Source organism: Cololabis saira, chromosome 8 (assembly GCF_033807715.1).
Source record: "Cololabis saira isolate AMF1-May2022 chromosome 8, fColSai1.1, whole genome shotgun sequence".
Lineage (NCBI taxonomy): Eukaryota > Metazoa > Chordata > Actinopteri > Beloniformes > Belonidae > Cololabis > Cololabis saira.
The window spans coordinates 21,844,243-21,914,099 of NC_084594.1; the positions used below are offsets into that span (position 1 = coordinate 21,844,243).

The window sequence follows — 69,857 nt, forward strand, 5'->3', positions numbered from 1 at the left end:
GTGGATATTTAAAGCTTACAGAAGGCTGCATTTACTGTAACTGCTGCTATGTCATTCCTGCAGTATTTCTGCAGGTGTTTTGGTCAGTGCTATTATTTGTAATATATTATATTATTTGTAATCAGCACAAATTATCTGTCCCCATATGATAAAATCCACCATCCCCCCTGATTTTTTTTTACAACTCGAGTACTGATAATAACCACAATCATATGCTGTAACAATGCACCTTTCAATAACTATGTCTACCCCATACTGCTGCACCTTTCACTTTTTTTTAAAATTGTATATATGTTAATAAGAGCTGTCATTTGTCTATTAACTGTACAGTGAGCGAAACAACCGGAGTCAAATTCCCTGTCTTGTTTGACTTGACCAAAAAACATTCTGATTCTGATGCTAAAGGACTTTTTTTAGTTGAAATCACTCAATTAATGTAATTGATAATTGGGAACTTGAGTGTAATGAGCCTTTAAAGTAAATATCAGAATCAGAATCAGAAAGAAGTTTATTGCCAAGTAGTTTAACACACACAAGGAATTTGTTGTGGTGATTGGTGCAATACAAAAGAACTAATAATAATACAAGACAAAATGTACGACATGTTGGTACAACATATTAGTAAATAGCACTTATTCATATTGTTTGTTTGTATACATTTGTGTGTGTGTATGTGTGTGTGTGTGTGTGTGTGTGTGTGTGTGTGTGTGTGTGGGCAGTACTCGAGTTGTAAAAAAAAATCAGGGGGGATGGTGGATTTTATCATATGGGGACAGAAATACTGCAGGAATGACATAGCAGCAGTTAAATGCAGCCTTCTGTAAGCTTTAAATATCCACTGGGCTTACATCAAATACATCAAAACACAACAATAAAAAACAGTTTTCTGAACTTATCAATATGACTCTGTCCTTCACAGGATAAGTAAAATGGATCACTGCAAAAACTCAAAATCTTAACAAGAATATTTGTCTTATTTCTAGTTAAAATGTCTCATTTTAGTAAAAAAAATCTCATTACACTTAAAACAAGACTCATCACTGGAAAAAACAACAATTTTCACCTGTTTCAAGTAGATTTTCACTTGAAATAAGTAGAAAAATCTGCCAGTGGAACAAGATTTTTTTGCTTGTAATGAGAAGATAAATCTTGTCCCACTGGCAGATTTTCCTACTTATTTCAAGTGAAAATTTACTTGAAACAGATGAAAATTGTCAAATATGTTATTTTTCTGGTGATGACTCTAAATGTTGAAATAGCAGTAAAACCACATTCATTGATGAAATGGCATAAGGGATGGAAAGGGGGGATGGCAGTTTTACAGGGGGGATGATTTTGACCGTTTTTATTTAAGGGGGGGGTGCCATCCCCCCTCATCCCCCCTCAACTCCAGTACTGTGTGTGGGTGAGAGAGAGAGAGAGAGAGAGAGAGAGAGAGAGAGAGAGAGAGAGAGAGAGAGAGAGAGAGAGAGAGAGAGAGAGAGAGAGAGAGAGAGAGAGGGAGAGAGAGAGAGAGATACACAATAAGACTTTATTTTGAAAAGCGTTCCCGGAAGTGTGTGTTCTTAATGAAAGCAAATGGCTGCGAGCTTCGAGCTGTAGGACCATTATATCTGTCTGTAGCTGGACTGCAGAGGTGAGTTGATGACACATCTACCAACAAACATAAGTGCCTGAGTGGCAATACCTTTAGGAGACACTAAAGTAGTTAGTTTTTACACCACACCCAAGAGTCTGATCAGGTCCAAGCATTGTGTTTGACTGGTGAGTGAACTTTTTGTGTTTCACATTCACCATTGTGCTGATTCTGTTATTGTACTGTACGCAATAGCATGAAACACATTCACAAAGACCTGCCTCTTTATGCAGGCATTTCTTTTTCAGCTCGTACTGTCTTTATTTCCAGATAGTTTGGGTTATTTCTTTACGCCATAGCAGGTGCTAGCTAGACGTCAGTCTCATTAAGCCTGATTTATGGTTCTGCGTTAAATCGACGCAGATCCTACGCCGTAGGCACTGCGTTGTTGTAACGCAGAACCATAAATCAGCCTTTATGTTAGCCTGCTGCGATTTTTATTAGGATTTGCTGCTCTTATGTTTTCATTATTTTTTGCACGAAATACCTTTATGTGTAAACTACATAAGTTGTTACACATAAAAGTTAAAATTCCATTCATTTTTATTTATAAAATGTCATACTTTTAAGACATTCTTGCGCTACTAGACTCATTGGTTATTTTGTTAGGTAACTAGGCAACGCTGCCTAATATCAAGCACACATCCTATCTTGTACACTGTGTCTGAAACTGTCCCAGTTTTAACTCTTATCTAAGTTAATATATGAAACACAAGTGGGATTAGTTATGAAACGGCTACATTATGTATACATTAGTTAATCTGGTTGCAAGGAAAAAGTGTGTGAGGTTATCTGATTTGTTTCTCATGGGATGTACTCTTAATCACAATCATAAAAACAGTCTAAACTTATAAAACATGATATACATATTTTCTTTCATCACTTTAAGATCACAGTAAGTAATCATATACAATACAATATACAATACAGTTCAACATGTCACCCTCTACTAATGTATCCAAAAGCTGCTTGTGTCAGGTGTGTTTAGTCAGCATGGAAGTGAGTTATTGTCCTGCTCTTCCTTACACAAAGAAATAAAGAGCTGGCAAAAGTCAGCTCCTCTCAACAAAGTTTGGTTCATGTGAACCAAAGAGCACATCAACTTTAATATAATCTCAAATTAACCATTATAAATGTAAAATTCTAAATCATGTCTAAAGACTGGATGCTCATTAATCCAGAATAAGGCATTTTTTTTGCAAAAAAAAAGAATATCTGAATATTCTCCACAAGTTGATATCTTGCAAAGATCCTGAAAGACTGGCAACGAATCGGATGGTAACAGTAAAACTACTGTTACTCTTTACTCAAAAAATTACTTTCCAATAGCAAGTTTTCTTTAAATAAATAATACAAAACCTTCTGATGAAAATGAACATGGCAAAAAGTCAGCGGATGCTGACATCAAAACGCTGTGAATCGTGGACGAAGCCTTGTAGTTTAAGGGAAGAGCTTCAATGCCTTGCAATCATTGATTGATAAATTTACCAATGGACAATGACAAACTTGACTAGGTTGAGTGACAAAAGAAGACCAGACCCTAAGAATACAAAACAGCAACAACAAAGGGGTCTTAAAATCAGAAATGATTTTGATGGCCAGATTTGAGTCTTGATCTCAGCCCGCTTAGAATGCTCTCCTGATGGGGGCTGTTTAGTCAAAACATTGCATAAAGTACTAATGATCTGAAACCAAGAACCAATCTAAAGCTCCTCCCTTGTTGCTCTGTGTGTCTCAGCTGGAGAAAGGTAAAAACTGTTTTCCAATTTACTAAACAAATCAAAAGGCCATGCACATATTTGGATATGAGACACAGTTGTGTTTGTAATATTTTATTTTGAATATTTATTCCTTAGTATCTCATTAGTCTTGAAATGTATTATTGGTATCCTAGTTGTCCTGATTTTAAAACAATGTTTAACACATGTAGGACATATCTGATTAACAGGGTAAAGGTGTGTCTTAACAACATGTTACTAATCTATTTCAAATGTTTTCTGTTTCAAAGGGTTCGAGTATGGCCTTTTCATTCCTTTTGGTATTAGCTGCCACTGTGATTCTTATCAGACCTGAAACACCTGTAACAAAGGTAGGGAATCAATGTCAGCGAGTGCCTGCATACCTGCTTTATTCAGGTTCCACTGCATTTCTAAACTGTGCATGCCCCTCTGCTTTCAGGCCTTGCATCAGAACTCGCTGGAGTGCTGTGGTGAGAAACAGAGGGTAAACAGCTCTTGCTCAAATGACACTCACTGTGAACCAGGTAATGTGCATGTTTTTAAATGGCTTTTCACTGGCAAAGAGCTGTCATAAAGATTGATAGCAATATGTGCAATATATACGTTCAAAAACGTTTTGACTTTTTAACTTGATTATTATTGACACGAGATTAGCCACAGTGAAAGGCTGATCTGAACATTGATAGAGTGGAGCCTTTGTTCTTTGTTCAGCTTTAAAGAGATTTAAGTGAATATAAGGGGCGACTGTGGTTCAGGATTGGCGGTTCGAACCCCGCTCCCCCCATACCCCTCATGTGTCGTGTCATTGAAGACACTTCACCCTCCTTGCCTCCGGTGAGGGCATGGCTGGTGTGTGAATGTTGCTGGAATGTTCCGGTGGTTGTCGGAGAGGCCGCTAGGTGTGTATTGACTGTCATGTTTCCATCAGTCTGCCCCAGCTGGGGCTACACACGTAGTTTACCAAGTATGAATTAGGGTGAATAAATAATGGGACTGTTGTGAACGCTTTGAGTGTCCTTAGAAATCAAGATAAAAATCTGATTTTTTTTTTCTCTTTTTATTATTATTATTATTATTATTATTATTATTATTATTATGGGAGACACAGTCATTTTATTTTTGTTATACAGCTTTATGCAATTTGGTGGAGATGTATATTCTGTGTGGCAGATTCCTGGGTCTGGCTGGTTTGTCTGACTGAAACCTGGAGGATAATGGGTTTTAATTTATGTGATGGTCGTGTCACTTTGCACAGCTTGGTGGTGCAGAAAGCTTTGATTCAAGTCCCAGCCACATGGAGATTGCATTGCTTCTCTGTGCTTGAGTTTGCGGCTCCAGCTTTCTCCAACAGTCCAAAAAAACCAGATGCATGTTAGATCATTTGGTGTTTGTTTTTTTTTTAAGTTATTTATTTTTATTAACTATGGAGTGACTGTGAGCATGCTGGTTGCAGAGCCCCTGTGAGAGTGAATAGGACGGAGGACTGAATGGAAAACCAATACATTATTGGTGTTACTTACTTTACAGTTTTGAGGTTGTATGTTTAATCTAGCCATTTTAAAACTCAAATGTTTTGAGGACCTCAGGAAAAATGTAGCCAAAATCTATTCTGAATAAACAATCATTCATTTAGAGAAAAATGAACAAGAATTTCTTGACACGAGCAGGCTTCCCAGTATTTAATTATAAACTTAAAATCCCTTTAAATTTTGATTGTGTTGATTCCTTTTAAAAAGCAAGTGGATACTTCTTTAGTTATAGACAAACATTTACTTACTGAGGGCTTTGGGTGATATGAAAATAACTTTATTACTTTTATCAATACTTTCCCTGTCTTGTTTACAAAATTACTATATGTTGCGGTCTGGAAAATGGGGATTTGGGAGATCGATGAATAGATTAACTTTTTATGGGGATTTAAGGAGGATATGCAAGATAAAGTATGAAGCAGTAATTAATAGTATTACTGAAAAAAAGGAAAAGTTGTACATGCATGGTCTTCATTAGAAATCCTCCAGCAATGTGTGTGACTGGGATTGTGTCTGACCGTCGATGTAGTTGAGCAACAAGCAAACAGAGCGGGCAGGAAGTTCAAAGCAGCATGAGACTTTAAGAATCATACTGTATGTAACTTCATTGTTTTTGTGTGTGATGTTTAGCTCATAAGTTATGTCTGGATGGATGGATGGATAAAACATTTAAAAAATCAAAGCTAAACACTTATTTGCCGTGAAAGGCATTGTAACTCTGAACTGAGAAAAATAATTCAGAAGTTAAACATAAACAACAAACAAACCAAAATAAATCATGAGGATATTTGCCCTGATTTTAATTTAATGCCAGTATTTTATTAAATAATAGAAAATTGTTTGTTGATGCTCATGTACTATCACTCTCAAGACACAGAAAATATTTATTTGCCAATGTATAGTTTCTTAGGCTGAGAAAATAAAATGTTTTATCAGGAACTTTTTGCAGGAAACTGATTTTAGGAAATCTATGAAGCCATTTTTAAACAATGTCTGGCTTATAGAGTACTTGAAAAATGATCTCTTACCCTTGTGCTCATAGAAACTTTTTTTTTTACTTTAAAAACATGGGACATTTGTAAACCTATCACAATTGTATTTGTTCATATTTCACATAAATTAAGTACATTTCATCATTTATTGGACTTTCAACACAAGTTTATGTGTAAAGTACATTTCATGTCAAGGCAAAGTGCTTTCAATTGAATATACAGCCAGACGCAAAAGAAACATTTATAAGTACATTTATAAAATAACTAAAGCAAGTGATATGATTAAATAGTAAAAACTAAAGTAGAATAGGATAAATAAAGGCACTGAATTACAGTTCCAGTGTAGTGTTGGGAATTAGCAATTGTTTTGATGAGCAGTGACGTATAGGAAAGTAGTTAACCTTGACTTTTAAAACAGGTTTCGCAGACCTGCAGTTTTCTAGGAGTTTGTTCCACATGTGAGAAGCATAAAAACTGAATGCTCTTCCATGTTTAGTTCTGACTCTTGGAACAGAAAGTAGACCTGACCCTGATGACCTGAGGGGTCTGACTGGTTAATAATGACAGAAGGTCCGAAATGTATTTTGGCCCTCAACCATTCAGTGCTTCATGAACTAATAGTAGTATTTTGAAGGCAGTTATTTGAGAAACAGGAAGCCAGTGTAAAAATCTAAGGACTTGAATTACATGATCCACTTTCTTGGTCTTAGTGAGGACTCAAGCAGCACTGCTCTGAACTGGCTGCAGCTGTCTGATGGACTTTTTAGGGACCTGTAAAGACAGCGTGACTGTAGTCCACTGCGTTTGTTTGTGTGTCATTTGTATCATTATGAAAACATGTTATTGTTTTTCAGAAATACGAGTTGAAATTTATAAAAATGCACATTTTGTTTATAAGATTATACAAGAGTGGAGTCTAGAATGGCATAAAATAAATGTTTTCCTTGACTTTCACCAGGATGCTTCTTTCGGGTTCTTGAGAGCAGCAACACTGTCTGTATATTCTGCGACTCAGCTTCTGTGGATTTGGAGAACGTAACAGTCTGCACATACAGTACGGCTTATCACCTATCTCCCAAGTTTGGTTTAATTGGAACAGTGCCAACTGTGAAACTGTTCATTTTCACTGATTTCCCTTTACAGACTACAGTGTGGAGCGTAAAAATCATACAACAGTAACTACTGTCATACCTAAAATTGGTAAGAAATGTTCACTTTCTACTTCTTATCTTTATTTTTTTATGCAGGAAAAAGCCACTCACTTCTGACCAAATGTCATGAACCCTTTGGAATGAACTGGTTTTCTGCATTAATTTTCCACAAGATGTGATCTGATCCTTATCCAAGTCACAGTAATAGACAAATATGTATTGGAGGTGATAGCACATAAACAGTACTAATTTCCCCTTTTGTTCCCCAACCCACCTGTCAACATTTACAACCTTGGGGGGGAAACTGAATGAATCCATAAAATAATTACATAAATTGCTTAAAACAAAAACAAAATATCTGCCATATATAGATAGATAGATATTATATATATATATATATATATATATATATATATATATATATATATATATATATATATATATATATATATATATATATATATATATATATAATATCTGTCTGGAGTGGGCAAAAGTTATGTTGGTCTGATCCAGAGCAACTGAAACCTCTTGCTCAAAGTTGTAACTATCTAAATAAATTCAATAAACTATAAGTACCAATTATTTGCTGATTTTGTTAGGATTGTTTTTCTATCAAACACTGTGAATGTTTAATGAATGTTCTTAATTAAGACACAAGATGTTAGAATTGTTTGTGTATCAACCTAAATACACAGTTTTTATGTTTTTGTGACTTGAAGGACAGTCAAATTACACTTCAGAGCGAATGAATGCAGTAATGAGTTAACGCCATGAGATTTAGCTACTTTTTGCCTGCCACCGTAAGGAGTTCAAAGTTTAGGTTAGAAGAGCCCCAATGTACAAATATGTATAGTTAAAAACATTAAGCAATGATTTGAAAATGTCATGAACCTATATTTTATTCATAGTAGAATATAAAAACATATCAAATGTTTAAAGTGGGACGTTTTACCTTTTCATGAAAACTATTAGCTAATTTTTAATTTGATTCTGGTAACAGAAGGCTGGAATAGTAAGCCATACCAAAAATAAACACTTGGAAGAACATGTTGCATCTAATTATGTTACTTGGCAACCAGTTAGTTATGTGATGGGCGTAAAAAGAGCATCTTAGTGAGGTAAAGATGGACAGAGATTCCAAATCTGTGCAGAAATGTATACAAATCAAGAAATAATTTCAGTATATTTCTCCTCAGTGTAAAATTGCAGGCTTTGAATTTCTCATCATCTACAAATGTCATCAAAAATCAAAAAGTCATCAGAGAATTTGTAGAAATCTGTGCGCAAGGCTGTAAATCAGTATTGGACGCATATGCTCCTTCATACAAAGAAGAGGCTGTATGTGACCATGATCCAGAAATGATCAAACTTATTTAAAAGGGACAGCAGCAAATTGGAAAAAAACCCTGTGGTCAGATTAATTGAAACTTGATTTTTTTGAAATCATGGATACTGTTTTCTCCTCACTTAAGAGAAGGATCTTTTGATGTCATCACCAATCAGTTCAAAGGCTGCTTCTTTGATGGTTTGTTTCTTCTGGAATGAGCAGCTTGTGAAACTGTAAGGGAAACATCAATGTGGAAAGGTATATTCAGGTTTAAGAGCAACATACACTCTGTTTTTTGATTGAAGGCTTTACATCCTTTATCAGCATGGTGCACTTCAGCTAACTGCATTCAAGTTGACGCTGGCCATGTTCCCTTTCAATGATTTCCTGTTTTGATGCAGGCGGCCCAGGTGTGGCGGCCTCTCTCCTTCTGGGGACCCTGCTGATCAGCCTGTTCATGATCCTCTCTGTCGCTTCCTTTTTCTACCTCAAACGCTCCAACCGTCTCCCAAGTGTTTTCTATCGTCGCAACAAAGGTAAGCTCTGCACAGTTAAGGCATGTTGAGGAATAAGTTTGGAGTCTTAGTTGGAAAACAAAAGAATGTTGCTTCGCTTTGGATAAACCCTTGTTTTTGTGTATATTTTTCTGTTTTTACAGCTTTCATATTTCAACCAAGTGAGACAGTAAGTTAGTTTTGTTTAACGTGTGTGTGTGTGTGTGTGTGTGTGTGTGTGTGTGTGTGTGTGTGTGTGTGTGTGTGTGTGTGTGTGTGTGTGTGTGTGTGTGTGTGTGTGTGTGTGTGTGTGTGTGTGTGTGTGTGTGTGTGTGTGTGTGTGTGTGTGTGTATATATATATATATATATATATATATATATATATATATATTATTTTCATCAAAGAAGATGCTTAACACTGTTGTTTTTCCTTCTAGGCTGTCATGATCCCCTCCTCATCAGGTAAGACAACATTACTGTCTGTAAAAAGTTTTGACTTTCGTGATCTTGCTGAACAGGTTATGTATCATGTGAGGTTGTTGAGCAATAGCTACTTTTCTTGTTATTTAGTTATTGTTAGTAGTGTGGAGGAGTTGGATTAGCTCTGTTGCAACTGTTGAAGGTTGTTTTTTTGTTTTTTTTGAGAAATATCTAATTTTGGCCTAAAAGCTGTCTTGAAACTGGGGGAAAAAATATAAGTAACACTTAACAAATATCACCACACACTGTCAATTTTATTTATATAGCACATTTAAAAACAACCGAGGTCGACCAAAGTGCTGTACAGTATATATTAAAATGAAACAATACCAAAAGAAAATACAGTACAAAATGCAGAAGCAATGAAATCACTAATGTACTAGGATGAAACTAACAGAAAACATAATTATTTATTTTCTTTGCATGTTTTCCTTCTGTAGTAAGGAAGCCAAGATACGTCAGGCGGGAGCGGCCCTCTGCAACATCAACAGTGAAGAGCGCCACCATACCCACAACGGCCACGACACAAGTGTATAATGTGTAGGAGGAGAGGTGGTAGTTCTAGTTCAGGTAGGAGAGAGAGTGAGCTCAGGAAGGATCTTTGATTTCTCTTATCATGTGAAGTTTCACAGGGGTGAAGGAAGACAACCTGAACTCCAGAAACGATGGCCAAGTTTAGCTATAGCTGCTTCTGCTGCATTCGTGTCACTGAGGTGTTGCTTTTTTCTGTTTTTGATAAGAAAATGGTGTTGACAAAGATCATTGTCGAGTGACTAACCGGCTATTATTTAAAAGCGCTCTAAAATGTATGGAAATGAGCCGCTTCCATTCAGGATTATTGTTTTATAGGATGTGTCTGGCAGTGAGGATGCTGCAAATATGTAACATGTTACCCTCCGATGATTCAGTGGTTTGCTCTGGTGGAGGTTGGTTGTTTTTGGGTTCTGAACCAGATTAATTTTGGTCGGAATGTTTCAAATAGTTAAAAATCAAGTGCTTAAACTGGAGCAAGTCATTTTTTAATGCATTTCCTTTCATCCAATGTGTGCCAAGCTGAGCTAAGATAACTGACTTATTTTTTTAACAGATACAAATAAGCCTTGTATTTTCTCTAAAGCGAGGACAAATGGAGCCAAGTTTAACCAAGTTTTTTTGTTTTTTTTTTAAGGACAAAGTGACACTCCAGTGACATTTGATGGACATGCTGTTTGCTAATCAGGATGCTATGACTTTTGTGCTATTTATTTGCATTTTTGTAACCGTGCACTGAGTTTTACTTTTAGAAAGAGGCCAACAGAATAAACGGTGTCTTCTGGTGGAACAGGGACATATTGAGACGAGTTACTGCAGTCGCTGTACTGATAAGTATTTGATTGCGTTTTGTATTTTTATTGTTGCTGTTGTATTTATATTTTTTTTTGTGACCAACCGAGGCGAATGTATTTCAAACATCCAACAAACCACCTTTCACAAGTTTTATTCTATAGGTGGGTTGTTGAGGTTTCAACAACAAAGGAAGTCTGTCATCCTGCTAAACTATTTAAAATTTTGTTCCTCTTCAAAATTTTAAAACAAACAAATCCTAATGCACTTTATTTATCTACGGTTTCCAGATGATGTGGGCTTTGAATTTTAGAAGAAATATTCAGGATAACTTATCGTCATCACGAGTGAATGAGGTTTTTTTTGTGTGTGTACATTGTTTCATTACAAACTCTGCTTGACCACTTTTACCTTTTGCCAAATGTCTGAAGATAATTGATTTTATTGAAAACATGCCATTACTGTGATAACTTTGTCATTAAGAGCTTTAAATGCAGCCAGGAACTTTTGATCATGAAAGAGCTATGATTTTGATTATTTTAATGATATCTAGTGGCCTTTACTGTATCTGCAGCCCTTCTCCAAGTTTCATCTACTACATGGATATGTTTTTTTCTCTGTAACGTGTTGTTTGTGTGTGTTGATTTAATTCTAATCTTGACAACACTATAGCTATACAAACTAATTTATGTTTGGAGCAATCTGAAGTGAGCCAAATAACAGCAGCAATCATTCCATGTAGATGCCTCCTTTCTTGCTTTCATGTTTACTGTTGTACAGACCAGCAAAAGTTAAATGGATGTACATAATGTTTTTTTTACAAAGGATTGTTTTTGTAATGATGCACATATTCTAGTTTGAGTGCCATGAAGAAAGTTGAGATTATATATGTATTATTTGCAAAAAATAAAGCACCTTTTCACAGTCTACTAGCAGTTTTTGTGTTCCTGCATTACATTATGCATTCTAAAGTTTGCACATTTATGAGAAATTGTGCATTTATAGAAGTATAATGCTCTGAAAATATTTATAACTTAACATTTACAGTCAACTTGATTTTTTTTTTTTAACTAACCATCAACTTTTCTGTGATCTCATAATATTAACACAATATACATTTTGCTCATTTAAAAAAAAAAAAAATTTAAACATTTTAAAAATTACAACCAGCACAACAGATGAGGTAAATACAGAAAAGGCACAGGAGGGACATCAATGCTTCATCGTTTTTATTAATTGTTTTTAAAACCAACTGCATCTTGCTGTGGGTCACGATGGGGCTGGAGTTGGGTAGGGGAGACACCCTGGGCAGGTAACGGCCTGAAGCTTAAAATAAAAATGTCTCTCTCATCTCATATTAGCTCAGTATTTGAAATGTGGTTAGTCCAGAAGGGAATTAGATGAGTATGATGCCACTAATTACTTTCTGTTTAGACATGAAAGCTGTATTCAACAACATACTGAGCAGATCTCAGGCTCTATACTTGGGTTTGTACAAACCTAATTTAGCTTTCCACCAGCTAAGTTCCAAACAAAATTACATTATAAAACCATTCATTTAAAGTTTGTGAATATTTTTTTTTAAGGGAAAAATGAATACATACAGTACATGAAGAGATTCATAAAGTATTCCAATTGGAAAGTAAAATATGTCACAGTCCCTGGAATTCTACCACGTTTTAATGTAGAATTATTATTAAAAGGATTGGGAAAAGTTGCATTTTTTTGACACTGAAATGGCATCGTTGCGGTAATAGAGGGAAGGAGTTTACTACCAGCAGCTCCATGTGACAGGACATACTACTCTATTTATAACAGCTGAGTGTGAGGGCCCAGTCTGACATATGCAAGGACACAGACGTCGTAGCTGAAATATTCCTGCAGGAAAACAGAACAGACACCTTCAAACTGGATGATTTGTTCTTCCACAATAGGTACGTTTCTTTTACTACTAGAACAAACCAATGTGATTTGAATAATATTGAATGATTTTCAACATAAAAAGTTTAAGAGGTCTTTCAATATTCCAGTTGAAAAGGTCATCCTAACATAATTATGTAACTAAAGAGAGTTTGCACATTATTGTTGATCATAATCAAAATGAAAAAGATGCACTTTGAGAAATTGTGTTACCATTAAAAAAACATGTGCATATGTTGTACTGTATGATGTAATTTTTGTAGCTTAAAAAAAAACAACAAAAAAACAACTTGTTTGTTAAATTGATATGTTGGGCTCTGACACATGACCTGTGCTCTAAGAACGGGGTCACGGGGTATTTTGGGGTCTTGCTCGTGACTGAGGTGCTCTGATGTTGCTTTGCCACTCTGGGGTTTCTCAAACTTGTACTCTATCAGAGGTCGGCTCTCTGCACAACTGTTTCCAAACAGGTGAGCGAGTAGAGCTGTAGGCTACTTCAGACAAATGCACATGCTCTATATTTAGTTTCAATGTGTTCAAGCAACAAACATTAGCCACCAAGGATACCAAGGACACACATGTGCACTTTGCAACTAAGTTTGTATGTGCAAATCTGTTTACATCCGGCACTGCATATCTCCTTCTTCTTTGTTCAGGCTGAAGAACATGTGAGTTGGAGGGATGGATGATTTGGATCACAGCATTCACATTGCAGAAAATGACTGGAGCTGCTTCTATGATGAGAGTGAGGAGGAGTGTAACTTCCCGCAGGCTTCACTTGCCTATCCCGATGAGTCCGGCCTCAGTGATTTAGAGGATTCAGGAAACTCGAGGTCAGGCTTCGGCACACACCAGCAGCAGACGCAGAGGGGCCCTGATGTAAAACCAGAGTGGGCTGAAAGCAGGGCTGCAAGAGAGAGCTGCACAGGATCAGCAACACTACCAGAGCAGCTCTCCCAGAGTGGTACAGGAGGACCAGCACAAGATGCTGCAACATTAACAAAACAGGTGGAAAAGTGTGTCAGCTGTCCTGGAGGAAATGTTGCCAACACAGCAGTGGTGCACTTGGAGACTGCACGAGAAAGCGCAAATGAAAAGAGTGACAGCCGAGCAAATACTCTGCAAGCTGACCTGATAAATGTTCACGGTTCAGGAGAGACAAAAGATGAAGATGCGCAAACTGGAAGTGACCTCAAACCTAAATCTGACCCACATTCTTGTGAGCCAGCATGGCTGGAGCTGAACGAGCCGGGCGCTGCAGACGGAGACGCGCGTAATATCCGACCAGAGAAGGAGCGCTGGTTCGTGACGGTGAACGACAGTCCTGGAGGACAGCCACGGCGATCTCCTGCTTTGAAAAAAAAACCCAAACCAAAAAAAGCTTGTGAGGAAAGTGATGCGTACAGCCGAGCAGGGGAGAGCCCATCTGATTGCATTATTGAGTTGAATAAAAATAATCATGAGGACAAACTAATTTTCCATTTGCCACACGTATCTGGTAATTTTGCCAAAGATATGCAGAAAGAAAACCCAGCGGAACCAGTGATGGATAGAGGCAGGAGTGAGTCCAGCAGCTCAGCATCCACATCAGAAGATGCATGCACTCCTTCACGGCTGGAGCAGAGCGACGACTCTGACGACAGCGCCGAGTTTCTCTCCTTCCACAGCTCGGATTCAGAGAGCTGTTTCTCTGCTGCCAAATCAGCAGAGGAACCTTTGGGTGCTCTCCGAGGCCAAATCATGGAAACCCAACACCGTCAGAGCTCGGTGTCTCTGTTATGTGACAGCCATGAGTTCAGGGCTGAGAGCACTGACCAGGCAAGTGAAACTTATGAAAACGCCCTCGATCGTCCAGCTCCAAGCCCAGAAGCCACACAAGTGCCAGATGACAGCTGCACGTCCAAGACAGAGCCAGAAACACCCGGACCCCCAATGGATCTCTCAGCATCTGCTTGCTCTGCGGGTGATCAGCTGTGTCCCCTTCCTGCCCCCGATTTGCTACTAACCCCTAGCTCTGAGGTTGACAGCCCAGAAACATATGCAAAAGCCACGGGTCACCCTCACTCCGTGTATGCCATTTCTCGTTTTTGGGATGAAATGGAAAAGCTGACAATAAATGACATTTTGCAGCTTAGGATGGGTGCAAACTCCCCACCCAAACAAACAGTAGAAACCGAGACACCAAGTGGAGAGGACATATTAGACACATCCGACAACACAGACTCGGACTACTTCACACAGCCCGATGAATCAAAACCAGAGCGGTCAAGCTGTGAACTTTACACCTCAGATTTTGAGGAAGATTACTGCCAATTTGTTGGCACCCAAAGGAACCCCGGCCCTGACCCTAGGAACAAAAGCCAGCAAAGTGACTCCTCTTTCTCATTGCATGAGGATGACTGCATGAGCTCTGAAGGCAGAGAGACGCCTGTGCCTCTAGTGGACTTTGCAGGACTATGTTTTGACAGTCAGGAGATCCAGACTTTGCAGACCATGGCCTTGTTGCCGATGCAGATGACAGAAAGCAGATATATGGACAGTGCAGAAGCTCTCAGCACAGAGGACTTCTCTTTGTTTTCTTTGCTTGCTAGTGAGGAGAGCAGTCCGTCTCTGGACGAAGACACTGATTTGAATGCCAGTAGGTTGGACGCTCTCGTTCCTGCCTCTGTTCTGTCTTGCTCACACTTAGATGCACATTACAGTTTAGCCTTTCCAGAGATTTTTCAGTGCTGTTTTGTAGAAGATGGATCAAACAGAGAGTTGCAGTGTGTCACCGTCTACCATCCAGAGTACATCTCAGCGGCTTCTCCCTTTGACTACACTCTCTGTACAATTGGGGAGCACACCTCTGCATCTTCTCTCCACTGCAGCGTGGAGAAACCTATCCCTATTTTCTCTTGCTGTCCTCCTACCGTCAGAGAGCTCACATTCCCGAAACAGCAGTACGCTTTCTTGAGCGCAAACTGCGAGGAAGTGGATGCTCTGTCTCCGTTCAGAGTTGTGTCTCATTCTTTCATCCACTCCCGACCACACGGATCCTCGGCAGCTGCAGGTGGATCTAGCAGCTGGAAAGGTTTGCTGTCGTGGAGGAAGATACGCTTCCATGACAAGGGCAGCATCTGGCGCAGAGGGTCTGGTGCCTGGATGTTCCCGACTGAGTCTGAGGAGACACATGCCGGGAAAGAGGAAGAGAAAGCAGTAGCAACCGTTTTTAGTGGGGGAAGCATCTGCCCAGCTTCCTCTCATGTGTTTGGAGAGCTGGAGGAGCAGCAGAGGATTTTCAGTAAGTGTAAACTTTCACCACACTATGAGACAAAGAGAAACCTGCAATGTGTGTACTGTATATGACATTGTATAGAATGCAGATCATTTTAAGTGCATTTTGTTGTGGACGGTGTCAAGTTTTGCTAAAAACTTTCAGGTTATAGAAATCTTAGCTTGGTGTTGTCCAATCCTGGCCCTTGAGGGCCACTTCCTTGTGTGTTTTAGATTTTTCCCTGTCGTAGCACATGATTCAAATGAATGGGTCATTAACAGACTTAGCTAGAGCTTGATGATTGTTGGTGGCCCATCATGATCCCATCACAGGTGAAAGAGTCTGGATTATGCAGGGGAGGAACCCATTAGCACAGTCTCAGAATTGGCATCTAAAATGTCATGAGAGTGCACTCATGCACATGGTATGCTTAATTTGCACACCTTTGAAAATGTCATCCATAGATTTATCTATAACTCTAAAGCACTTTTCACGTAATAAATAGACCTTGGAACAGCACATGAAGCTGTCCAGACAGTATTTACAGGTAGGGTTTGCTTATTTCAACAGAACAATACCAAACCACATTATTCTATTCTTACAACAGTCACATCTCTTGTTAAAGACATACATCTGGACCCGACTAATTAGGAAACAAAAACAAAACATTGTATTCAGTTTGGGATTCATATTTGATTGTAATACATCCTTGTTTTGTATCAAAGCTTACTTTTATGTCCGTGTTCATGTCTCCTACAGAACGAGAGGGCCTCTTCTCCAGAGTGAAGCAGTCAGACATGTGCTTAGTTTGCATTGCTTTTGCCTCTTGGGTTCTGAAATCCTCTGATCCGAAGGCTGCTGATGCCTGGAAAGCAGGTGGGAAACTTATTTCAAATATTTGGAAAAAAAACTATTGTCTCCTGTTATAAGTATTTCAGCGGTTAAAAACAGGCAGCAAAACTTATTAATGTATTTTTGTAGACATTACTGTCTTTTTTAAAATTTTTTATCCCTGATTTTTTACCAGTTGATTGTTTAATGTATCCAGTGTGTGAGAGTAAAACTGCTCAAACGGTTATTAAACAGAGCTGGGCCCATGATCACGTGCCAGGTGTGTAAATGATTAGAGCTTCATCCATACGGCCCCTGGTGTTTTCTCCCGTGCTCTGCAGTTTTTGCGTCTTGAAATGTTATTTTAGGGTTAAGTCTAAAGTTTCTAGTCGAGTCAGATCTTGGCTTGACAATCAATTTGAAATAACCTTTACTGAAATGTTGTTCAGCTTTGCTGGCGAACGTCAGCGCTTTGTCGGCTATCCAGTACCTGCGGCTGTACACGAAGAGGAAGAATCCTCCTTGAGATGACCTCTGGAAGGCACATGCTGAACTCTCACTTGGGTCCATCCATTGATAATAATCATATCCTTTCAGCCTGAAATTCACACGTGTTTGTTTAGTGACATTTATGTTTCATTCCTCTGTGCTAGAGCTTCACTATTGTCCAGTAATGATTGATAACAAAAATAAAGATGTAATATTGTTACAAGGAGTTGTGTGTTCCTTGATTATGTTTACTTATGTCTATGTAATAATTGCTCGGGGGTCTCATTCTGGGTCTCTGGAAAGCGCCTAGAGACAACTTCTGTTGTAATAGAGGCTATATAAATAAAATTGAATTGAAAAATGTAATTAATTACACTGAGGTCTGGGGGAAGTTGCATGTAAATACTCGATGTACCATTTCATTGCTATTTGCTAAAAACTAAACTCCTTAGTGCACAGTTTGATAAATGTTTCCCAGGAAATCTCTTCGTCGTCTCAGCTACTGAAGACTGACAAGAGCGGCTGGAGAGGTCTGGTTTAGGATTGTGCCCTTGGCCTTCACTTCAGTTCTCCCACATTCATTGAGTCATTTAATATTTTACATCAAGATGTAAAATATATTTTCTGAATCCTTTTTTGAGAAACATCGTTTCTAACATTTAAATCATTTTCTCACATATTTGTTGACAAAGTTGGAATACTCTGCCGAGTTGGGCCCGTCGTGGATAATTGTTTTTGTACCAAGCTGTGAAAAGAATCACCTCATAATCCCGAATATCCCGCCCCCCACTACATTTGGTTTTCTACGCCAGAATGCAGGAAGACGGTGTTTTATCTCTGATTCCTTTTGCAGAGGGTGGGGTTTTCTAATTTACTCCCTCCTCGGCTGATCATGGGTGGATCGCACTGGAGTTTGTGATGGTGAACAGTATGGAGTATATTTGTCCTTGTTAAGTCTTGTCTTAATGTCAAACCTCAGTATGCATGTTTTATCCTCCTGGAGAGTGTTTTACACTCACCTGGATGTGGTGAAGGGCTTTTCTTCCACAGATGTTTTATTCCAACAAGGTCTCTGTACTTGTTTTTCTCTCCTCAGATTGAACTAAACTGATGAATGTACCACTCAACTCATTTCTAGACCCTCTAAATTTAAATAAAACAACTGTTTTACCTGCTTAACTGATGGAGGAGATGATGAAGTAACAACCCACATTTGTCCATAAAACAGCTTGTCAGTCATTTATACATATACAAAGAAACACTTTTTTTTTTGTTTTTCTATATGTCTTGAATATACTTTTGTGAACACTTGAAATAAATTGTCCCTACATTTCCACACCCAGCTTTATATATGCCCGATGGCTAATTTGTACTTCAAACAACATTCAAACTAAAATAATATTTTCAAAACAAAAGTATCTTCAAACAGTCTTGATTTTTTGAAAGCATTCATGAAGCCTTTAGTCAAATCTGAACTTTAAAACCGTCATGAATGTCAGATTTACTGCATCACTGCATCATTTAACTGAAGAGTATCTAATAGACTCAAACTCAATCTGCATTTCTTTTTAGGAAAAAAACAAAAACAAAAAAAAAAAACAGTATGAGGCATCATTGCAGAAATATTTATTGAAATAAATATAGCATGGATACAGTTTGGTATTATATCACATAAATATTGAATTTAGGGAGTTATTTTTAAAACTCCATTAAAATGCTCAAGATTTAGTTTCTGTTCAGGCGGGTCAGTCTCATCAAAACAATGTAAATATTCCTTTATAATAAAACTTTTTCAGCAGAGGCATATCACCATCCAATTGTCACTATAACAATACTATAAACTGTTTTGCTTAAGATTAATTGGCCTCATTCTGAATCTCATGACAAGGATGTTCATAATCACCGATATATCAATAGTACTCATTCTTATAGAATATTGTGAACATGTAATATTTACAGCTTTAAAAACGAGGGACTAAAAGCTTCGGTTATACATTGAAAAGATACTTTGATATATAAAATTTGGGGATTTAAACAAACATTTAGCAGATTTAGGAATAAATCAAAACTCTACAATGTTTTTGAAGCCTAACACCACAATGCAACTTGCTACTCTAGTTGTGTGAAAACTGAAGGGCGAGTCATGCTAGGTTGTAATTATCATCCACACATTGATTTAAACGTAATTCTGTACAGCAAACTCTTTAAAAAAAAAAAAAGAAAAAAAAGACTCATTTAGATATTTAAAAGTAACACCAAAGTCAGTCCATTTTCACATTCTTGAACAAATTTAAATGACTGCGTACCAAACAGTTTAACAGTTTGTCAGAGTAGACCTGTCACTTATCTCACATCAGAGGGCTTTTTGACAATAAATCTAGCACAGCGGGAGGAAAATCTCAGATGGACTTTGATGGTCTCATGAAGTGCTGAACGAGGAATGCACATAAAGATTCACAAATATTTTTTTTTTCTCCAAAATATACTAACACTAAAAAGACAAAATATTCTCTTACAGTTTCAAAATTACACAGTATGGATTTTTAGTGTAGGGTTCAGAGCATGCGCCACCTCAAGATGGCTTGTCACCTTCTTTCTTCAGACGGCTTCAAAACACAGAAAACAAAGATGAGTAAAGACTTTGTGCACAAGTTTAGCTACACATATTGGCTCCATTGTGATGCAACACTGCAAAGACCAGAAAGCCCTGAGATGATATAAAATGACTGCACCTGCATGCTTTTGTAGTCTGTTTTGAGTTGCACGGAAGAGCAGTTTAAATCATTTTCTCCAGCTAAATATTTGGCAGACAAAATGTACAGTGACATGATCACTGCAACTTTGCTTTAGAATGAAATATAAATATATTCAGAGAACTAAAATCAAGTTTTGTTTTTGATGAACTCTTAAAGTGATTCAATACGTTTGAAAAAGGCTCACCTATAGTAATCTTCCTGACTGGGTAGAGCGCCTCCGTGCAGGTGATGCCCATGAAGCCATTGCTGCTCCATCGCCATCCTCTGCAGCTCTGCAGACTGAGCGTGCATGGCCTGGAGCTGGTGCGAGGCGGACATCTGGGGAATCGGACCCTGCAGCTCTCGTGGATATGCAGCTCCTGGGAAATCGTGAAACGCTGATGAGATCATATTTAACTCGCTGCATTTATGCTGGACTTCAGTTGTCCGAAGAGTTAAAAGCACAAACCAAACAGTGGATGCCGCAGCATCTCGTGATCATGAGGAAGATCGCTGAGTAAAGGGTTGGAGATGGGGCCACCCGGGAAGGGAAATCGGGCCAAACGCGGCCCTGTTCCCAGAGGATCCAGAGGATGAGGGCTTGAACCTGTGTGAGGGAACACGACATAAATATAGACAATTTTCCAAACTTCCTGGGGAATTATGCTGACTAAATAGCTTCACCTTGACCTAGGGGGTCCTGCTGGTGCAGGTGGAGGTGAGAGTGAATGTGGGAGTGTTGGTGATGATGAGGCGTCACACTGAGCATCTGCAGTCGGGCTGCAGGATCTGCTGCAACAGAAGCCATCCTCTCAGCGTGAAGCCGCTCTGCAGTGAGTCGCTCAGCATAACTCAGCTCGGGACGCAGCTGAGGCCCCGCCAGCGCCATCCTCTCCCGCTCCAGATGGTTCAGGCCGGGATGGAAGTGTGCAAAGGGGTGGGGAGGCCCAGGTATGTGTGGAAGACCTAGCGCCCCATGTCTGACAAAGTGCTCCATGGGGTTGGCTGAAGGGTGCAAGGTTTCCAGGTCTGGGTGTTTGACCTCAAAGCCGGGCTTCATCCTTTCACGGAGCTCTCTCTCTCTGAGGTTCCTTAGCTCGCGCTCTCTGAGGCTGGGCTCGGCGCTGTACAGGCCGGGCATGTGGTACGTCAGCAAGGAGTCACCGGGGCTAAGGGACACGTAGAAAGGATGGCTGCGGTTGGTGGGCGACATGACATGGGGTCGTGCGTAGTCACTCAGGGTGCGCAGGGCTGGCGTGTCCGGGCCGATGTAGGGCGGCACGGCTGCTACGGTGGTGGGCGGCTGCTCAAAGGAGGGGCGTCCATGGCTTTGAGCTACCATCTGCACTTCACTTATGCGACTGTCATGGGAGGAGCTAGACGCTCTCTGAAAGCAAAGACAACACGTGTGAGACAACTGAGATTTTTGGGTTCATTTTTTTGTAAGAAAATATATCTTCACTCACAGCACTTTTATCTGCTTCCCTTTCTCGCTCTCGCTCTCTCTCTTTCTCCCTTTCACGTTCTTCTCGCGCACTGAGCTCAGCCTCTCTTCTGGACCTTTCCACGGCCTCCTCCCTTTTCTTGGCCAGCTTGGAGGCGGACAACGGGGTAAAGAAAAGGTCTGTTCTTGCGCAAGAATTGTATCCGCGATCCAAGTGTTTGATAAACCTAAAAGAAATATAGTTGACATATCAAACATAACTCACAGATGTAAGCCCCCCCACCCGCACCCCTCCAATACACTTATTTAGCATCCAATTATAGATGCAACATAATTATATGATTCATCTTTACTGAAACCTTTTAAAACGTTTATTTCTTAAGCCTGATCTTTATTGAGATTCAAGTCTATGGACATTAAGTTCCAAGTTTAAGCAGATTATATAAAATCAGCATAAAATCATTAATACAAAATGTTTCTGCATTTGATGTTCAAAAGAGATTTAGAAGTTACTAAACTATATAGCATGGTGTGTCTCCAAACTACCGTATTTTCTGGACTATAAGCCGCACCTGCATATAAGCCGCACCCGCTCTATTTTTTAAAAAATAATTTAAAAAAAGATATACAAGCCGCACCTGCTCTATTTAAAAAAAAAAAGATATGAAAGCCGCAGATATTTATGTTGTTACATTAGATATTTTTACTACATGTACAGAAGGATTTTGAACTGTAAATGATGTACATGTTTGTACCTAAATAGATCCTTTCCTAACAGTGTCTTTTAACACGGCAGCAACTTTGCTGATTAAAACGGGAAAGAACCAAGAGAAAATAACCGGTATTTATTTATCTATTTATCTGTTTGAAATCTCCTTCTACCTACTTCTATCTGCTAAAGAAGAAGTAGCGTATTCTTCTTTGCATTTATTTTGTTTTAGTTTTGATTCTAAATTCTGCTTAGAGCGCCCCGAGCGGTGGAAGAAAAATCCCCATAATATGTATTATATTATTGTATATAATATTGTATAAGCCGCATGTTTCAAAACCTGTGAAAAAAGTAGCGGCTTATAGTCCTGAAAACACGGTATGTGGTATAGCATACCTTAGCTATACCACATCTTAGCTACAGCCCCCCCAAAAGAAAAACCCATGTTTCACTTCATATAACAAATGACTTAACATACCGTGCAGACTGGCTGGCATGGCTTGCCATGTTGACGATGGTAGGCTCTGGTGAGGGACTCCGGGGGGGAGATGGGGGGCTCTGCACCTCTTCCATCTCATCCAGAGGCTCTTCTTTAATCTGAACCTGCAGGCCTCCTGCAGTGGAACTCGGTGAAGGTTTGAGAGGAAGAGGCGAGAATGGCTGCTGGAGGCTGAGGACGGGGCCGACAGATGAGGGTGTGACAGAGGTTAGAGGGAGTGAGGCTGCTGCTGGTGCTGCTGGTGCTGCTGGTGTGTGGGCAGATGTCATGCTTTTTCCAGGGGGACTCTGCACCTGAGAGATCACAGGAGGCTGGGTTGGAAGTGAATTAACGGGCAAAGGATGCTGCATGAGCTGAAGAGGAGGAGGAGGGGCACCTGGAGGATGGTGGTTGGGCAGAGAAGTGAGGGGCTTAAGAGCAGGCGGAGGGGGAAGGTTAGAGGGCATCTGGGGGAAAGATGCCCCTGACTGGTGTGGCAGATGTTTATGTGAAGGTGGAATCGGAGTGGTGGGAGGAGGCTTGATTTGGGGGCCAGTGATAGGAGGCTGGGGGTGCTGTGCATCCCTAAAGAAGGGTGGGGGGCGCTGGGGGGCTTGAGGTGATAGGCCAAGTGGCTGCAGGGGCAGTGAAGAGTTGAGAGCAGGTGGGATGTGAAATGCTGGAGAGGGAGGAGCGTCTTGAGCCAGTGGTGATGGTGCAGGCCATGGGCAAGGTAGGGGGAGAGATGATGGCTGCCCTCTGCTGCTTGAGCCTGCTGGGGCGGCTGGCTGCCCGGCCACTGGTTGAGGGGGGTCCGGAGAGGGTGGAGGGGGGCTGTGAGCTGGATCAGCTAAAGGCGTGCTCTGTGGTTGCTGAGGAATGATGGGAGGGCCCTGAGTGGGGAGGGCCTGTGAAACTGGTGTCTCGGCCTGCGCAGCAGCAGAGGCGACAGGCTCTGACGGGATCCCGTTCGGCTGAGCAGAAGAGTCGGAGTCACTCTCGTTGCCCTGCTGAGGGCTGGGAATGCTGGGTGACGAACTGCGGTTGTCCTGATCGATGTCTTTGGCGTCGCTGCCATCTTCCTGAGCGCTGCGGCTGTCCGAAGAGCTTTCCTCCTCTGCCTCTCCCTCTGACCTGGAGCCCCGTGGGTCCTGCAGGAACGAACACACCGGGTTCATGTGATACTGTTGCAGTAAGATCACCGATCCCTGTCATTAATTATCATAGCCCCGCCCACTCAGAATCCCACATAGATAATGAGGTTAGAGAATGGGAAGATAAAAACATGGCTCAGAGGCTGAATTTCTAATTTATTTAGCAAAAACAATCAAAAGCTGGTTTTTAAGACATTCAAGGCCTGTTTAAAATAGGTATTAGATGCCATAATAGGTCCTCTTTAAAAAATATTTTTTTTCATAGAAACAAATCTAACAAAAATTATGTCTAATCAAGCTGTATTTTTCTGAAGCCACTCTTACTTGGGTCTTTGGCCTTTTAGGAGCAATTTTTTCAGGGTCATCCATTTCCAAAGCAGGGCTTTCCCGTGCACGTTTTGTTGTCCGTGGCTGCGTTACCTCTTCTTTTATCTTCTGCAGAAAAAGCATAATTACAGAGTGGTTTTGAGCACTGACCTTAAAGACACAATCTTTTTTTTGTTAAACTGTTTTTATATCATTTATTTAATACCGATTGTACAATAATCGCTTACATTCATCTCGCATTGCTTCTGCACAACCAATTTAGATGGCTCCTTATGTGAAAATAGTTGTAGTCTGTTAAATTAAGACCTTTATGTATCTGTTAGGATTTTAAACACGAGTTAATGTCGGGAGCATATCTTCAGAGACTAAGTTAATCCAATTCACATTTCTTGTTTGTCTTTATAAACCTTCGCCCATAAAGTTGATTATGACTCTGATAGCAGCAGCACGGTTTCACAAGCCAAATATAATACAAGATTAGATCTCATTTAGCACACATCAAAGAGGAAAAGTAGTACTGCTTTCCTCAGACAGACAACTCCAGGCTGCAAGGCCGGATAAACAGGACAATGTATAGTTGCTGGTATTTGTTAAGATCAAATTATGCATGCGATAGTTGATTCTTTGGTCTTCTGTAGATGTGTTGTACCTTGTTTGTTTTCTTTATGGAGTCATTCTTATTATCTGTGAAAGACGATCTCAAGGAATGAGAGACTGCTCCTGTCGGGGAGGGCTGGTTACTTGATAGCTGATCCTCACTTGTTGGGGAGCCTGTGAGCCTTCTGTGCCCGCTTCTTAAAGATGACAACTGCTTTAAAAACAATCATCAATATATCGTTAAAACCAAAAGCAGTTTTGTCTTCATTTCATCGATTTTAACATCGATTAAAATGTGAGACTTCAGTTTGATGAATTCTAAAAGCAGTCTTTCATGTACGGTTTAGTGTAAAATGACTACTTTGCAAGGGCATTCTCTTGCAAGTTTGTTGCTATTAAGAGGGAGGACTGTGCAAACAACACACCAGCCCCAGCCTTACAGGTGCTCTGCTCCGCCGAGTCCTCATGCCATGCTTGCTGTTCACCTCTTCTTCTGCTTTGACAGGTTTGAATGTGAATGAAGTGCTCGCAGACTTTGGAGCTGGAGGCAGACATCCGTGTTTGTTTTCATATGAGCGACAACCCGTGCACAGCAGAGGGTTGTCTCTCCCGCCCTGGTGCCAATCCTTAGAACCTGGTACAAAAGAAGCCGCTTTAGAGTGAGGTTTGAAAAACGTTTTAAAGCCCTTCTCTACCCCAATTTCAAGTTCAAAGTGGAAACGCACTTGTTGTGCCACAGTGGCTGCAGCTCTTAGCTTCCTGCTCACTGTCTTCACTGTCAAGGTCATCCTCACTGGCTGAACTGGCGTCCACTGCTGAACAAAATATCAGTTTAACGACAGGATATCTCTTGACCACAGTTCCTCAATTTAGGTATGGCACCACAATTCTGATAACTATTTACAGGATCTCACCTGAATATTTTCGAGATTGTGTGTTGTCAGGAGGTGCCGCAGATCGAGTCTTGGCTTTGCGAGAGGAGGGCTGCCGCCGTTGCTGTCGATAGGCTCGGGTTCCTGCAGCCTCTGGAGTTTTCTTCCAGTGGTAATAGAAAGCAATCAGTTCTCCCTGAAGAAAGGAGAACATAGCCGTATCAATAATTTTGAAATGCTTGATCAAGGTATGGTATTAATCAATTACCGAGTGCATTACAAGCTGTTCAGTATGCAAAAACAAAACATGCACTTACAGTCTTTTTGCTGGGCAGAAAGTCTTTCCGAATGCGGAAAAAATTCTTTCCGTATTGTTTCAGGCCTTTGATGAAGCGTTTCTGTTATAAAACCAGGAAAAAGTGGATAAAATGTTTATAAACAGTTGCATGTATTTACCATGCAAGTTAGGTCTAATCTTAATAAAAAAATAATAATAAAAAAACAAGATTAAACAGTTCTGGCAATGTAATGTCTGAGAAGCTGTCTACTCTGTATGAATACATTTATCCATTTACCTCTTTCCTCATCTTTGTCCTCACATATACTGTATATCATACATTACAGATGAATTCCCAGTAAAACTACACTCATTCACACGTGACCTGTTATTATTCTCGAGCAGCTAGTTTGATATTCTGATTAAAAAGTAGCTGATCAACACTATATATTAATCTGAAGGGACTTTCTAAGCACTTCTCAGTTGCTGTGCTCCTCTGATCAAGTACAGGTTTTGTAGAAGTGTAAAAACAGTATAAACTGTTACAACTTCATTCAAATGAGTTTTAGAGTTACAGTGAATGGCAATTAAAGACACTCTCGATGCCAAGTACCAAGAACTTGGCAGAAGAACCTGTTAAAGTAGTCTGAAGTGTTATCATCTGCATGACACGTTTACTTGACAGAGGAACCCCTTAGAAAACTGCTGATTTATTTTGCTAAAATGAACGCTATCATATTTAATGCAGTCAAAATTCTCACCACATCATCCCCCGACCAGCACTTTTCAATAAGTTTTGGTAGTGGCTTCTTGACCAGACGCTGGAGAGCTTTTGCTGCATCATAGTGGCTTGCATGAAGCTAACATTGAGAAATGGAAAAAAGAAAACAAAAAACACACATTTTTCTCGATTAAATTAACATTGGTATTCAAATATATTGAAAGAAGAAAAAAAAATTCAAGTTGTGTTTCACACCATATTGAGCGCGTTGAGTGTGGTGTCATCGCGGGAAGCTGCTAAACATCCATCCTCAGTGGATCCACCATCACACATCCCTGCAAATGCTGCCATACTCCTTAACAATCAAAAGGCAGATGTTATTACGTTTTTGACACTTTACTATAATATTTAGTGTATTCTGAAACCTTTGATGAAGGGTTTGCTCTGGTTTCTGTGATGGTGAATTACCCATCTGTTTCTTAATCCAGTCATCTATTTAAAACCACATTGGTTACTTGTGTCCTGTTTCTGATAACATTCAATGAAGAAAGCAGGCAAAACCCAACCAGCTTCAAAGAAACCCTGACTAATATGACTTGGAACACTTATTAGTTACTGGCTATATGGATGTGATATGAAAGAACCTCTTTCTGTTTTAAATAAAAGCAAAATGTTTCACTCATATTTTCCCAATGGCTTTCTTGCGATGCAAAGAAAGAATGGCCCCGGCCTCTTAGTACTGCTTCAACTACTTCGGTTTGGCCAGGCTCTGAACATAGTTTAAGTTGTGAAAAAAAAGCTGAAGATATTACTCAACCTGTTGAATCCAAATGTTAATTTGTGATACAATTGTGGTTTGGTTTTGTTGTGGCAGAACTCTGACTGTTATGATTCTCAAGTTTACAACAACTATGAACGGTGTTGAGTTAACAAGCAATAAACCAGCTGTAACTAAGGGTTCTGTTGCAACAGTGAGGGTCAGATGGGGGGCATCTTCAAGAACCATCAGAAGACTTGACCAGCTATCGTGCGTATCACTCACGATTAGACGATTACAATATGAAAATGGAGCTTGCTTGTAAAGTGACAGTACTAAAGAGCTGAGCAGACCCCTGTTCCAACAAGTAATACAGTGCCTTGCGAAAGTATTTGGCCCCCTTGAACTTTGTGACCTTTTGCCACATTTCAGGCTTCAAACATAGATATAAAACTGTAATTTTTTTGTTAAGAATCAACAACAAGTGGGACACAATCATGAAGTGGAACGAAATGTATTGGATATTTCAAACTTTTTTAACAAATAAAAAACACCCCCCTTAAGTTAATACTTTGTAGCGCCACCTTTTGCTGCGATTACAGTTGTAAGTCGATTGGGGTTTGTCTATCAGTTTTGCACATCAAGAGACTGAAATTTTTGCCCATTCCTCCTTGCAAAACAGCTCGAGCTCAGTGAGGTTGGATGTAGAGCGTTTGTGAACAGCAGTTTTCAGTTCTTTCCACAAATTCTCGATTGGATTCAGGTCTGGACTTTGACTTGGCCATTCTAACACCTGGATATGTTTTTTTGTGAACCATTCCATTGTAGATTTTGCTTTATGTTTTGGATCATTGTCTTGTTGGAAGACAAATCTCCGTCCCAGTCTCAGGTCTTTTGCAGACTCCATCAGTTTTTCTTCCAGAATGGTCCTGTATTTGGCTCCATCCATCTTCCCATCAATTTTAACCATCTTCCCTGTCCCTGCTGAAGAAAAGCAGGCCCAAACCATGATGCTGCCACCACCATGTTTGACAGTGGGGATGGTGTGTTGAGGAGCTGTTGCTTTTACGCCAAACATAACGTCTTGCGTTGTTGCCAAAAAGTTTGATTTTGGTCTCATCTGACCAGAGCACCTTCTTCCACATGTTTGGTGTGTCTCACAGGTGGCTTGTGGCAAACTTTAAACAACACTTTATATGGATATCTTTAAGAAATGGCTTTCTTCTTGCCACTCTTCCATAAAGGCCAGAATTGTGCAGTATATGACTGATTGTTGTCGTATGGACAGAGTTTCCCACCTCAGCTGTAGGTGACCTCTGACCTCTGCAGTTCATCCAGAGTGATCATGGGTCTCTTGGCTGCATCTCTGATCAGTCTTCTCCTTGTATGAGCTGAAAGTGTAGAGGGACGGCCAGGTCTTGGTAGATTTGCTATGAGTCTGATACTCCTTCCATTTCAATATTATCGCTTGCACAGTGCTCCTTTGGATGTTTAAAGCTTGGGAAACCTTTTTGTATCCAAATCCAGCTTTAAACTTCTCCACAACAGTATCTGGGACCTGCCTGGTGTGTTCCTTGTTCTTCATGATGCTCTCTGCGCTTTAAACAGACCTCTGAGACGATCACAGTGCAGGTGCATTTATACGGAGACGTGATTACACACAGGTGGATTCCATTTATCATCATTAGTCATTTAGGTCAACACTGGATCATTCAGAGATCCTCACTGAACTTCTGGACAGAGTTTGCTGCACTGAAAGTAAAGGGGCTGAATCATTTTGCACGCCCACTTTTTCAGTTTTTTATTTGTTAAAAAAAGTTTGAAATATCCAATACATTTCGTTCCACTTCATGATTGTGTCCCACTTGTTGTTGATTCTTCACAAAAAAAAAAATGGCAGTTTTATATCTTTATGTTTGAAGCCTGAAATGTGGCAAAAGGTCACAAAGTTCAAGGGGGGCAAATACTTTTGCAAAGCACTGTACCTGTGAATCCTCGCTCTTTAGTGTTAGCTGTTAAAGATATCAACTGTGCAGGGAAGTAGAATAGCCATAGGTCTGAAAGTGGTTTCTACTCCTTCTCTTATCTTAAAACGCTCAGAAGAATTGCTTTACTCCCCTTGTTACCTCTTGACTCCAGTGACTTAGGACTGAACAGGTAAAAATATTAATATTATTAAAAGATTAATTGTAAAGTGTGACCATATGAAGTCCTCAAAAACCTGGAATTGCATTATGCAACTTAAAGTATTAGTGGGTACTGTATTATTAAATGTGTGATATGACAAGGATTTTTGAAGTAAATAAAATATTACATGTGTTTTTAGTAACATCTTTAGTGGTGGCAGGTATTTTAGGCTTATAAAGGCTTGTAGAGTAAGTCTTTTCAGTTTGGGGTCCTTTTAAGAGCAAGCAAAAGGAAAACTTTCCTCAGTGGTGTATCTCATCCTTCTTTTTTCTTTCTAGCTGACACAAATGCGAGCAAATGTAAAAGGTCTTATGAACCCAGAGGGAATAAATAAACCTACCACAGTTGATCCCTTATGGCTGAGAAACTTTAACCATTGTAGGAAGAGGGAAATCCAGTGAAGCTAAAATCTGTGTTGTTATTTTTTTTAATCACATTAACAAATACCTTCAATGTAGTAGGGTTCAAGAACCTGATGATTTTTAACCTGCTCTCAATGTTCTGAAACCAGCTAAAATAATATTTAACCACACTTGCACGGATATGAACCAGGACTGATGTTATTTTGCATGTTCTTCCCCCCTTCTTGTAACTTTTCTGAATCCAATCAAAAGCTTGTAATACTGATCCATTTATTTGTTATTATTACAGTAAACATCTACAACAACAACGCTTTGCTTTGTACAAATAGCACAACAGCCTGATAGCATATCGGAGGCATTTACTGACCTGGCTGCTCTGAGATACATGAGCAGGTCACAGTCGTTGACCCCGGGTGTCCACATGAGCTCCTCATTCTCTGCCTGAGTGTGTGAGGCAGGCGCAGGCTGTGGCTGCAACTCCGGGAGCTTGGCCTACAGTGATGCCAGACAAAGCAGACGCACACAAAAACTTATCTAGTGTGCAGCCTAGAACTACAACAAGACTCTTAAGGCACATAGGAAGACGGTATATAAAACCTTCCTGGTGCAATAAATTGATAAACAAGTAATTAAAATGACACAAAGGAACTTTCACTGTTTTTAGCTAAGGGGGTCCCCCTATAGGTATAGAGGTTAAGTTGCTTTCACAACACTCTTCAGGATTCACTCAACCATGATATCCTCAGTTGCTCCGCCAACGAGGTCCCGTTTCTGATGTGACACTTTGATGTCATGATGTCGGTTTTTGCCAAATGTAGAAACAGGGAGATCGCGGGGAGTAACAAAACAACTCCTAACGGCAATGTATTTTGCAGGCCATTTCACACAAGCTCTCACGCTACTCGGGAGGTCTATAGATTGTTTCTGGGACAGGTATACTTGTATGCCAATAATACCTGGGCAAGTTTCCACATTCTTTAAGAGCTTGTTCATACAATACTCACTGGAAACGCCTCCTAGTATCAAAGTGGTGCAAAGGAATTTTTCTTTTTTTTCTTTTCTACAAAACTGTCCAAAATTCACTCTTACTCAACATCTTGGTCGCTCGCTCTCTTGTTTTTTCTACTGTCATTACTTTCCTGAGGCCACTGGAGCTCTGTGAGCCAGTTTCATCCCTGTTGATGTGTGATATCGTCTCAGAAAGGGAGGCCGCTGGAGCAACCCAGCACTTACTGAAAGTAATCAAATATTCTTTTAAATTATATTATTCAACATGACAAAACTCCTTTGCTGTACTTTAAGAAGGTCTATAGGACTGATTTTATAATTATCTTAATCAAATGGCCTTTGAGGCTAATTAAGTATGTGAATAAAGTTTTATAACATAATAAAGAACTAGTTTGTTCCATTAAAATGTACCTGATGACTTGGCCCCACTCTTATCTCCCCCTGTGTGCTGTTCAGGCTCCTGAAAAAAAAAAAATGTATAGTTCAGAGTTTATTACAAATAATAATTAAAAAAAACACAAATACAGATAATAATCAATCAATCGGTTTGTAAAATGGGACTCCCAGAAGCTAATTGTAGCTTATGAATAGGGGCCCAGTCACACAGCAAAACAACTATAAATTACACATAATACATATACATATAATAACCTTATAACCTAAAAAAAATAAAAATAAAAAACACACAATAAAACCCTGGGACCTCCTCAGATTTCCTAGATACAAAGATATTCTTATAAAAATAATACATCAGGTATTGGTACATAGACATAATTTAATAAGAAGAGACATAATTTAATAACAATTTTTGTTTTAGTCTCTTTTTGAAAATTGAGAGAGAGATCCAGACTCTTTTATAGCACTATCAATCTCATTCCAAATGTTTGGACTTTTGCAGGTTAAACTGAAACTTGTACATTTCAGTTTCCTTTTCTTTCCCTTTAAAAGTTGTTTTCCCCTTGTGGTGTGTTCATGAGTGGGAGCATAAATGGGGATGAGATGACAGAGTCTGTCATTGAGTCTAAACACTACATTATACATTACACAGGCATTGTGGAAAATGTTACACTCAGTAAGTTTCAGAAGCTTATATCCATAAAAAAAAGAGGATCAGAGGGAGCATTACATTTGCTCCATGATATATGGGATATCAAAATCAGCTCAACAACATTTCAAGAACTAGGATAGTTTTCTACCACAGAGTATAGAGTGGAGAAACCTTAATGTAATCAAATAGTTACACTCAGTTTACAGCACAGCTAGTACATGTGTAATTAACACTGTAACAATAAGTAAACAGAAGTATGATCAATGTGTGTTTGGTTAACTTGCAGTGGTGGACAGTAACGGAGTAAATTTACTTAAGTACATATCCAGAGGATTTGTAATTTACTTGAGTATTAGATTTCTTTGGTACTTATTACTCTTACTTGAATACATTTCCAAGACAAATATTTTTACTTTTACTCGAGTAAATTTCTAGGAAGGCTGAAAAGTACTCGTTACTTTCAGGTCTGCTCTTTTTTCTTCTTCCCTAAAATCCTATTGGACACAAGCTGTTTTTGTCAAAGGAGGAGACCTATCACAGTGCACGCTCTCAGACAGACATTGGGAGACAGTTTGTTATGCTCTATATTGCTATATTGTACTGGTACATGTCCTTCCTGTAAAGTTAAGTGACTTCAACATTGAGTTATTGAAAGCAGAGATGTAGTTTTTTGTAAAGCAGTGGTCTTTGAGGGGGATCCAGACTTAGTTGGATGGTGCAGGTTCATTTGGTTTCAGTTCATGATCGTTAATAAACTCTGCATCATCTGCTGTCCTCTTATGATCCCATTCATTTGACTTGTTTTTGGTGTTTCTGCAGGTTTTATATAACACTTTGGTTCTAAAAGCAGCACATCAGTGCAGCTGGTTTCAAAGAGTTAATTAATATTAATTATATTGATATTAATTTAGAAAAAATATAGTAATTTACTGATGTGGAATATAAGAAATTTACTCTTACTCTTACTTTTACTTAAAGTACATTTAAAAGCATTTACTTTTGGATACTTTTCTACTCTTACTCGAGTAATATTTTGACTGAGCTACTTTTACTTGTAACGGAGTAAATTTTGACCAGTAGTATTTGTACTCTTACTCAAGTACTGGGGTCGAGTACTCTGTCCACCTCTGCAGCTAGTACATGTGTAATTAACACTGTAACAATAAGTAAACAGAAGTATGATCAATGTGCGTTTGGTTAACTTGTCAGGGCATCTTCCCTCCCACTGACTGCACTGATTTCAGCGGTGAGCAGCATCCCGCCCCCCCGCCCCTGCGAGCCAATCCCGGCGGACGGTCCCGTTCATTACATGAATGAAACCCGACGCTACAGAGACCGCAGGACGCTGCCAATCAATCACACACGACCTGCTAATTTTTACGGTCACCATTACGAGAACAGTGTGTGCTACTTTCGCAGATTGTAAGGCTGGCGTTAAACTGCTACCTGTACAGTTAACCTCAGCTACAACATGCAATCAGAGAGATATTATCAAGATTATCATGCACAACAATGTTGACATGTACATTAATTTAGCACCGAGCCAATGATGAAACACGTCAAGCCCAAAGGGGATTTAAAAGTCGATTCCTTTGCAAAACACGTTCGTCTAAAATTCAGCGAAAGGAGAGGTATTTTTGCAGGCGGCCAGTATCAACATAACGCTGTTATGTGGCTAGCTGGTTAGCCACACACGAACTTCGTGACCACTGCAAGGCTGATTTATAGTCCCGCGTCACACCGACGCAGAGTATACGGCGTAGAACGCAGCGCGTCGCTGCGTTCTACGCCGTAGGCTCTGCGTCGGTGTGACGCGTAGCCATAATTCAGGGCTTGACACTCCGACTATTTCCTCACACACAAACGCCTCTCAAAGTAAAGCTGCAAAAAAAAAAAAATGTATTAAAAGCCGCATTTAAGGGCAGCTGGAGCGGACATGGCAGCACATGCACACTTGATGGAAGTTACCTGCGCGGACTGAACAGGTCGTCCATGTCGACGGTGCTGGGGCTTGTTGACACTACGCAGCGCAGCGGGCGACACACACCAACTATGCGAGCCCCTATTACATGGCTATTCAAAATGGAGGCGGTGTAGTCCTCCTCCTCCTCCTCCTTCTTCCAGTGCAGTGACCTCAGCAGCCACAGTTAAGCCTTCAAAGTTGTCTGGGCGTGCATATAACTGAGCATGTGCCGCGGATCATCAGCAGCGAAGGCTTCACCATCAGCTGCTGCGCGGGCGGCCATGAACCAAACAACATTAATGATATCATGCATAGGGTCGCCAACCGTCCCTGGCAAAACACAATCGTCCCGTATTGAGCTGAAAAGGGACGCACTTTGCCCCGTTACCCCCGTATTACTGTGAGAGTCAAAAAATAATGCATAAATAATGCAAGATAATGCAAAAATAATGCATAAAATGCCAATGGAAAATGGCATTGATATAGAAGAGTATTAGGGCCAGGCAGGAGAAAAATAAAAATAATATTTTAGAGGAGGAAGATTTTTTTTTTCATTATGCATTTCGAGAAAAAAGTCGAGATTAATGTTGAAGTAGAATTTCGAGAAAAGAGTCAAATGTTGAGAAAAAAGTTGAAATACTGAGAAAAAAGTCGAAATGTGGAGAAAAAAGTCGAAATGTCGAGATTAATGTTGAAGTAGAATTTCGAGAAAAAAAAAGTCGAAATGTTGAGAAAAAAGTCGAAATTTTGAGAAAAAAGTCGAAAAGTCGAGAAAAAAGTCGAGATTAATGTTGAAGTAGAATTTCGAGAAAAGAGTCGAAATGTTGAGAAAAAAGTCCAAATGTCGAGATTATTGTTGAAGTAGAATTTCGAGAAAAAAGTCGAGATTAATGTTGAAGTAGAATTTCGAGAAAAAAGTCGAAATGTTGAGAAAAAAGTTGAAATGTCGAGAAAAAAAAGTCAATATTTCGTGAATAAAGTCGAAATGTTGAGAAAAAAGTCGAAATGTTGAGAAAAAAGTTGAAAAGTCGAAATTAATGTTCAGGTAGAATTTCGAGAAAAGAGTCGAAATGTTGAGAAAAAAGTTGAAACGATGAGAAAAAAGTCGAAATGTCGAGAAAAAGTTGAGATTAATGTTGAAGTAGAATTTCGAGAAGAGTCGAAATGTTGAGAAAAAAGTCGAAATGTTGAGAAAAAAGTCAATATTTCGTGAATAAAGTTGAAATGTTGAGAAAAAAGTTGAAATGTTGAGAAAAGAGTCGAAAAGTCGAGATTAATGTTGAAGTAGAATTTCGAGAAAAGAGTCGAAATGTTGAGAAAAAAGTCCAAATGTCGAGATTATTGTTGAAGTAGAATTTCGAGAAAAAAAGTCGAGATTAATGTTGAACTAGAATTTCGAGAAAAAAGTCGAAATGTTGAGAAAAAAGTTGAAATGTCGAGAAAAAAAAGTCAATATTTCGTGAATAAAGTCGAAATGTTGAGAAAAAAGTCGAAATGTTGAGAAAAAAGTTGAAAAGTCGAGATTAATGTTCAGGTAGAATTTCGAGAAAAGAGTCGAAATGTTGAGAAAAAAGTTGAAACGATGAGAAAAAAGTCGAAATGTCGAGAAAAAAGTTGAGATTAATGTTGAAGTAGAATTTCGAGAAGAGTCGAAATGTTGAGAAAAAAGTCGAAATGTTGAGAAAAAAGTCAATATTTCGTGAATAAAGTTGAAATGTTGAGAAAAAAGTCGAAATGTTGAGAAAAAAGTCAATATTTCGTGAATAAAGTTGAAATGTTGAGAAAAAAGTTGAAATGTTGAGAAAAGAGTCGAAAAGTCGAGATTAATGTTGAAGTAGAATTTCGAGAAAAGAGTCGAAATGTTGAGAAAAAAGTTGAAATGTTGAGAAAAAAGTCGAAATGTCGAGATTAATGTTGAAGTACAATTTCGAGAAAAAAGTCGAAATGTGTCGAAGATGCTAAAATGCTAAGATTTTTATTTTTAACACATTGTACAAACATTTGGAGAAACCTAGTTCCCATGCTAGACTTGTTTGCTTGTCTGGGCGTGCATATAACTGAGCATGTGCTCAGCAGCGAAGGCTTCACCATCAGCTGCTGCGCGGGCGGCCATGAACCAAACAACATTAATGATATCATGCATAGGGTGGCCAACCGTCCCTGGCAAAACACAATCGTCCCGTATTGAGCTGAAAAGGGACGCACTTTGCCCCGTTACCCCCGTAAAATAATGCATAAATAATGCAAAATAATGCAAAAATAATGCATAAAATGTCAATGGAAAATGGCATTGATACGGAAGAGTATTAGGGCCAGGCAGGAGAAAAATAAAAATAATATTTTAGGAGGAAGATTTTTTTTTCATTATGCACTTCGAGAAAAAAGTCGAAATGTCGAGAAAAAAGTCGAAAAGTCGAGATTAATGTTGAAGTAGAATTTCAAGAAAAGAGTCGAAATGTTGAGGAAAAAGTTGAAATGTTGAGAAAAAAGTCGAAATGTGGAGAAAAAAAGTCGAAATGTCGAGATTTATGCTGAAGTAAAATTTCGACAAAAAAGTCAAAATGTTGAGAAAAAAGTCGAAATGTCGAGAAAAAAGTCGAGATTAATGTTGAAGTAGAATTTCGAGAAAAGAGTCGAAATGTTGAGAAAAAAGTCCAAATGTCGAGATTAATGTTGAAGTAGAATTTCGAGAAAAAAGTCGCAATGTTGAGAAAAAAGTTGAAATGTTGAGAAAAAAGTCGAAAAGTCGAGATTAATGTTGAAATACAAGTTCAAGAAAAAAGTCGAAATGTGTCGAAGATGCTAAGATTTTTATTCTTAACACATTGTACAAACATTTGGAGAAACCTAGTTCCCATGCTAGACTTGTTTGCTTGTCTGGGCGTGCATAACTGAGCATGTGCCGCGGATCATCAGCAGCGAAGGCTTCACCATCAGCTGCTGCGCGGGCGGCCATGAACCAAACAACATTAATGATATCATGCATAGGGTCGCCAACCGGCCCTGGCAAAACAGAATCGTCCCGTATTGAGCTGAAAAGGGACGCACTTTGCCCATGACTTTGTCCCGTATTAATGTGAGAGTCAAAAAATAATGCATAATGCAAAATAATGCATAAAATGCCGATGGAAAATGGCATTGATAAAGAAGAGTATTAGGGCCAGGCAGGAGAAAAATAAAAATAATATTTTAGAGGAGGAAGATTTTTTTTTTCATTATGCACTTCGAGAAAAAAGTCGAAATGTTGAGAAAAAAGTCGAAATGTCGAGAAAAAAGTCGAAAAGTCGAGATTAATGTTGAAGTAGAATTTCGAGAAAAGAGTCGAAATGCTGAGAAAAAAGTCGAAATGCTGAGAAAAAAGTCGAAATGTGGAGAAAAAAAAGTCGAAATGTCGAGATTAATGTTGAAGTAGAATTTCGAGAAAAAAGTCGAAATGTTGAGAAAAAAGTCGAAATGTCGAGAAAAAAGTCAATATTCCGTGAATAAAGTCGAAATGTTGAGAAAAAAGTCGAAATGTTGAGGAAAAAAGTCGAAAAGTCGAGATTAATGTTGAAGTACAATTTCGAGAAAAAAGTCGAAATGTGTCGAAGATGCTAAGATGCTAAGATTTTTATTCTTAAAGGAGTATGAGGCTCCTTTTAAGAAATGAGACTCATTAGCGCCACCCTTCACCACGACGGCCGTCGGGGCTACTGCAGCCAACAGCGAAGCCGGCACGGGAGAATGGGGAGAACGAGCATGCAGCGTCATTTGACATCACATCCGCAGGACAGCGCGGGAAATTCCGGCCCGGATTGCAGCACATTTTGCAGCACACAGCCTGTTCAAGGCAACGGAGAGATACACTAGAGGGCTCGTTCTTTTTGGTTTGGAACGCTTCATCTGACATTATTACTAGAAAACTTAAAACGTATAAGCATTTTTTTTCATAAATCCTGCCTCAATCCTGCCTCATGCTCCTTTAACACATTGTAGAAACATTTGGAGAAAACTAGTTCCCATGCTAGACTGTTGTTTGCTTGTCTGGGCGTGCATATAACTGAGCATGTGCCGCGGATCATCAGCAGTGAAGGCTTCACCATCAGCTGCTGCGCGGGCGGCCATGAACCAAACAACATTAATGATATCATGCATAGGGTCGCCAACCGTCCCTGGCAAAACAGAATCGTATTGAGCTGAAAAGGGACGCACTTTGCCCCGTATTACTGTGAGAGTCAAAAAATTATGCAAAAATAATGTAGAATAATGCATAAAATGCCAATGGAAAATGACATTGATACGGAAGAGTATTAGGGAGAAAAATAAAAATAATATTTTAGAGGAGGAAGATTTTTTTTTATTATGCATTTCGAGAAAAAAGTTGAAATGTCGAGAAGTCGAAAAGTCAAGATTAATGTTGAAGTAGTATTTCGAGAAAAGAGTCGAAATGTTGAGAAAAAAGTTGAAATGTTGAGAAAAAAGTCGAAATGTCGAGATTAATATTGAAGTTGAATTTCGAGAAAAAAGTCGAAATGTTTAGAAAAATAAAAATAATATTTTAGAGGAGGAAGATTTTTTTTTCATTATGCACTTCGAGAAAAAAGTCGAAATGTCGAGAAAAAAGTCGAAAAGTCGAGATTAATGTTGAAGTAGAATTTCGAGAAAAGAGTCGAAATGTTGCGAAAAAAGTCGAAATGTCGAGAAAAAAGTTGAAATGTCGAGATTAATGTTGAAGTAGAATTTCGAGGAAAAAGTCGAAATGTGTCGAAGATGCTAAAATGCTAAGATTTTTATTCTTAACACATTGTACAAACATTTGGAGAAACCTAGTTCCCATGCTAGACTGTTGTTTGCTTGTCTGGGCGTGCATAACTGAGCATGTGCCGCGGATCATCAGCAGCGAAGGCTTCACCATCAGCTGCTGCGCGGGCGGCCATGAACCAAACAACATTAATGATATCATGCATAGGGTCGCCAACCGTCCCTGGCAAAACAGAATCGTCCCGTATTGAGATGAAAAGGGACGCACTTGGCCCCGTATTACTGTGAGAGTCAAAAAATAAGGCATAAAATGCCAATGGAAAATGGCATTGATACGGAAGAGTATTAGGGCCAGGCAGGAGAAAAATAAAAATAATATTTTAGAGGAGGAAGATTTTTTTTTTCATTATGCACTTCGAGAAAAAAGTCGAAATGTCGAGAAAAAAAGTCGAAATGTCGAGAAAAAAGTCGAGATTAATGTTGAAGTAGAATTTAGAGAAAAGAGTCGAAATGTTGAGAAAAAAGTCAAAATGTCGAGAAAAAAGTCAAAATGTCGAGAAAAAAGTCAAAATGTCGAGAAAAAAGTCGAAAAGTCGAGATTAATGTTGAAGTAGAATTTCGAGAAAAGAGTCGAAATGTTGAGAAAAAAGTTGAAATGTGGAGAAAAAAGTCGAAATGTGGAGAAAAAAGTAAATATTTCGTGAATAAAGTCGAAATGTTGAGAAAAAAAGTCGAAATGTTGAGAAAAAAGTCGAAAAGTCCAGATTAATGTTGAAGTACAATTTCGAGAAAAAAGTCGAAATGTTGAGAAAAAAGTCGAAATGTCAAGAAAAAATGTCGAAGATGCTAAGATGCTAAGATTTTTATTCTTAACACATTGTACAAACATTTGGAGAAACCTAGTTCCCATGCTAGACTGTTGTTTGGAGAGTTCTCCTCTGCTTTTAACCACATGCAACCTCGTCTTCTAATTGAGAGACTTATTTATGATTTTAAACTATCAAACCAACTTGTTTTATTGATTTTAGATTTCTTGACCAACAGACAGCAGAGGGTCATTGTGAATGGTTATTTGTCTGACATTGTTGTGACAAATACGGGTTCACCACAAGGGTGCGTACTGTCACCTCTTCTTTACATTTTATATACTGACAGCTGCAGATCATTTTGTCAGGGCAGCTTCCTTGTCAAGCTTTCAGATGATACTGTGCTGTTGTCTCTCCTTCAGAGTGCCCAACATAACCATGGTGTGGCTCTCCCTGCATTTGTAGACTGGTGTAAGGACAACTTTTTAGAATTGAAGGCATCCAAAACTAAAGAAATGTTGGTAGATTTTAGACGCAACAAGCAGACCTTCACTGAGAGTGTCATAGATGGAGAGAAGATTGAAATTGTCAGCTCCTACAAATATCTGGGCACTGTGTTTGACAACCAGCTTAAATTTGATTTTAACACTGAAGCACTGGTCAAACGTGGACAGCAGAGGATTCATCTCCTGCGTATGCTGAATTCTTTTTCTGTGAGTCCAGTGATTCTCTGTCGTTTTTATCAGTCCTTTATTGAAAGCCTTTTAACTTATTCTTTTATTTGTTGGTTCAACAACCTGTCACTCAGGGACAGAAACAGTCTTAACAGTGTGGTGAAAATCTGTTCCAAGATTATTGGACTCAAGCAGAGACCTTGGCTCCCTATGGGAACAACAGGTTTTGAGGAAGAGTCAGAGTATTCTGGGAACTTCTGGGCATGTTTTAGGAAAAGAGTTTTCACTGCTGCCTTCAGGATGTCGTTATGCCCAACCTGTGTGTAAGAGTAATCGCTTTTCCAAGTCTTTTATCCCCTCTGCTGTTCGGCTATTACATTTAAATTTATCCTTATGAATTTGTTTGGAATGTGTATTTAGGTACTGTGTACCTTCTAGGAATGATTTCATCCAGTGTTTGTATAGACTGTTTTTTAATGAATTTATTGGTATCAGCACTTTTTTAATGCAACAAATTGCAGATTTTTGCACACAGCTGTCAACTTTCTCTCTGTGTTCTATTGAATGTGTTATGTGTTTGTTATGTGTGTGTTTGGGCACGAGCTGCCAAATCAAATAGCCCTTCAAGGGATTAATAAAGTTGTCTTGAATCTTGAAATGTCGAGAAAATAGTCGAAATATCGAGAATATTGTTGAAGTATAATTTCGAGAAAAACGTTGAAATGTGGAGAAAAAAGTCAAAATTTCGTGAATAAAGTTGAAATGTGGAGAAAAAAGGCGAAATTTCGACTTTATTCACAAAATTGCGACTTTTTTCTCAAAATTGTATTTCAACATTAATCTCGACATTTCAACCTTTTTCTCAAAGTGCACAATAAAAAAAAATATTCCACTCTCAATTTTTTTTTCTCTTGCATGGCCCTAATACTCTTCCGTACATTGAGCTGTTAAGATCATAAGTTATTTTTTTTCCTGTTTTACTACAACTGTAGCCTAAAGTCATGGCCTTTGACGCACAAATACAGTGCCTTGCGAAAGTATTTGCCCCCCTTGAACTTTATGACCTTTTGCCACATTTCAGGCTTCAAACATAAAGATATAAAACTGTAATTTTTTGTGAAGAATCAACAAGTGGGACACAATCATGAAGTGGAATGAAATGTATTGGATATTTCAAACTTTTTTAACAAATAAAAAACTGAAAAAGTGGCCGTGCAAAATTATTCAGCCCCTTTACTTTCAGTGCAGCAAACTCTGTCCAGAAGTTCAGTGAGGATCTCTGAATGATCCAGTGTTGACCTAAATGACTAATGATGATAAATGGAATCCACCAGTGTGTAATCACATCTCTGTATAAATGCACCTGCACCGTGATCGTCTCAGAGGTCCGTTTAAAGCGCAGAGAGCATCATGAAGAACAAGGAACACACCAGGCAGGTCCGAGATTGTGGAGAAGTTTAAAGCTGGATTTGGATACAAAATATTTCCCAAGCTTTTAAACATCCCAAGGAGCACTGTGCAAGCGATAATATTGAAATGGAAGGAGTATCAGACCACTGCAAATCTACCAAGACCTGGCCGTCCCTCTACACTTTCAGCTCATACAAGGAGAAGACTGATCAGAGATGCAGCCAAGAGGCCCATGATCACTCTGGATGAACTGCAGAGGTCAGAGGTCACCTACAGCTGAGGTGGGAGACTCTGTCCATACGACAAAAATCAGTCGTGTACTGCACAATTCTGGCCTTTATGGAAGAGTGACAAGAAGACAGCCATTTCTTAAAGATATCCATACAAAGTGTTGTTTAAAGTTTGCCACAAGCCACCTGGGAGACACACCAAACATGTGGAAGAAGCTGCTCTGGTCAGATGAGACCAAAATCAAACTTTTTGGCAACAATGCAAGACGTTATGTTTGGCGTAAAAGCAACCCAGCTCATCACCCTGAACACACCATCCCCACTGTCAAACATGGTGGTGGCAGCATCATGGTTTGGGCCTGCTTTTTTTCAGCAGGGACAGGGAAGATGGTTAAAATTGATGGAAAGATGGATGGAGCCAAATACAGGACCATTCTGGAAGAAAACCTGATGGAGTCTGCAAAAGACCTGAGACTGGGACGGAGATTTGTCTTCCAACAAGACAATGATCCAAAACATAAAGCAAAATCTACAATGGAATGGTTCACAAAAAACATATCCAGGTGTTAGAATGGCCAAGTCAAAGTCCAGACATGAATCCAATGGAGAATTTGTGGAAAGAACTGAAAACTGCTGTTCACAAACGCTCTCCATTCAACCTCACTGAGCTCGAGCTGTTTTGCAAGGAGGAATGGGGAAAAATTTCAGTCTCTCGATGTGCAAAAACTGATAGACATACCCCAAGCGACTTACAGATGTAATCGCAGCAAAAGGTGGCGTTACAAAGTATTAACTTAAGGGGGGTGAATAATTTTGCACGCCCAATTTTTCAGTTTTTTATTTGTTAAAAAAGTTTGAAATATCCAATACATTTCGTTCCACTTCATGATTGTGTCCCACTTGTTGTTGATTCTTCACAAAAAACTACAGTTTTATATCTTTATGTTTGAAGCCTGAAATGTGGCAAAAGGTCACAAAGTTCAAGGGGTGCAAATACTTTCGCAAGGCACTGTATGTTAAGTTTTCTACAGACTTTCTGTTTGCACTTTTGTTATTGCACTATTACACAATGGATGTTCTGCTTTCTTTCTATTGTTTTATATTAATTTATACAATTTTAAGTTAAGCAGGACAGGTTTCTCTTTAAGAAAGATACTTATTTTAATCAGTTCATTTTGGTTATTTTGTATTAAAGTGAATTGCTGGATAATAATTTGTTTTCCATGTTTTCATGGCATTCAAAAATATGCATCTAATTCAATTCAGGTTCCAGTCAAATAGTTAAAAAAATGGTCTCATTCACAAAAAAAAGGGGCTTGAAAAAATTCACCACGCCAGGAAGGGTGAAGGTAATCGGGTTGGCCGGCCCTGCCGATGAGGTGTCCCTTATTTATTCTACAGGGAGTTGGAAACCCTAATCATGCAAGACATTAACCTGATCACCGCACTTCAGATCCTCGACCCTAGTGACTATTCTAGGACGATGGTGTTCATATCAGTATTTTTTTTTAATAAAAAAAATACAGATGCATAAGTTTCAACTGAAAATCCAAATGAAAACACCCCAAATACACGTTATTCATCACGTTATACATTATATTGCATAATAAACTGTTAATTATGTTGTGCTAAAGATATTTCTAGAAAAATGTTCAACATTCTGCTATAAAATATAAATATGATGCCCCATTCATGGGCTTAAAAAAAGTGTCATGCCGTCATGAATGGGATAGGAATAAAACTTATCTTGTGGATAGAAATGAATTATACACCACTTAAAAAAAAAAAAAAAAGATGTAGCGACATAATTTCCCCAGATAACAGCCAGCGGGACTTTTATCGCTGTAGTTAAGATATTTAAGCACACTTTCACACTGGACCCAAAATTACAAATTAGTTTAAGTTCCAGTTAAACAGTTGGCATTTAGCGTTAAACCGTGAAGCAGACTCTGAATTACAACTAAGATGTCAGGCGGAGTTTCCACTGGTCTAGAAAGTCACTAATCAGCATTTAAACATCCAACACCACAATGAAAGAGAACACACAAGACCAAGTACATATTTTAATCACCAACAAAACTTTATTATCCTTTTTTTTGTTGTTCAAAGTCAAGCTGTTCTGAAAACAATTTAAGTGTCATTTTTAAATCTTTTAATTTATTCTATAAACTATCTATCTATAAAAATACAGAGAATTCAGTGAGAGAAGAGACAGTTGCAGTCCTGACGGTATGCTGTCTTAATAAGTTAACACTTGTGCTACACTACATTAATCATTATTGCACTGATGCGTTTTCACACATTTGTGTGTCTGAATCCACCAGCCTCACTACTTCACTCTATAACAGGTTTCCTGAAGTTTCTCCCAGCAAACACAGCTTTATCTCCCAACTCCTCTTCAATTCTGCAATAAATAAAACCATTTCAGTTAGTTTTTTGTTCTTAAACTTGAAAGATCTGATATAGACATAAACTGCCAATATTAATGACGGGTTTTGTCCCCCCCGCCCCCCAACTTTTAATGAAATAGTTAACTGGTACCAAGTAAGACACTGGCATAGACTCACCTGAGTATCTGATTGTACTTGGCCAAGCGCTCAGAGCGGCAGGGGGCCCCCGTCTTTATCTGAATGTGAAAAAGAAAATTTCCTTTGTCCGTGACATGATTTCTGTTTAACATACAGTACAGACCAAACGTTTGGACACGCTTCCCCATTTGTTTGAATGAGGTGTGTCCAAACCTTTTGGTCTGTACTGTATATCATCGCTGCATTTAGCTACCAAGTGATAGGTGTTAAAAGTTACATTTGCACAATGAACGTTACCTGTCCGGTGCATAACCCGACCACCAGATCTGCAATGAAGGTGTCTTCAGTTTCACCAGAGCGATGACTAACCATCACGCCCCAGCCACTCTCCTGGGCCATCTTACACCTGCCAGTGCAATGACATTTTACGGATATAAACATCATACTGATCATTTAAAATAATACTTTTCTATTTAATTCTTTAATAACATTGTGTTGATGTTCGCCAATTTTCCTCTATGTACGTGGGACAATAATTTGTGGCATTAGCTTCATACCCTCAGTGAGCTCTGGTGTTAAGATGACGACTTACGCTTTCATTGACTCGGTAACTGTGCCAATCTGGTTAACTTTAAGCAGGAGGCAGTTGCAGGCCTTCTCCTCCACAGCCTTGCAGATGCGAGTAGGATTGGTCACCGTCAGATCGTCTCCAACAACCTGGATGTCAGTGCTGTCAGTGAAGTTAGACCAAGCTTCCCAATCGTCCTGGTCAAAGGGATCCTCAATGGAAACCACTGAACAAACAAACAATGGATGATGATTGCATCTTATTCTTAATAATGCTGCTGTAGTTACATTTAATTAAGGGAAAAAAAAGAATTAAAAACGGTAAGTATCTGCCAGCATCAATCAAGTGAACCTAACTGATGCTTGATTGAAATGATAGTGAAATTTGATTTATTGATCAGCAACAGATCTGAGCACTTCTTTAATAGGACAGGATTTGGCAGTTTGCTGGTCTGAGGCATTCAGGTGTGGAGGAAATTGTTGGTACTGCCCAGCAGAGTTATTATCGTTCACGAAAACGAACAAAATAATGAAAACTAAAATTGAAAAAACTATTTCGTTAACTGAACTAAATAAAAACGAAAATTAAAAGACAAAAACGATAACTAACTGAAACTATATTGCGTGTTTTGAAAACTAACTAAAAAGAACTGAAATTATAGATATAATTTCCTCCGTTTTCGTCCCTGTCAATATAAGCCTCTTGGTATGATCAATTTATTCCGCTCTGGCCGTTTATCTCCAACTGGCAGCTACGGCACCTTAACGCCTCACGGTCCGTGACGTCAAAACTAAAACTAATAAAAACTAAACTAAAACTAAGCATTTTTGAAAATATAAAAACTAATAAAAACTAGCAAACCCACACTAAAAACTAATTAAAACTAACTGAATTGAAGGAGAAAAAGTCAAAACGAAATAAAACTAAAAAAATTCAAAACTATTATAACCCTGCTTCCCAGTTTGGGAAAGGTTGTAAAGGTTACTAAGCCATTTCCAAACAGGAGTTCATTATTCTACAGTGAGAATGTTAATTTAAAAACGTAACAAATGGGAATGGCCAATCTTCTCAGAATCGATGTTCCAATAAGTTTATCCCAAAGTCAGTGTGCAGTCTTCAGGAGAGAAGCTCATAATCTGACACCTGCACCCCAGACTGTACAGGCTTCAGTTTGAATGTAAAACTTTAAAGTTCATGATAATTAGAAAAGAAAATGGCTTGTTATGAGGGGTGCCATTAAAAAGCCTCTACTTTAAGAACATGACAACACAGCTTTGAAATGCAAAGCTTAGCCGTGATGATTTTTGACATGTTAAGAGTTTTTAGGCAGTCACCTAAATATGTTAAAAAAAAAAGGGACAGCAATATATCTGATTTGAGGCATCTCTGCATAAAAAAAATTAAAGACATAAAATTCAACTATTTGAAAGAGCAAAGAGAAAAAAAAATGTTTTCACATGATTGGATATCGTACACCAATATCTAAAGACCAAAAAGGACAACAGTGTCTTCTAAAAATAGTATTGCATGTTTTTTTTTAATATATCAATTAAAATAACCATTTAAAAAAAAAACAAAAAAAAAAAAAAAAACCTGAATTTCCAATTGTCTTTCAAAGTTTCGTTCTAAACTGAAAGTGGTGTAAAAATGTCACAGGCTCTGACTTGATTGCAGTAACAATGCTACAGATAGTATGAAAACATTGATGTCCCTGAAGCTTTCAGTCATCAGACTTCTGGAAAGCAGCACCTGCTTTTCAGGGGCTTTAATGCCACCAGGATCCTAGAACATGGGAATCATTGTGGATAAGTAAATAAACAATAAATTCACCTTTGACATTCATACCCAAAGTCATAATTGCCTTTTACAATGTTATTCTGTGAATCAAAGGATAAAACTGACATCTATGTTTGAAGGATTTATTGCTTGAAAGATTAGATCAATACAATATAATAAAGTGTTTCAATATATCGTCAGCAACATACAGATATAAATGTGGGTGTTTGTGCAAAGGACATGTGATTCCCAGTATTTTTTAAATAAATTATTTGCAAAATTGTTGAATGTTTTCAGAGACATACACACACTTCACTTTATCATCTTCCCAGTAATAAAAAAAAAAAAAAAAAAAAAGAAAGGTGTTTGATCTTGCAAATGACATTTGTCAAAATTGATTGTGAGATGCCGTGCTCTCTTCGTGCTAAATAACGTATAAAATGTGTCCGGTGTATACCTGGATAATCCTGCACAAAGCTCTTGTAGAGATCAGCCAGTTCGTCAGGGGTGATGTAACGGCTTGGGTCGTCAGGCGACTTGAAGTCCAAGTCGTATTTTCCATCCCTGTAGAACTCGGATGCTGCCACATCCATGCCGATCACAACCTCGTCTGTGTATCCCGCGTTGGCGATGGCATCCTTCACTAACTCTAGAGCTGCAGGGTTTAGGAAAAAAGGTAAGAAAAAACCACATTTCATCATCTGATTCCTTGCAGTCGGAGTGTCAAGCCCTTGCATTAAGCATGTTGTTTGCCTTTTTAAGACTATCTTGGGACCACTACAATCCAGAACATTTTTAATAGTATCAAAGATGTTTCTACACTTAAGGCTCAGTTATGCTTCTGCGTCAAAATGACGCCGTGCCTACGGCGTGTGGTTTGGATCGACGCAGAGGACACGCCGTCACTGACGTGCACCTCCTGAAAATTGTAACTACGCGTCGAGGAGACGCCGTCCACTCGCAGACCGAGAGGGCTGTGATTGGTTCGTTTGAAAGCGAAGCATTTCCGGTTTCCGGTTTGAATCAGTAGTGAACTTCCAGGGCTCTTTTCTTCGTTTATTTTTTTTGTTTTTGTTTTTTGCACAATAGTTGTCCTTATTTCTTTGATTTACTGTGACCGGAAAAAGTCGGATAAACCATTCAGAAAAAGATTGCTTACTAGTGGCCGCGGGGGGTACTGCACCGCGACCAAATGGAGAGACGGAGAAGTCAGAAGGGTTCAGCACGGCGTCACGGCTGCGGCGTGTGCTCTGCGTTGGTGTGACGCAGAACCATACCTCAGCCTTGAATCTTAACCCACAGTTTAACGTTCAGTTAAAATGTCGATTGGAAACTTAAAACACACTGAAATATAGTATATTAACAACATTAACATAAATACACATTTTGCGAGAACTTCCATTCAGTCAAACATAAATTTAAAACGGAGCATGAAAACTGAGCCTCAAGTCCTCTTCCAGAATGAAGTTAAAACCATCAGCGAGTCAAATGCATACCCTCCTGATTTTCCAGTATGTTTGGAGCAAAGCCACCTTCATCCCCCACATTAGTAGCATCCTGTCCATATTTCTTCTTGATAACGTTTTTGAGATTGTGGTAGACCTCGGCTCCAATACGCATGGCTTCTTTGAAAGTGCTGGCACCAATGGGCAGGATCATGAACTCCTGCATAGCAAGTTTGTTGCCTGCATGAGAGCCACCATTAATCACGTTGAACGCCTGGTGAAAGTGTAGAGAAGAGAAACGATACCTGTACTGAACCCAATGAGGAGAAATAACCAGCAAATGCGTGCTTGTTGTAGAGCAAAAAAACAAAAACAAACCAACAATAATAACAACTCACCGGTACAGGCAAGATGACCTCTGGGTTTCCTGCCAGATCAGCGATATGGCGATACAAGGGAACTCCTTTCTCTGCAGCACCAGCTTTGCACACAGCCAGAGACACACCCAGGATGGCATTTGCTCCAAATTGGGCTGTTTGTAGTGAAGAAAATGAAATCAGATTTTTTCCAGGGACTGATGATTCATTAACAATGAAGCAGGAGGAGGAACACAAAAACATCACAGCTGCAACAAATATCATTGAAGGTGCTTCACTTTGTAAGTATGTAAAAACTTTTCATTGCAAGAAAATAAAACTAATCTGAGGAAGTCAGGTATCTGCATTCAACTAAACTGAGCAGTTGATTCACTTAACTCATCCATTTATAACAACTATACTGCAAAAGAAGCCTATTATCCATTATGTTGTTGTGTGAACGTAGCTTACACTTATTCTCTGTGCCATCCATGTCAATCATCATCTGGTCAATTTTCTCCTGCTCAACCACAGAGATATCCTGAGGAGAAAGAAGATTTATATTTGCATCACATCAATAAAGAACTGTGATACCTAAACAAAAAAACAAGTCTTATCTTACCTGATCAACAAGTGCAGGTGCAATTGTTGAATTAATGTGTTCTACAGCCTGAGTGACTCCTGTGATAAAAAGATTAGTGATACACTTTCACAACAATATGCACAAAGTGACAGATTGAGAAACCCATGCATTGTTTTATTGTTTAATGCAACATGTATAAACCAATTTGCGCATCAGTTTCACCTTTTTCACTTTTACTCAACAGGTTAATAATTTTATTTTGCAGACAAGCTGATCCACAGCCAAGATGCAGACAATAGATACATGCATGCATTCAAATCAATTCAGCATTCACATCATATGCAACAGATTATGCAACTGAGCATGCTGGTGTTAGATGGGCATGTTTTATTGTTTAAGATTAAGAAAGACTGTTTTTGTTTAAGATTAAGAAAGACGGTTAATGGGAACTCACTAACCCATTCATATCTGCCAAAGATGAAGAGAGAACAGAGGGTAAAAATGACAGAGGAAGACTAATAGAAGACTAAAATACAAACAACAAAACAACTAACTTTTGATGGGAATAAAGCCTTTCAGTATTTAATGGCAGATATAAAAAATGTCCAATAAAAAAAAAAAGTGAAACTATATCTTCCCTATAAAACTGAAAACACACCAAGGATGTACCAACCTTTCCCAAGGTAACGAGACTTGTCATTGTCTCTGAGCTCCAAGGCTTCATAGATTCCAGTTGATGCACCGCTCGGTACAGCAGCCCTAAACAAACCTGAAAAATGTACACAAGGGGACAGAGATGACATCAAAAAACTACTTGCAGGGGTTCCCTATAGCTCAGTTGGTTGAGTAGGAGCACATGCTATCGCCGTTGAGCAGGCAGTCCAAGTTCAAATCCCGGCCTCGACTCTGCCGTCTTCTCCATCTTTCTGACGAGCTACTGACAAAGGCCACTAGAGCCTCAAAACCTTAAAAAAATACTTGCAACACAAGTTATGTGATATAAATTAAATGAATTAGCAGATTGCTCCCTCACGTACCAGTATTTACTATAACACATAGAAATATAAGGAAACTGAGTAAACAGCTTTATTCAGTTTGAGTGTATTATTTGTGCTGCAAATCCAGATTCATATGCAGAGGGATGCTGCAAAAGGGAAAAATCTTAAGTGTTGAAAGTGACTTACTGAACAGTTGAAACTGACTGCTTAAATGCTTTTTGCTGGGGCTGATTCAGTTCATTTCATACTTTCGATGCTATTCAGGCTTCTTTTAATCTTCTCGTTATACCCCCAATTTTGTCCTGTCTCAGTTTTTTTTTGTATCTCTATAGAATATGTCGGGTATCGTAATTTATCTATCTATTTTTATTTATTTTTCAAATTCTTTTAAAAATATATATATAAAAAAAAAAAAAAGGTATAAAAATATAAAAATGTTTTTATATTGTTTTTGATTTAGGGTTGATGAAAATCTTTTGTGCTCATTATATCTTGGAATTAAAAATATCCCCAATTTTGTCCTGTCTCGGTTTTTTTTTTGAACCTCTTTAAAATATGTTGGGTATCGTAATTTATCTATTTTTATTTATTTTTCAAATTCTTTTAAAAATATAAATATAAAAAAAATTGTATAAAAATATAAAAATATTTTTATATTGTTTTTGATTTAGGGGTGGTGCAGAGGTGTCGTAGATATATGTATCAACAATGATGCACAAGGCATTAAGGGGACCCCCAACTCAGAGTGGGGGGGCTCAACTATAATTCATCAATGTTCTCTAGATGCCTCACTGGCTGGGAGTCAATTTCAAACCATTTAAAAAAATAATAAATAGGAATACAAATATTTGCACCACAAACAAAATATAGATTAGAGGATTTCTTTTGAGAAGTCAAGAGCAATCAGTCTAACACACTCCTGAGCATGAAGTGGAGAGGAAACGTAGAAGGGAATTTTGTTATTGAAGAATGGATCCATAAAATGCACTCAAGCCTTTTCAATTACTCTAAAACTATGACAAATGTTAGTCATGCATTTAAGCCTACCTTTATCGGTGTACAGGTCAACCTCCACCGTGGGGTTTCCACGAGAATCAAAGATTTCTCTGGCGTGGATCTTGATGATGGACATGTTGCAAGACCTGGAGATGAGACACAGTTAAGTCCGTTACCATCTTGAGATAAACACTTTACTGTGAAGTTGTGAGTGGTTTCTGGCAAAAAGAAAATCAAGATTATTATTGAAGCCATGCACATGTCTTAAATTTGTAACTGAAATTCACCTATGCACCTCTTTTATCGTCTTCTCCTGCTGAAGCTTACAGAAATATACTGACCTCCCTGCAAGCTTAGGAATGCCAACAGGCGAGCTACTATCCTAATTGGATCAAGCTTCCTCAGCTCATTAATCCCATGGCATGTAGGATGCTGAAGTTGCTGTAGTGCCTGGAGCATTGCTAAGCTTGCAATTACACCTAGATAGAAATTATAAATTGCATAGAAAAGAAATCTTGCTGGAGTGAGTCAGGTCTATTATTAAGATCCACCCCAGAGAGCTGTAATCTGAATCATAAAAAGGAGCAAAAACAGCCTCTGCCAGTCTGTGTTTCTGGGAGATTACCTTCAACTACAAAAAACAAGAATTTAAAATTATTTTTTCATCCTTATTTCTATTAAAATACAATATTCTGCAATGAATGTTTTGTTCAACCCTAAAACCTTTTCAGGCGGCCATCTGTCACATGCTGTTGCTTTTAAAGTGTGGATGTTTTCAGCTACATTTCAAGTCTTAAATCCACTGAGAGCCAGAGCAGATGTATGGAGAGCCTTGGCCTGTATTTTGACTGGACTCAAATATGATCAAATCTGCTTATCAAAATTTTAAGCCACGTCTGTGTATGCCACTAAAGCAGCTCTGCCTCAGATGATGGACAAAGGACCTGTGGAGGTGCTCTGTAGTCAGGTCCTGTACTATGATTACACTGCTCAAAAAAAGTTAAAGGAACATTTCGAAATGCATCAGCTCTCAATGGGGACATTAAAAGGAAAGAAAAATCCTACTGGAAAGTGATATCAATGTGGATTGGGTAATGACTTCGAAACAAAGCATGCCACATAGTTTGTTGGAAATTATGGTTATCAATTACAGACGGCTGAATTCAAAGATACCCCGAAAATCCAAGTGAAAAGATCATTCGACAGACTAGATCATGTCGCTGAAATGTATTGTAGCAAATCAAAAATGGTACTCCGTAGTTTGTATGGCCCTCGTGTGCATGCCTGACAACCTCAGATAATAAGAATAATAAGATTTATTATCATTGTACAGTATAAAAAAAAATTTAGTTCGGCAGGATCCTCCAGGGACAGCAGCTACATTCAAAAGTTGGAGTCCCAAACAGCAAAAATAAAAAGGGCATGAATAGGGCATGCTCCTAACTAAACAATGGATGGTGTCCTGAGGTATCTCCTCCCAGATTTCGATCAGAGCATCACTGAGTTCCTGGACAATCTGAGGTGCAACCTGGCGACATCAGACGGACCAAAATATTATGTTCCAGAGACGGTCTATTCTATTGGATTGAGGTTGGGTGAGCGTAGGGCCCAGTTAATGGTATCAGTTCCTTCATCCTCCGGGAATTGTCTGCATAGTCTCACAACATGAGCCTGGGTGCTGTTGTGCACCGGGAAGAACCACCAGTGTAAGAATTGACAATAGGAGCAAGGATTTCCTCCTAATGGCATTAAGGGGTTCTGTTGTCTACCATATACAGATGTCCGTGTGTCCCACCAGGAATCTGCCTCCTCGGACCACACCAATCTACCTCCAAACCAGTCATCCTCAACAAGGGTACAGCCTCCCCAGAATCTCTTTCGTCTGTCACATGTGCTCAGAGTCAATTGGCTCTTATTTATAAAAACACAGGATGTTCTATAGCAAATGCCAACTGAGCTTCACAGTGCTGGGAGGAGAGCACAGGGCACACTCATGATGTCTGTTTCTGATTATTTGGTCAGAGACAGTCACACCAGTGGCCTGCTGGAGGTCATTTTGTAGGGCTCTGGTGGTGCACACCGCGTTCTTCCTTGTGAAAAGAAGCACAAAACATTCTTGCTGATGGGTTAAATACCTTCTACGGCCCTGTCCAGCTCACCTAGAGTAACTGCCTGTCTGCGTGAATCTCCTGCATGCTCTCGAGACTGTGCTGGGAGAAACAGCAAACCTTCTGGCAATGGCTGGTATTGATGTGCCAACCTGGACTAGTTGAACTGCCTGTGCAACCTCTGCGGAGATGGGGGGGACCAAATGCCTAAAAAAAAGTGCAGCTGCCATGGAGATGGACTGTTGGAGAGTGTCTGGAAGTGAGAGCCACATGAGTGCCAGTGGAACATTTGAAGAAGATGGTTACAACACATCACGTCAGGTTTAAGTGGTTTTAATGTTGGAGATACAGTTTATTTATTTATTTTATTTATTTATTGTTGGCTTTGTCTTGAACACAACAAAACCCATCAAATTAAAAGCATCAAAATATATTAAAAAAGCAAAACAATTTAACAGTCTCATCCAAAAATAAAACACAGCAAAACAATGTGTTCGAGAGGGAACAGGAGGAAGCAGAACGCTTATTTAGTCCTGTCCCTTCCTCACAATATCATATCATATAAAAATTAAAATAAAAGAAGAAAGAAAAGACAAAATAACAAAAAATAAATACAACACAAACAACCAATAAACAAGATCAAGGCATAATTAAACCGATGCCAGTGATGGATGGATGGACGGATGAATGAATGAATGAATGAAAAGTCTTATAAAAGCACTAGTTGGATGGGCCTGTGTAAGCAAAAGTTCATACGATGAATTCTTAACTTGAAGATGTTAAAAAGTAACAATATTAATTATATGCAGTACTGGAGTTGAGGGGGGATGAGGGGGGGTGGCATCCCCCCCTGAAATAAAAATGGTCAAATTCATCCCCCCTGTAAAACTGCCATCCCCCCTTTCCATCCCTTATGTAATTTCATCAATGAATGTGGTTTTACTGCTATTTCAACATTTAGAGTCATCACCAGAAAAATAACACCAGAAAAATAACTTATTTGACAATTTTCACCTGTTTCAAGTAAATTTTCACTTAAAATAAGTAGGAAAATCTGCCAGTGGGACAAGATTTATCTTCTCATTACAAGAAAAAAAATCTTGTTCCACTGGCAGATTTTCCTACTTATTTTAAGTGAAAATCTACTTGAAACAGGTGAAAATTGTTGTTTTTTTCCAGCGATGAGTCTTGTTTTAAGTGTAATGAGATTTCTTTACTAAAATGAGACATTTTAACTAGAAATAAGACAAATATTCTTGTTAAGATTTTTAGTTTTTGCAGTGATCCATTTTACTTATCCTGTGAAGGACAGATTCATATTGATAAATTCAGAAAACTGTTTTTTATTTTTGTGTATTGATGTATTTGATGTAAGCTCAGTGGATATTTAAAGCTTACAGAAGGCTGCATTTAATTCCTGCAGTATTTCTGCAGGTGTTTTGGTCAGTGCTATTATTTGTAATATATTATATTATTTGTAATCAGCACAAATTATCTGTCCCCATATGATAAAATCCCCCATGCCCCCTGAATGTTTTTTACAACTCGAGTACTGATTATATGCCGTTGGGAGAAAGCTATCAACTTTTCGTTGTTCATTAAAGAAAGTGAGTCACAAGGTGTTAAATATGTTTCTTTTTAAACACTTATCTGTTTATTTTATCTTTATTTTTTATTATCCTATTTGATACCTTCAACGTTTTGCTGCTCAGTTGCCTTGAAATTGCCCCTCGGGGATAAATAAAGTATTTCTGATTCTGATTGAGCCACAAATGCAGCACCGTGACTGCAGATGACGACACTGATTATCATTACACCAACAAGACTGTCCGCTATTCACTGAAGAAATCGTGACCCAGCAAGACTAATTGATGGGAGTAAGCTAATTTACCTTCGTCGATCAGTAATTGACATAATTCGTGACTTGAAATGTTTTTACCTTGAAAGCAAGCGGAGAAAGAAGTAACAGTGTCGGTCCGGCGACGCAGTTGGAGCTCAACACACAGCGCTGCTGTCAGACAGGTCCGAGATTTAAGCCTGAATTATGGTTCTGCGTTAAATCGACGCAGGGCCTACGCCGTAGGGTACGGCGTAGCCGTATGGGGCGTATGGGACGCGGCGACGCGGACGGTACGGCGTAGGCTCTGCGCGGAACCATAAAACAGCCTTAAATGCAGGAGGCGCTCTTCTTCTACAAACATTCAAGCCACACCAGCCAGCAACATGCGGCTTATCAGCGTCACTGCCGCCTACAGGCAACAATATGAACTACCCCTGCCGACCGAAAGCCCCACAATAACGTGTTGTGTTTTGATTTTTCTCTAAACACCTCCTTTAACATATTCTTTTCAAAGCTCATTCATTCATTAATTTTTTCATACATTTTGTCTTCTCCAGTGTCTTATCTCTGGGAGAGGAATACTGTGCCAAAATACCAACAAAATAATAAAATAATAAATAAATAAATAAATAAATAAAGAGAACATTTCGGGATAAAAGTGCGGTGTGAGTGTTGCCTGTGCTGGGAACCATCGTTACTAAGTCTGACCACTCTTGTAATGCAAGTTTGTTGCCCAACCTGACTACTCTTTTGAATGAATGCTTGGATGGATGTCAACAGTTCATTGCCAAGTTTGGAAATGGTACAAAAGCCCCTTAGAAGGGTGTTGCTGAGTGTTTTTCTGCCAAGACCAGAACTGAAGCGTTGGTATTTGGTTCTTGTCAGATATCTGTTCATGTCTGGCATCAACATTGCATAAAATCCTCAAAGTTGAATCCAAGAAACTTTGACATGAAGCATTCTGGGGCCTGTACTACGAAGCAAGTTCAACATATCCAGGATACCTTTTCCTTATCCAGATTCACTAAGCGGGACAATTGCAATCACGCTAAGCGGTCACACGACGGCGGTTATCAACTCGGTATATCAACCCAGGTTTCTCCAATCTGGATATGAGCGCGTGCACATAAAAGGGGCAGTGTTTTCAGCGCATGACCAATCGCAAGCATGGAGAAGTCCGCTGTCAGAGCCGCTTATTTCAGTAGCGAAGAGCAAACAATAATTTTACGGAAATATGATGAGTATAGGCATATAATACAGGCAAAAAGCAACACAGTTGCAGCTGCAAAATGCAGGAAAGACAGCTGGCAAAAGATCGCTGACTGTATAAATGCATAAATTCATAGGGATATAAACATATATTTGAATATTCTGGGAATCTTAATCTTAAACTGTAAATCATGATCAGCAATATTAAAATAATAAAAGGCTTGCAATATTTCAGTTGATTTGTAATGAATCCAGAATGTATGACATTTTTTTTGTTTTTGTGTTTGCATTACAGAAAATCACAATATTCTAATTTTCTGAGACAGTCTGTATATATTGGTTCTATAACTATTGTTGTTGACCGATAACTTGTGCTGATGCTGTACCAAAGAATTGGGTTTTTTTATTTATTTTATTTAATTTTTTATTTTTTCAGGAGGGGGGTATTTAGTATTTTAAAGTGACTTCTCAGAATGTTCGAGGGACGAAATTGAAAATCCCTTTTTTGCTATCCCCTTACAAATGCCTCTTCTTTTTCATTTCTTCTTGATTTATTTATTTAATTGGTATTAGTTTTGGATTGACTGTACATCGGATTTTGGGTGATGATTTGTTTTATTTATTCATTGATTGATTTATTTTTTATTTTCTCCTCCACCTCTTTTTTCTTTTTTTTTGGATCGTTTATACACGTACTCATCAGGGAAAGCAAAGGGGTTTTGGTGGTCCCTGAATACGCGTTCTCTTCGGAGGGATCCTCTCACGATCCGCGCACCAAGCTCATGGATCTATTATATAACAAGCTCCACTGGATTCTCTTCGAAAGGGCATGTCATTTTCCAAGAGAGCTGATTGGTCAGTGGGCGGTGCTTTTACACCCGGCGATCTGTATCTGGAACATAACCTGCTCCGGAGCAGGTTAGCTGTTCAGCATAAGTTACCATGGCGATGTACCCCGCTAAGAAGTGAACCACCGTCGTAGTCCTGAAAACCCAGGGTTAAACCTGAAGTTACCTCGCTAACCCCAAATCCCGCTTCGTAGTACAGGCCCCCGGTCTACAGCCTGAAAACTCTTAAAAATAAGAAAAAGTGCGGTGGGAGGTGTGCTCAAAGAGTGTCCCTCTAGTTTTTTAATTAGATAGTGAGGAATCCAAGATATGCAATTATAGGTGATTAACCTCACTTTCAACAAAAGCTTTGTGCATTTTTGAGGGCATACACGTTTGAATATATTCTGTCATTGAATGTAGTTAGTAGTTAGTAGTTAGTTAGTTAGTAAATATTTATTTTGGTCAATCACAAACAAAAATTAACAAACAAGATAACACAGGTTTTTCCCTGGTCAACATTGTGATTATTTGACCGAAAAGGTCTGGGCTTGAAGCATAAAGCTTATCTTGCCCACCTTTCAACAGAATAGAATATACAAAAAAAAAACAAATGAAGCATCATAAGTCAACACAAAATAATAATAATAATAATAATAATAATAATAATAATAATAATAATAATAATAATAATAATAATAATAATAATAATAATAATAATGATGATGATGATGATGATGATGATGATGATGATGATGATGATGATGATGATGATGATGATGATGATAATAATAATAATAATAGTAATAATAATAATAATAATAATAATAGCAATAATATGATAATAATAATAATGATAGCTCTGAAAACAGAAAGTGAAAAGATGCTAAAGAAACCGGCAAAACAAATTTAAGTTGTCATTTTATCTCATGCATGTGTACATTCTTCTTTGTTTGCTTATTGTGTTTCTGTGTATGTGTCCATTACCTTTGCTTTGAATAAAATCTTGTATGCTTTTATTGAATTTGCTAGTTTAAGGTCATTATCTAATGAGTTCCACAGTTTTACTCCTAAAACAGAAATACATCTGCCCTTTGCATTTGTTCTAACTGTTGTTGTGTCAAACATTGCTGTTCCCCTGAGGTCGTGTTTGTGTATAGGTGATGTAATGGTTTTTTATATTGGATTACATTGTTATTTCTGAGTGTACTTTCTGAGGGTACTGGAGAGGAGAATACGGCCGATAGTTGAACCTCGGATTCAGGAGGAACAATGCGGTTTTCGTCCCTGTCGTGGAACACTGGACCAGCTCTATACCCTCCGTAGGGTGATCGAGGGTTCATGGGACTTTGCCCAACCAGTCTACATGTGTTTTGTGGATCTGGAGAAGGCATTTGACCGTGTCCCTCGTGCCATTCTGTGGGGGGCACTCTGAGTATGGAGTCCGGGGCCCTCTAATTAAGGGCTGTCTGGTCTCTGTATGATCGGAGCAGGAGTCTGGTTCTCATTGCCAGTAGTAGGTCAGACTTGTTCCCAGTGCATGTTGGACTCCGACAGGGCTGCCCTTTGTCACCGGTCCTGTTCATAATTTTTATGGACAGGATTTCTAGGCACAGCCAGGGGCTGGAGGGGATCCGGTTTGGGAACCACAGGATTTCATCTCTGCTTTTTGTGGATGATGTTGTCCTGTTGGCTTCATCGGACCGGGACCTTCAGCATGTGTTGGGGCGGTTTGAGGCCGAGTGCGACGCGGCAGGGATGAGAATCAGCACCTCCAAAACCGAGGCCATGGTTCTCCATCGGGAAAGGGTGGCGTGCCTTCTCCGGGTGGGTGGAGAAGTCCTGCCTCAGGTGGAGTAGTTTAAGTATCTCGGGGTGTTGTTCACGAGTGAGGGAACAATGGAGCGTGAGATTGACAGACGGATCGGTGCAGCGTCCGCAGTTATGCGGTAGATGTACCGGACCGTCCTGGTGAAGAAGGAGCTGAGTCGAAAGATGAAGCTCTCAATTTACCGGTCAATCTACGCACCTACCCCCACCTATGGTCATGAACTTTTGGTAGTGACCGAAAGGACAAGATCGCGGATACAAGCGGCCGAGATGAGTTTCGTTCGCAGGGTGGCTGGACGCTCCCTTAGAGATAGGTTGGATGTTATTTCTGAAAATTAAAAAGTTGATTATAATAGGTCCATGCTTTTTCTTCAAAAGTTATGTTTTTATGCGGCATACACAATTTGTATGTGTGGTAAAGGCACAGATTTTGCCTAAGTCGAAACAGCAATTCAATTCAAACTATTTCACACCTTTGATAGTTATATTCATTAGCATTATTTTATGTAAAATGTAAAGTGTTCATTAAGTTAAATATACTTAAGAAGTGTAAAATATTCAGTATGTAGAGACCTTATTGTTCATTAACTTTTGTTGACGAGGAGCTGCTCACTTAAGCCACAGTCCCACTGGGAGCAGAAGCACCACGGTCCAGCTTTGCTCCATACTCATGCCAACTCAGGTCCCATCAGGAGAGTTTCAGGAGTATGCCTCCTATTTTTTTTACCAGCATTATTTGCACTTGTGCATTAAAACCTTGACAGAATACATGTCTTTATCCTGTAATCATTTTGCTGTTAACAGACAAGCTCTCCTCTTTCCCCCAGTACTCCCAGAGCTCCAGTTGCAGGTAGAACAATGATGTGCACATCAGTCAGAAATGCATGTGGGGAAAAATGTTTAGTTGCTTTCCCTTTAAATTCTGAGGAGATTCTGCCTTACTCATTGCTCCCATGCACCCCTGTCAGCAATTTGTGAAAGTTATTATAAAATGAAATAAAAATAAAAATTTTCTACAGTACATACGCCCCACTCCCGTCTGTCGGCAATAAACTAACTGAAAATAAGAGCTTGGAGAACATTACCTGTTGACACACAAGGAGTGACTTGTGATTGGTCCAGACTTCACAAAATGTATTTTCATAAAAGGATACATGTTTAGTTTTCATTTTGAATTCAAAATGTTAATTCCAATAATCAAAATAATAAAGAATTAGATATTCAAAAAATAAATAAAAAATTCTGTCTGTCATTTAGGATGGGCCAATAGTAGGAGTGGATGGGACAAGGTCCGTCAGGGCCACTCCTTACGCCGCGGTAGATGTACGGGCAGAAGGTCGGAGCAGAGACAAGAAAACAGGACCAGATGCAAGCCGGAGTCAAAACCATGTACAGTAGTTTTCAGTATCCTGTCTGAGGATGTTTTGGCAATTTACAATAGTGGGGATAAGTCTACCACTGTTCTGGTTGGAGGGCTACCGATTCCACCCCTAAGATATGGGTGTGGTTTACTGCATCTAATTTTCCAAATGCCCCCTGAAAGTTAACTTTAGATCACCTAGATATTCCAAGTAACATTTTAGAAGAACTTATTTTCATGCACTGAGGAACCATTAAAAGAAGAATCAGAGTCAGAATCAGCTTTATTCGCCAATAATCGAGACACATACAATGAATTCTTTATCGGCATTTGTTGTTTTTCTGGTTAACATAATGTAATGAATAATAAATAAGAAGCTAGCTGATGCTACAACTCGAGTTAGGCAGAGAAAAAAAAGCAAGGAGAAACTGTTGAGAGAATCTTTCACTCATTGCAAAGAAAGCAGGCCTGAATTGTTCTGATAATAACTGTGATATCACATCATCATATTTTGTAATAGATACTAAACTATGACAAAGCTTTTATTCAATTTATCTGGAGAAACCAGAGTACCGTTAGAGAAAATGCACTCTGCAGGATCTGCAGATCATCACAAATTTGAGACATCATGCAAGAGAGCATGTCTGTCAATAAGTTTACAATTATTATGTGTTTTCTATAGATACTCTAACCCACTTTTTTCAGTTTGAATCTGTTTCCAAAATATACCTGATATAACTGATACCAATTCCCTTATAAGAGATCTTGTTTATTGTGTTTGGTATTATTTATTTATTTATTTATTAAGATTAGACTAGGATGTATAAAACAAAACATTCATTTAAAAGGCTATACGTAAGCAGTGTTTTTTCATGAACACTATGATATTTTTATTAATTTATGCATTTCATGTTTGCAACTTGATGATAAAGCTTTAATTGGTTTGTAATGTAACCACTCTTTCTCACAAAATTCATACAAAACTCTATTGGGAGCAGGTGGATCTGCATTGGAGCCAGTCTGATCAGCTTCCTCTTCTTTTTGAGTCATGCCTTTGTGCAAAATGTGGTTTAGTATTGTCTTGAAAAATGGATGAATGACCCCGTGAAAAATCCTAGACCTGTTTCTAATAACACTCTGTAGGCTATGATCCTTTTCATAGTTAGTCCAGAGCAAACAATGTCCATTTCATCAATTAAAAAAAGCCGTGTTTTGTATACCCTGACCAATATTGTAAAGTACCTTTGCTGAGTAGTGTTTTGAGTAAAACTAAAGTTTGAGGCAGATCTTCCTGGTCAGTAGCTTCTGCTTCATTCTTCTTTCTGCGACTTATGCTTAGTTATTTTAAGTTTCTGCCTTTGGGAGAATAGGCGCAGGTTCTGAGCTTTTAATTGCTACAGTTCCTTTGCGCTGCTTTAAGCTTCAAGTATGTTTAATGATTGGGCAAAACCTTGCAGACTTGGCTTTCTTTCAAATTCAAACTGATGAAAGTGGTTGTGATTCTACTTTGTCTTTGCTTTAAAGAACTCTTACTCTAGACATCTACTGTGCTCAGACAAATCATCTTACCTTAAAAGAAACATTAAGTAAATACTAACCTCTAGTTTGCATGCATATATAGACATAAAACCCTCCCAATATACCTTTCAAATAAAAAAGCTATTTCTAAAGATAGGCATATCACTGAATATAGCAGTGGTTTTCATTATGACGGTCATGCCGTTGAATCGCGGATGCTTGCCATTTCCTTTGCCACCATTGGAAGGTCATCTGCAGCCTGGATGCTTGCCTTAAGACGCTGAGGAAATGATTAATATTTTAAAACAATGCTTTCTGCTGAAGCAGACAAATAACAACAAATATATTCCAATAAACTTTATAATTACAACTGCTTTGTGACAGAATAAAAATTCACAAGTCAGCAACTGACCTGCCACAGAGTGCCTTTTCCCTTGGCCAGTATAAAGATCATGTTGAGTGGTATCATGGACAAGGATGACGTAGCCAGGAACCAGCCAATGCAGTAAGCCCACCAAGGATACACATAAGTGTTGTTGAATTTCATTGGGGTGTACCTCACAAGCAAAAACACAAAGGTTCCCTTTTAAAGGGAAAAAAATTATAAACAATAAATATATGATCAGATTCTTAAATATGAATGCTTTGTTTGGACACTTACCATGGAAATTAAAGGCGTGATATACAGCCAGCAGTACTTGAATAGTGGCAAAGGTTTGTAACCAATCATATCTTCAATGTTGTCACTGAAGCGTCCAGCTCCTAGGACAGAGACACTTATTATAGAGGGAAACTCAGTCTATCCTGCTTTCATGAAGCTAGGAGGGCAGACCACCAGTCCATGGAGACACCAGTCCATCAAAGCTGAACAGAGTCAAGCGAGACAGACAGCCGTGCATGCTCACATTCACTTGTAAAGACAGTTTAGAACCACCAACCTAATGTGCATGTTTTTTGTCTGAGTACCCAGAGAAAAGCCAAACAAACAGAATGTATAGGAATTGTGTAAAGACTGATTGCTTGTGCAATCAGAGGGAAGTCATTGGTTCATATTTACATCAAATGGCAACAACTGTGTCTTACCATAAATCCATCCAACAATCAGAGACTCCAAAATTGCCATCAGAAGAAGAGTGGGACCACTGCATACATAGTGATCAAAGATCTGAAGAATGTATGCACCAGCCTAAAATGAAAAAAGTCAATTAATATCCTTATGTCAATCTGTTAACCTTATACTCATCCATATTTTTTTTTAAAGAGATTTAATAATTTTTCCACGGTAAAGCTCTGGACATTTTAAATATTTATAAATAGGAGTAGTTGAATGTGGACAGGTGATCGAAAAAACTAAAATTGTGACACTCTGTCAGGTGGCACTGACTGTAAAGCTATACTGGTTTAAGATGATTGAAATGGAGATCTGGGCTCTAAGAGGGCCGTTCCAATACCTTGATTTTGGTGTTCCTCATAAGGTTTTGGACACATTTTTGGTAAATTGTTGATCGTTGAAGTTTTAAAACTCACTTCTGTCACTGATAGCAGCCCCAACGTATAGCAGACAGCACAGATCATCAACAGATAAAGTTCTCTACGGTATCCTTTTCGGAGCTGGGAAGGGCAGACGTCTGTTAAAGAGGTCATGACGCTTTCCACCCCAGTAAACTGCAGAAGGACACCAAGACATGTTGCTTATGAGAAATATAAACCACAAATATCACATGTGGATATTACTGACAGGACGTAAAATAGGCTGCAGCTGACCTGACTGTCTATCCCTAATAAGATGATCATCAGGAAGAAGCACACAGACCAGACCTGAGGCCAAGGCAGAAGAGTCACAGCTTGTGGGTAGACTATGAAGACAAGGCCAGGACCTGCGGTGCAAAACCATAAGTGAATCATACTGTATATGATCAATTTTAATTATTCCTTTATTCTTCTGGAACAAAGTTTGATGTTACAACTGTTGGCAAAATAGGAAGAGACAAAACTGAAAACTAAAATGTTTGAACTATCTGAAATTATTATGATGATTTTACATTATATTGTAGTTGTGAAATGTCTAATTCATAAAGACACCAAAGCAAAATGAGCTGATGTACCTGACTCAGCAACAGTAGAAATGTCGACACCCTGTTTTTGTGACATGTAGCCCAAAATTGAGAAAATGGCAAATCCAGATATGAAGCTGGTCCCACTGTTCAACAAGCAGAGATAGAAGGAGTCTCTGCAAAGCAGAAGCAAACAACAGTGTCATAATTTATATCTTTGAAACTACTGTGTGTTATGGACTAATCAAAGTGTGATAATCATTTACAGTAAATGTATATACATTTTCAAGCACAGACGTGAAGAATTACTTAAATATTTGACATTTCATTAAGTTTTCCAATGATGAGTAGGAAATCCCAACAGTAAGGGAAAAGTCAGTAAAGGGTTAAGGTAGGTGGTACAGTGTGGACCTGAGTGATAAGGAACAGGTAGAGCAAGTTAAGAAGGATATTTCTGAAGGATTGGGTAGAATAGACAAGTCAGGGCTCCCGGGAAAGCTGTGGTTTTTTCAGTTTGGGTTTTTGCTTAGTTTGACACCTTAAAACAAATTGCAGATAGATATTGCAGATCATTCATAAGTTGAGCAAAAAAAACCCAAAGAAAACCAACAAGAGTTCGATGGAACATAAAGCTGCCATGACACTGTGTTCCTTTACTGTGTACAATATCAGTTCCTAATCATCTGTTTCTCTGATGCCATTATAAAACAAATGAACACCAGTGCTGTCCAAATAATCAAAATCATCATGGACTAAACAAAAGCATGCTTAATGTGACACAACTGGGTCTGTTTTTAGTGCACTTTGTATGTTGTTGTATAATGACAAACAATATGTAAACTCCTTGGAATTACCTTTTTATTTATTTCTTTTGCAATAATTTACAATAAAATGGGATCTGGATTTCTTGTGCTTAAGATAACACACAAAATAATTTATTGTGTCTTGAAGCTTCACAGTGTTGGTAGAAAAAAGTAATTTCAACCTCTTTTTACAGTGTAGTCAAACAATGGACAGCTCGTGGATGATAAGGGAACATTTAATGTGACAAAAGTAGTTGTTGGTTACCGATTGCATATGATTGCTTACCATACTTCAAGGCAGTCATTAATGGGCATAATAATGCAGACTGTGCCTAGCTTCTGTGTTTGTTTAGTTACCAATACAACTAGCAGGCACTTTGGATAAAAGTGTCTGCTATATGCAATGTAAAGCGACTACAAACTCTGAAATAGAAATGTTTCTGTTAGTCATATCCTTAGAAAGTACTGACCTGTAACAGTTGTTGTTGTACTTGTTGTAGCTTCCAAACGTAGTGAGAAAACCCAAGCATAATGCATAGGAAAAAAATATTTGTGTGCCAGCATCAGTCCAGACCTAAAAACAGTCAAATGTTTGTTTTTTGCTGGGTTCTTGTTTAAAATCCAAAAACATTGACAATAAACATAATGCTTGTGATGAAACAGATTGATACCTGTGGGTCAGCGAGCCGTGCAGGATTGGGGTACAGATAGTACTTGATCCCATGCAAGGCACCAGGGAGAGTAATTCCTCTGACAAACAGCACCATCAGCAAGAGGAAAGGAAATGTTGCTGTGATGTAGGAAGCCTGCATTAGAATAAAATATAACTAGTTATCAAACAATGAAGATGTCCCCACGGCCAACAACTGTCAGAGTGTTCAAAAGGGAGTCACACTACAATAGGTTGATATGTCACAGGCACAGGACTCATTATACAAATGTGTCTCACAGGGCGGTTTGATTTGATAGGAGCATGACCAATTCACTCAACACAAGAGCATGGAAAAATTGACCAGCAAGGAGAGGCTGGACAATGTAAACACACACATGCATGCAAGCTTCATGTGTTGTTGGCCAATGATAAGCATGTCTGTTTTATTGCGGTTAAGCTTCAGGAAATGGGATTGTATCCATGAGATGATCTCAATGATGCACCTGGTCAAAGTGGACATGTATGCTGGATTTCGTCAGCATAGAAGTAGTCATGGAGACCCTGTTGACGTACGTTATGAGCAAGGGGGAGCATGTAAAAGATAAATCGGAGGGGACCAAGCCCTGGATCCTGGAGGACACCTTCAGATAGGGGGGCATAAACAAATGTGCAGCTGTTAATGCTGATGGACTGTTGCTGGTTTGTAAGATGTGACTTCATCCAGGAGATGGTGGTTCCCTTACAATTGAGGGTGGATTCAAGTTGGGAGAGGAGAATGCTATGGTTGGTGTCAAAAGCTATAGAGAGGTCTAGAAGCATGAGAATATTGAGATGGCCTGAATCGGAGTGAAGGAGAGGGTTGTTGGTGAAGAAGGGTAGATTCAGTGCTGTGCTGTGATTGGAAACCAGATTGAAATGGTTCCAATAGATCATTAGAAGTTAGATGGACATTGAGTTGAGAGGCAACAGCACATTCCAATACTGTTGACAGAAAGGGAAGGTTCGAGATGACATGGGAATTACCAATGAAGGTTTTGTAAATGGGTTTGAGAAGTTTATTTACTGTGAAGAGGGACTGTATGAGCAGGAGTAGATAAGGTCATAGTAGCCGGACTAGGTTGGAGCAAGGGCTTCTCAGTAGAGTTGAAGGTAGTCTTAGTAAGCTTAAAGGTGGTAACTGTTAAACCAGTTTCCTTGGATAGTCCTTCAACTTGTCTCATGTGGAGTTCTTGAATTTGTGTGGTTCAGGAGTGTACTATGGTAGATAATGGCTACGACCAAAGGACTAGGCTGTGAGAGTTTGAATAGTAAGTGCTCAGGTCTGAGCAGGAGAAAAAGGGATGCTGGTGATTTCCATGCTGATCACCATTTTCTTTAATAACAACAACAATGCCACCTCCGTGCGGTCATTCTAGGTGTAGCCAGGAGGGGTGGAGATATAGCCCATGGGTTTATTCCAAGTTCCAACAGGACACAGTGATGATTACCCAGTATAAACTCATTTAGAATACCCACCCTTTTTTTTGTATTTATTTGTATTCTTTTAGGGCAACATCAGATTAAAAACAATGTGGAATGGACATTTATAATTTTACTGATGGATAAAATCTGACTGTAGGATGCACATTTGCAATCTGAGCCTTACCTTTCCTGTGGATCTCACTCCCCTCCAGATACAAAAGTAGCAGATGACCCAGGATAGAAGAAGGCACAAAGAGAGATCCCACCGTAAGTTTCCCAAGGACTCTATGCCACTGGATATATTTAAGACTCGTCGCCTATAAGACCAAATTGTAAATTATCAATTTTTAACAGCAAAACATGTGGCAAAAACCTACTATGGTAACATTCCCAACTGTGAAATGGTAGCAAACTTGCCTGAAAAAGTGAGCAAGTTGACTGAACAATATTTGTCATTAATCAGTCATTTTCATAAATCTACATACCTGTAAATTCCAGTCTGGACGTGTATGTAGTGAGGGGTTTGATGGAAATATTGGAAATGGATGGAAGAAAAAGTAAAAAGTGTGTATCCAAAACTTGGACAATAGATCTCATTCTGACAGAACACAATATTACAGAAAGATTGTAAAACAATGCGTCCAATATAGATAACAGTAATAATAAGTTATTTTTTTTACATTTTGTTTGTTTGTGTTTCTTTTGCTGTATGTGTTTCTGAGTGCATTAAAAAAGAAAGATGTGGCATGCAGGATAGAACATTAGATTAGATTAGATTAGATTAGATTAGATTCAACTTTATTATCATTGCACATGTTAAGGTACAGGGCAACGTCATCCTCAGCTTTCTCTGTAGCTAGAATGTAGAAGATTTGGTTTGGAGGATGGAGGCAGGTCAAGGGGGAAAATAAGTTATACAAATAAGCTCTAAAGATTGGATACCTTTCATATGTTTCATAAGTTTGCAAAGATTTTATACTATTGTAGCAGAACGAGGGAGCTGCCCTTAATCAACACAGCTGGTAGCCAATAATTGGTCCCGCTGTGTATATAAGTGGCAGCTTTCCCTGTGTCTTGCGCTTCCCCCATTGCGTCATTTCCGCCCCGGATGTTCTTGCCTCTCAGGTAATGCTGCTGCTGCTTCACTCTAGTTGGTAGTCTTGCTCTCTCGGTATGTTAAAATAATTTGTATTTCCTTGCAGAGCGGCGACTGAATGCCGTGCTCCTGTTGCGTGATTTAGCATCTCCTGTGTAGGGCTCTCTCTCTACTATGGTTGTTATCCACGCTGGCTGAACACTAGTGTGGTCACGGACAAATGCTGGTGACCGTGCGGGTTTCCTCTCTCCCTCACTCTATGCCTGTGTGAACCTACTAGAAGTAGGAAGGCTCATCAGCTGACGGAGTCCCCGGTGGTGTGACGTCAGAACCACCAGCTGATTAAAGCCGCTGCTGTTTCGTCTCCTGCTGCTGTTTGCTGCAGTTTGTTGCTTGCTTGCTCTCCCACTTGCTTGCTTGCTTGCTCTTCTGCCTTGTCCTCACTGCGGTGCTTGTCTGCTCTGCTGGGGTCCCCTGAAGTCTCGCCCAGTTCCCGGCTTGACCCCGATAATAAATGTGGCGATACAGTGCCGTTTTCTTTTAATTAATTTAGTTTAACAGTCTTTGGGACCAGTGTTTGTTTAACCTTGTTTATTTCATTTCGGGCAGTGTTTTTAGTGTAGTAGTTACCTGCCCTTTTGTCTTATTTTGCATGTTTATTATATGATTTTTGTAACAATTTGTTTGTTTTGCAGTTGCTGTAGGCCGGTGGTGGTGTTGGTGACCTGGGTGGAGTCCTTCCCTTTTGTGTGCTGTGTGCTTGCCACGTGTGGTTGAGTGTTTAATTATTTTTACGTTAATATCTTTCATTTTTGTAGACTCCCACTCCCTTCACTAGTTCCCCTCTGCACCAGTACGCTACAGCTCCTGCCCCTTATTTATTTTGCTCTTTATTTTCATGACTGGTTTTTTTTAGTATTCTTTTAAAACATTGTGTAATAAAACCTATTTTTATAAAGTATCTGGATTTCACGTCTCTTGCCTTGAGTAAACGAACTTGTGTGTCTTGACTAGAGATATTAAATAATTCTTTGGGTGAAATTCCCGAGGTGGCGTTGTCAGGCAATGTGATTTGACTTTGTATTGGTGCAGCCCTTTACTCGACGCTGCGGCACTATATTCAGACAAATATTATATTTTTTATATATATATATATATATATATATATATATATATATATATATATTTATTATAATAAAAAACATTAAAAACAGTATTGTGTCTGTCTCACCCTGTACTTTGGACTACTTTCTAGTTACCAAATGGGGGTTCCATGTAGGGGACATATGATAGTACTGGAAAAACACTCATTATGATGTTACCCATAGATTTTGTAAAGAGTCAGTTTGAAGTCTGTTTTTAGGGGGGGACGCTGGAAGATTCCGCATTGGTCTGTTCACCTGTTAAATCAAGAAATGGGCTTAATGTATAATAATAATAATCTTGATTTGTCAGTATACAGTGGGCAAAAAAAGTATCTAGTCAGCCACCAATTGTCCAAGCTCTCCCACTTAAAAAGATGAGAGAGGCCTGTAATCTTCATCATAGTTGCACTTCAACTATGAGAGACAGAATAGGGGAAAGAATCCAGGAAATCACATTGTACGATTTTTACTGAATTAATTGGTAAACTCCTCGGTAAAATAAGTATTTGGTCACCTACAAACAAGCTTTCACAGACCTGTAACTTTGTCTTTAAGAGGCTCATCGTCCTCCGCTCGTTACCTGTATTAATGGCACCTGTTTTAACTCGTTATCAGTATAAAAGACACCTGTCCACAACCTCAAACAGTCACACTCCAAACTCCACTATGGGCAAGACCAAAGAGCTGTCAAAGGACGTGAGAAACACAATTGTAGAGCTGCACCAGGCTGGGAAGACTGAATCTGCAATAGGTAAGCAGATTGGTGTGAAGAAATCAACCGTGGGAGCAATTATTAGAAAATCGAAGACATACAAGACCACTGATAATCTCCCATCTGGGGCTCCATGCATGATCTCACCCCGTGGGGTAAAAATGATCACAAGAACAGTGAGTAAAAATCCCAGAACCACACGGGGGGAACTAGTGAATGACACTGAATCCTGCAGTGCTAGACGTCCCCCTGCTTAAGCCAGTACATGTCTAGGGTTGTCTGAAGTTTGCTAGAGAGCATTTGGATGATGCAGAAGAGGATT

General features: G+C 38.9%; 5 protein-coding genes across 12 annotated transcripts in view; 2 read left to right on the top strand and 3 right to left on the bottom strand.

The window, feature by feature from the left end:
* The first annotated feature begins 1,566 nt into the window (after positions 1 to 1,566).
* c8h1orf159 (chromosome 8 C1orf159 homolog) lies at positions 1,567 to 11,602 on the top strand. 2 transcript variants are annotated; one of them, XM_061727223.1, is made up of 9 exons: positions 1,567 to 1,636; positions 3,645 to 3,725; positions 3,815 to 3,899; positions 6,855 to 6,950; positions 7,040 to 7,096; positions 8,779 to 8,913; positions 9,036 to 9,061; positions 9,310 to 9,334; positions 9,793 to 11,602. In XM_061727223.1, the coding sequence occupies exons 2-9, from the start codon at positions 3,654 to 3,656 to the stop codon at positions 9,894 to 9,896; spliced, it is 600 nt and encodes a 199-aa protein (XP_061583207.1). In that variant the 5' UTR covers positions 1,567 to 1,636; positions 3,645 to 3,653; the 3' UTR covers positions 9,897 to 11,602. The 2 variants fall into 2 exon arrangements, with proteins under 2 accessions (XP_061583207.1, XP_061583208.1); XM_061727224.1 differs by having other exon boundaries at positions 1,630 to 1,764.
* Positions 11,603 to 12,500: 898 nt separating this feature from the next.
* On the top strand, positions 12,501 to 17,714 carry LOC133448572 (PPARGC1 and ESRR induced regulator, muscle 1). Its single transcript, XM_061727234.1, has 4 exons — positions 12,501 to 12,609; positions 13,252 to 15,878; positions 16,611 to 16,727; positions 17,132 to 17,714. The coding sequence occupies exons 2-4, from the start codon at positions 13,277 to 13,279 to the stop codon at positions 17,206 to 17,208; spliced, it is 2,796 nt and encodes a 931-aa protein (XP_061583218.1). The 5' UTR covers positions 12,501 to 12,609; positions 13,252 to 13,276; the 3' UTR covers positions 17,209 to 17,714.
* Positions 17,715 to 18,784: 1,070 nt separating this feature from the next.
* rereb (arginine-glutamic acid dipeptide (RE) repeats b) lies at positions 18,785 to 34,059 on the bottom strand. Of its 5 annotated transcripts, none has more exons than XM_061727227.1 (17): positions 33,816 to 34,059; positions 31,211 to 31,259; positions 30,159 to 30,283; positions 26,741 to 26,840; positions 26,526 to 26,624; positions 25,805 to 25,885; positions 25,530 to 25,683; positions 25,341 to 25,430; positions 25,056 to 25,249; positions 24,668 to 24,826; positions 24,016 to 24,126; positions 22,538 to 23,688; positions 21,373 to 21,577; positions 20,591 to 21,293; positions 20,376 to 20,513; positions 20,112 to 20,286; positions 18,785 to 19,777 (listed from the first exon to the last, which is right to left on the bottom strand). In XM_061727227.1, the coding sequence occupies exons 1-17, from the start codon at positions 33,839 to 33,841 to the stop codon at positions 19,744 to 19,746; spliced, it is 3,594 nt and encodes a 1,197-aa protein (XP_061583211.1). In that variant the 5' UTR covers positions 33,842 to 34,059; the 3' UTR covers positions 18,785 to 19,743. The 5 variants fall into 5 exon arrangements, with proteins under 5 accessions (XP_061583211.1, XP_061583212.1, XP_061583213.1 ...); XM_061727228.1 differs by having other exon boundaries at positions 20,597 to 21,293; positions 24,668 to 24,829; XM_061727229.1 differs by having other exon boundaries at positions 25,341 to 25,427; positions 33,816 to 34,058.
* Positions 34,060 to 43,729: 9,670 nt separating this feature from the next.
* Positions 43,730 to 55,071, bottom strand: eno1b (enolase 1b, (alpha)). Of its 3 annotated transcripts, none has more exons than XM_061727231.1 (12): positions 54,968 to 55,071; positions 50,972 to 51,066; positions 49,600 to 49,695; positions 48,966 to 49,024; positions 48,815 to 48,884; positions 48,386 to 48,519; positions 48,039 to 48,261; positions 47,000 to 47,197; positions 44,791 to 44,992; positions 44,496 to 44,604; positions 44,238 to 44,296; positions 43,730 to 44,074 (listed from the first exon to the last, which is right to left on the bottom strand). In XM_061727231.1, the coding sequence occupies exons 2-12, from the start codon at positions 51,054 to 51,056 to the stop codon at positions 44,005 to 44,007; spliced, it is 1,305 nt and encodes a 434-aa protein (XP_061583215.1). In that variant the 5' UTR covers positions 51,057 to 51,066; positions 54,968 to 55,071; the 3' UTR covers positions 43,730 to 44,004. The 3 variants fall into 3 exon arrangements, with proteins under 3 accessions (XP_061583215.1, XP_061583217.1, XP_061583214.1); XM_061727233.1 differs by lacking the exon at positions 54,968 to 55,071 and adding an exon at positions 51,216 to 51,266; XM_061727230.1 differs by lacking the exon at positions 54,968 to 55,071 and adding an exon at positions 51,208 to 51,264.
* A 5,961-nt stretch (positions 55,072 to 61,032) lies between these two features.
* The window catches only part of slc6a11a (solute carrier family 6 member 11a), an 18,568-nt gene continuing 9,743 nt past the window's right edge, over positions 61,033 to 69,857 (bottom strand). Inside the window, exons 5-14 of the mRNA XM_061727235.1 lie at positions 66,767 to 66,899; positions 65,141 to 65,275; positions 64,940 to 65,043; positions 63,718 to 63,842; positions 63,377 to 63,489; positions 63,140 to 63,277; positions 62,696 to 62,798; positions 62,274 to 62,374; positions 62,025 to 62,195; positions 61,033 to 61,892 (exon numbers count right to left, since the gene is read on the bottom strand). Coding sequence (XP_061583219.1) covers positions 61,809 to 61,892; positions 62,025 to 62,195; positions 62,274 to 62,374; positions 62,696 to 62,798; positions 63,140 to 63,277; positions 63,377 to 63,489; positions 63,718 to 63,842; positions 64,940 to 65,043; positions 65,141 to 65,275; positions 66,767 to 66,899 — 1,207 coding nt within the window. The 3' untranslated portion in view covers positions 61,033 to 61,808. The remainder of the gene's footprint in view (positions 61,893 to 62,024; positions 62,196 to 62,273; positions 62,375 to 62,695; positions 62,799 to 63,139; positions 63,278 to 63,376; positions 63,490 to 63,717; positions 63,843 to 64,939; positions 65,044 to 65,140; positions 65,276 to 66,766; positions 66,900 to 69,857) is intronic.

What these genes read in the sequence shown, in the direction of transcription:
- c8h1orf159 (XM_061727223.1), top strand. Translation starts at nt 3,654, where the DNA reads ATGGCCTTTTCATTCCTTTTGGTATTAGCTGCCACTGTGATTCTTATC. An exon ending in CGTAACAGTCTGCACATACA is followed by an intron (nt 6,951 to 7,039) that starts GTACGGCTTATC and finishes TTCCCTTTACAG; the next exon opens with ACTACAGTGTGGAGCGTAAA. An exon ending in TATTTCAACCAAGTGAGACA is followed by an intron (nt 9,062 to 9,309) that starts GTAAGTTAGTTT and finishes TTTTCCTTCTAG; the next exon opens with GCTGTCATGATCCCCTCCTC.
- eno1b (XM_061727231.1), bottom strand. Translation starts at nt 51,056, where the DNA reads ATGTCCATCATCAAGATCCACGCCAGAGAAATCTTTGATTCTCGTGGA. An exon ending in GTCTCGTTACCTTGGGAAAG is followed by an intron (nt 49,025 to 49,599) that starts GTTGGTACATCC and finishes TTTTTATCACAG; the next exon opens with GAGTCACTCAGGCTGTAGAA. An exon ending in CTTTGTGCAGGATTATCCAG is followed by an intron (nt 44,993 to 46,999) that starts GTATACACCGGA and finishes TTGTTTGTTCAG; the next exon opens with TGGTTTCCATTGAGGATCCC.
- LOC133448572 (XM_061727234.1), top strand. Translation starts at nt 13,277, where the DNA reads ATGGATGATTTGGATCACAGCATTCACATTGCAGAAAATGACTGGAGC. An exon ending in GGAGCAGCAGAGGATTTTCA is followed by an intron (nt 15,879 to 16,610) that starts GTAAGTGTAAAC and finishes TGTCTCCTACAG; the next exon opens with AACGAGAGGGCCTCTTCTCC. An exon ending in TGCTGATGCCTGGAAAGCAG is followed by an intron (nt 16,728 to 17,131) that starts GTGGGAAACTTA and finishes AATGTTGTTCAG; the next exon opens with CTTTGCTGGCGAACGTCAGC.
- rereb (XM_061727225.1), bottom strand. Translation starts at nt 33,841, where the DNA reads ATGGACGACCTGTTCAGTCCGCGCAG. An exon ending in CATGCCAGCCAGTCTGCACG is followed by an intron (nt 21,578 to 22,537) that starts GTATGTTAAGTC and finishes TATTTCTTTTAG; the next exon opens with GTTTATCAAACACTTGGATC. An exon ending in GGGAAGCAGATAAAAGTGCT is followed by an intron (nt 21,294 to 21,372) that starts GTGAGTGAAGAT and finishes CTTTGCTTTCAG; the next exon opens with AGAGCGTCTAGCTCCTCCCA.